Source organism: Lepus europaeus, chromosome 17 (assembly GCF_033115175.1).
Source record: "Lepus europaeus isolate LE1 chromosome 17, mLepTim1.pri, whole genome shotgun sequence".
NCBI classification, from domain to species: domain Eukaryota; kingdom Metazoa; phylum Chordata; class Mammalia; order Lagomorpha; family Leporidae; genus Lepus; species Lepus europaeus.
The window spans coordinates 83,415,140-83,487,228 of record NC_084843.1 but is presented as its reverse complement, the minus strand read 5'-3'; the positions used below and the strand labels follow the sequence as shown (position 1 = coordinate 83,487,228).

General features: G+C 42.0%; 1 protein-coding gene across 5 annotated transcripts; it reads left to right on the top strand.

Moving 5' to 3' along the window:
• Nucleotides 1-22,456: 22,456 nt before the first annotated feature.
• On the top strand, nucleotides 22,457-57,895 carry LOC133776019 (zinc finger protein 345-like). Of its 5 annotated transcripts, XM_062214671.1 has the most exons (5): nucleotides 22,457-22,639; nucleotides 28,489-28,556; nucleotides 31,756-31,811; nucleotides 48,946-49,072; nucleotides 54,084-57,895. In XM_062214671.1, the coding sequence occupies exons 3-5, from the start codon at nucleotides 31,797-31,799 to the stop codon at nucleotides 56,576-56,578; spliced, it is 2,637 nt and encodes an 878-aa protein (XP_062070655.1). In that variant the 5' UTR covers nucleotides 22,457-22,639; nucleotides 28,489-28,556; nucleotides 31,756-31,796; the 3' UTR covers nucleotides 56,579-57,895. The 5 variants fall into 5 exon arrangements, with proteins under 5 accessions (XP_062070655.1, XP_062070654.1, XP_062070657.1 ...); XM_062214670.1 differs by lacking the exon at nucleotides 28,489-28,556; XM_062214673.1 differs by lacking the exons at nucleotides 22,457-22,639; nucleotides 28,489-28,556; nucleotides 31,756-31,811 and adding an exon at nucleotides 50,345-52,451 and having other exon boundaries at nucleotides 48,981-49,072.
• Nucleotides 57,896-72,089: the final 14,194 nt, after the last annotated feature.

The window sequence follows — 72,089 nt, the reverse complement described above, 5'->3', positions numbered from 1 at the left end:
TGGGGGTAGAAGCTCCTATCTCAACACTGCTGCCAAATTTTCCTGCTTTTATGTCACTCACTACCTCACCCTGGGAAATGTTGCAGGAAACGCCTCATGCCTGATTTCATTTAACTGTGCTAAAATAAAATAAAATCTAGTTGTGATCACAGACATTGCATAGATTTCTTTGGAAAGTCACATTCTATTTGTGAACTTTTTTTTAAATCAGATAATAATAAACTTGACTGGGTTATTCAACTTTTCATTATGTTTTGTTCTTGACTGTAATACTTGTGACACAAGGAGATTACATTGGCTAACAGGATAAATTCTGCAAGTATTTTATTTCCCAATGAATTGTATAAACATTATTTTTATTGAAGGTTGTATGTGAAGTCAATGTTATGTTCTTATCCACTTCTTAAGACAGAAGTTCAGATTTGAATTTGTATCATTTCCTTCAAAATGAAGGGCAGTGCTTAGTTAAATAAAAGATGGATGATATATTTTAAGCCATTTCCTCTTCACTATGTCTTATTAAAATAAGGCCTGTCAAGTCCTTTTGAAAAACACTATAAGGGTTTCCAATAAACCATCTATTAGAATTTTAAAAAAAGACATCTCCAATTTCTGCTGCTTGTAACTTCTCTCTCTTAACATCAATGTCTTTGGCTCTGACTCAGAAGCATATTCTACCCCAAGTAACACCTGATTCACATGCACTTCAAGCCTCACCCAATGTGTCACCACTGAGAGTTTTAAAAAAGGCCCCACCCTTTGGATTGCTTACAGTGGACCTGAGGGACATCATTTGTGGCAGGAGCTGTTCCCCTCAGCACAACAGCACTGGTGTAGGATGAGCTAAATAGTTCCTATATGTCCCAACAAATAGATGCTGATATCAGCCACCGCCGATCTTCTATTAATCTGTTACATAGCCAGGTAGAATCTCTTGCAGAGGTTGTCTTCCAAAATAAATGGGTTCGACCTACTGTCTCTCTCTGAAGGGGGGATCTCTGTGTGGCATTAGGTAAATCCTGCTGTTTTTATGCCAACAGGTCAGGTATAAGCAAAGACATCCTACAAAAAGTCAGAGAAAATCTAGAGTGCTGACAAAAAGAATGAGAAAAAAATGCCTCCTGGTACCATAGCTGATTCAACAGGAATCCCTGGCTGATTACCCTCCTAACTGGCCTTGATGGCCCACTTGTTCTCCTCATTAGGCTAATTGTTGGTCCTCTATCCTTAACTGCTTGCTAAACTTTATCAAGCATCATATAGCCTCGGTTAAACTCATGTATGTCAGCACTCATTATAGCCCTTTGGGAGGTGAAAATAAGTCAATGCTTTGACTCATTATTAAAAGGAGTGGGGAATGAAGTGTCAGGTTAAAATGTTGGGTTTGCGTAAGTAGACTCTATAATGCCTGCAGGTGAAATGTTACTCCCCCCTTCTTTGGTCCTGTTTGTCTCCCCCCCAAAAAAATGTGATTGTGGTTTTCAGCTTTAAAAGACCAACATTTACCTCTGCATGGGGTCGAAAGATCTTGAGGCATTAGCCTGCTTTTGGCCACCAGCTGAATAAAGGACTCATTCCAAATTTCAGTGTGTGGCACTTCTCTGCGGCTCACTTTGGGTATAATGAGGCCATCCAGTGGGGAGGGGTCTCTGGCCCTTCAGTCATAGGTAGAATGTCCTTCACAAGCAGGCTTCCAGACTGACCAGCATCTCCCCCAGTAATAACTTCTTGTGCTGTATGTATGACTTTGCAGCTTTAAATGATGCCTTCAAGTTAGTTGCAATCTTCCACCCAGAGCTAGCAGAGGAAGGGGCTGAGCTCCAAGGAGACAGGCTATCTCCAAGAGAACCTGTTCTGCCATCACAAAACACACCAAACACCAGAGTAAGGGAAAGGGTTTATTGGGGAAAACTCAGCAGACCGAAGGGGTGGGGCGATGAAGGAAAAAGGGGAGAGAAGGAGAGTATGAGAGAGAGAGAGAGAGGGAGAGAGAGGAGAGGAACTAGCAATGAAAGAAGAGAGAGAGACAAGAGAAGAGAGAGCAAGCAGGAGAGAGCAGAGAGCAGGAGAGAAGAGCCAAGAGAGCCACGTTTAGGAACAGGCCCTTTAAAAACTTTGCAGGAGGGTGGGCAGGGAAGCAGGAGCAGTGAATCCTATTAGGATGGGGGTGGAGTTTGACACAGGCAGTTGGGCCATGTGGCTACCTGGCTTTCAGCAATGGCGCTGGAACATAGGATGTAAATCAAAGTGTAGATCATGCCACAGATTAGACCTTGCACCATTTTCCTAATAGAACCCAACTATCTCCATGAGCCCCAAGCCAATCAACATACAGTATATGAAACATCCTGTCCCATGAGCACCCCCATAGAATGCCTTAAAAACCCTGGCACTTCCTCAAAGCCAGTGTGCTGCTCAAGCACTCCACTTGGTCTCCTCGGATCAGACACTTTTTCTATTGCTTGCCAATCCAATAGAATATCTGCTTCTTTGCATACTGTTTCCTGGTTTTTTGATTCGATACTAAGCTGAGGAAAAGAACCCAAAAAACCTGGTCCAGCAACCACCTTTCCCTCTGCTATTGGTAACATATAACAATGTCTCTCTGTCCTCCTCTGCTTATACCACAGTTCCTGCCCCACAGCCTGCCTAGGTTAACACCAAAACATTTCTTTGCTAAGACAGAAAAGGGAGCAGTATTTAAGATATAGCAAAAATTTTTTCAAAAATTATCCTATAATCCAAGCACACTGGGCCATCAGGCTTTACAAGGACTATATACCACAAAATTCCCTTATCTCAATAACCCTATCCTTAGCCCAATTACTATTAATACACATCTCCTAGCCAGGGTCTCTTTTTGCATCACAAGTATTTCTTCCCAAGGCGACCTTATCCTGGAAGATACCTCTCTTGAGCTATGTTGAATAATAATAAAGAATATGGGCCCTTCAAACCAGCAGGTCCACCAGTTAATCCCTGTGTCTCCCCCTCAGGCTAATGGCAAATTCACAGAACCTATCTTGTTCTCAAGCTTCCTCACCCTCTTTCTGTTCACCCCACCTTACTCTCTGTTCTGTGTAGGCTGTCCTTCTATAAATCATCAGGAGCTACCCAAATTAACCACAAAAATCCTTACAACCTCTCACAGGTGCCACACTGACAGGCACTCTCAATGTTTGGGAGAATGAACCTAAAGAAGAAAGTTGCTTTCATGTGACTCAATCCAGTCTTGTTCATGATGCTGTTTGCAAGCAGAGCGCCAGAATTCAACAATGGGCATCTGACTCTTCAAACACTTGGTTCCAAAAGCGCTCCAGGTTGTCTTGGTTTGTGTCCCTTCTCACCCCTCCTAACAATTTTTCTTCCTGTTTATCTAGGGCCATGCACCCTTCAGCTATTGAAATGGTTCATTCATTCAATGATCCACAACATCACTCAGACCCATGTTGACAATATCCTGCTAAAAGGCATTCAGTTCCAGCCACCTCTACAGTTGATGCTGGCACTGGAGGGGAGGGAGAAACCACTCCCCTAACTACACTGCCTCTTATTAGGAAGTAGGCATGGAGACTGTCAGCATCCACATTTCCTATTTCACCCTCCACCAGGGCTCTTGTCTGTGTAATACCAAAAGTTTTTTTCTTTCTCTTTACATATGTATTAAAATGATGGATTTGTGAGAACACTGGGCCTGAACCTCCAGGTCTGATGGACTGGATACAGGTATGTAATGTTGATCGTTCTGAAAAGCCCCACACCTGTAGACATTCCAAACTGCTATAACAATGCAATGCCTTTCTGCATGCGCCCACCTACCTTATCAGAGTGTGCACGGTGCTCTGTGCCTCCCCCAACAAACTGCTTAGGATCAGACTCCACCTGTTGCTCAATTGGAATGAAGTCTGGCTTCAAACCCTCTGCCCTCTGCATGGGCAGGCTCAATTCCCACTCTCCTTACCCTGCCCCCAATTCTGTGCCCCTAAAATAAAATATTCTGTACTTAACTAGCCACCTCTTCTCCTTTGAACTCTAAATTTTTTTTTTGACAGGCAGAGTGAATAGTGAGAGAGAGAGACAGAGAGAAAGGTCTTCCTTTTTGCCGATGGTTCACCCCCCAATGGCCACTATGGCCGGCGCATCGCGCTGATCCAAAGCCAGGAGCCAGGTGCTTCTCCCATGCGGGTGCAGGGCCCAAGGACTTGGGCCATCCTCCACTGCCTTCCCGGGCCTTCCCAGCAGAGAGCTGGCCTGGAAGAGGGGCAACCGGGATCGAATCCGGCTCCCCAACTGGGACTAGAACCCGGTGTGCCAGTGCCACAAGGTGGAGGATTAGCCTGTTAAGCCACGGAGCCGGTCCGAACTCTAAAATTCTAAAACCTAACTCTTGCCTTACCTATTTTGCTCATAGGAGCCACAAGTTTCCCTGCAGCACCCATGCAGGTATAGGTCAAGCAGTTAAATGCCACTGTTATCGGCTAGCCTAAGCCAAAATTAGTACTTCAGGCTCTTTCCTTAAGCTTAGGTTAAGCTTAGGTTCCAAGGTTGGGCAGAAATGAGACAGGCAACATGGTAAACTTCAAGATTTATTTGGGGAAATGAGAGAAATACACAGGAATATGAGAGCTTTATTAAGGGTAGGAGGGGCCCAAGTAGAGTAAACTGCGAGTTCCATACCAGGCTGTTCCCAGAGACTGCAAGGAAGAGAAGATACATGGGAGGAAGGGTGGCTAGCGGCTGCACAGGAGGAAAGCACACACGAGAAGTGGCAAAATGGTCCTTCACACAAGAGGTGCTTAGGAGAGCAGCAGAGTGGGCCCAGTATGCACCACTTCAGAATGGGGAGTGGTTATGTTACTGGAGAAGCAAAGGGTTCTTGTCTTCATGCAAGAAAGAATCCAGGCATGAGACAGAGAGCAGGGAAAGCAACATACCAAGGTTTATTAGGATAGGGACATCCACAAGAATGGATGGGCACCTCTCCTGACAGGACCTGAGAGAGTGCGTAGTTTACATTTAGGCTGGGGCTTTTAAGGGGGTGGGTCTTGCCTTCCCTCCACCTCTCCTTCTCCTCCCGGAACAAAGGACTTGTTGGATGTAAATACAAAAAATTTCTTTCTGAGTTTTCCCCCTGAAGTTATCAGACAGGGAAAGCCTGGCTGGCATCGCCCTACCATAGAGGAAGGATGGTTCCAGGACTCCCTGGAAGGTCATTAGGATCCGGGCAGGGCAGGGCGTTTGAAGTGCAGATACTGGGCTGCACCTGAAAGGTTATTGGGATGACTTTGAGATGTGGATGCTGGACCTAGGTGTCCGTTCCATAGACCTTTGTCTCACACACACACATGAGCTCATTTCTGACTTCCTACCTAACAGTTATGTAGTCTGATTGGCAGGTGGGTGGATATAGGTGAGATCAGGTAGGGGCAAGGGGTGGGTGAAGTCTCCAGCTTATCTAATCCTATCTCCTTGATTGGGTCCCCTATCACTACTAGGGTGCTCACTTTTATAAAATGCCCATTACAGAATGTGAACAGAGGCAAAGACCACTGTGTGCCTCTGACAGCCACAAGATATATCCACATTTCAAGCACACAGTGAAACAATACACCTGTCCAATCCTGCAGCCAGTCTTGTTAGGACTGTTACCGAAGAAGAAAAGAGTCCTTGTCTTCACTTGTCTTCACGAAAGAACGAATTCCGGTGTGAGACAGAGAGAAGTGGAAAGCAAAATAGCAAGGTTTATTAGAGTAGGGACATCTGTAAGAATGGATGGGCACCTCTCCAGACAGGACCTGAGAGAGAGTGCCTAGTGCACATTTAGGCTGGGTGTTTTAAGGGGATAGGTCTTGCCTTCCCGCCTTTTCTCTCCCCTTCTCCTTCTTCTCCAGGAACAAAGGACTTTTTGGATGTAAATACAAAAAATTCCTTTCTGAGTTTTTCCTATTGAAGTTATCAGACAGGGGAAGCCTGGCTGGCATCATCCCACCTTAGAGGAAGGATGGTTATTGGGTAGAAGGGGCAGGGCCCCTTGGAAGGTCATCAGGATCCAGGTGGGACTCTGAAGTGCAGATACTAGGCTGCACCTGGAAGGTTATTGGGTAGAAGGGGTAGGACTCCCTGGAAGGTCATCAGGATCCAGGCAGGACTTTGAAGTGCAAGATGCTGGGCTTCTGGAGCTTCTGCCGTGGGTACTGGTCTTCATACACACATAGGCTCAATTTCTGACTTCCTATCTAACAGGACTATTTCATGAAGACTGAGGCATGCCCACTTGTTCCTTCAAACTAGCCACACTGCCCTTTCCTTGGTCTGTCTTGGATTTAGCCAGAGTCCCTCTTTCTATACCCATGCAGGTATTTTAGTTAACATCTAGCAAGAAATAAGAGCTCTCTCTCTTTCTACTTCCAGTTCAATACCCTTCCTTACTAATGTCAGGAAGAGATGGGTAGATGTTTCCACTACAGCTGGCTACCTAAGCAAGGCAGGGACGTTAATTCATTATCCTTTTCCAACATGTTAAGATTTCTCTCCCTTCTATGCAGTTTATGGTAACTTTTGCATCTGTTTCATGATGTATTTCACTATTCTAAATAATGGGCTTATATGCTAGTAATCAAGATCTTCTTTTCTGTGCTATCGTAACTGACTTAGGTAATAAGAATTTTCATGTGTCTTGAAGGTTTTGTGTTTTTCTGTTGCTACTATTGAGTCTTGATTGGGAGAACTGAATCTTAAAAGAGTTAATATAATCTGCTTATTTTAATATTTCATTACTTCAACTCTGATCAGATTTGGCTCACAACATTGGTTAAAATGCTCTGGTTAAATGTATTATTTTATTTTTACCAAATGGTTTTGTGAGGAGTCAGATGGGTTAATAGGTAGTCAGGGTGGTCCCAATTGAATTTGGGGTGTAAAATATTAGCTTCCAATCTTTAGCAAGAACAAACAGGTGGCTCTCTTTCCTTCAGAATCTCCAAATTTACCCTGAGAATAGCAAGGGAGCTCTTCTTGAGCTCACAGTTTATTGTGAAAGCCCTTCTTGGGCCAGTGCCATGGCTCAATAGGCTAATCCTCTGCCTGTGGCACCAGCACACTGGGTTCTAGTCCTGGTTGGGGTGCCGGATTCTATCCCGGTTGCCCCTCTTCCAGGCCAGCTCTCTGCTGTGGCCCGGGAAGGCAGTGGAGGATGGCCCAAGTGCTTGGGCCCTGCACCCCATGGGAGACCAAGAGAAGCACCTGGCTCCTGCCTTCAGATCAGCGCAGTGCACCAGCCGTGGCAGCCATTGGAGGGTGAACCAATGGCAAAGGAAGACCTTTCTCTCTGTCTCTCTCAGTGTCCACTCTGCCTGTCAAAAAAAAAAAAAAAGAAAGAAAGAAAGAAAGAAAAGAAAAAAGAAAACCCTTCTGGATGGTTGCTTTTTTTTTTTTTTTTTTTTAATCCTGAACAGGCCAGACAGGATGGAGAATTGTAAATTAGGTCCTTTGATGGATTTTGTACTGGCCTGGTAGCTGAATGTCAATCTGATTGTTAAATATTTTTCCTTTGAAATTGTACTTAAAAACCCAAATACTTTGGGGCCTTTTGGGTTCTTTCCTCTCTTGGAAGCCCTCCCCACCCCCGTTCATACCACTCTGGCTGGAGGACTCTAATAAATCCTTTTAAATCTCTTTGCTGTCCACTTGGAAATTCTTCCACTTGAGACAGATAACCAAGGTAGCAATAATTTCTCTGCCATCGTTTTCTCATATCAGTTTCACCCTCTGAAAATTTTGAAGTTCTAAATTTTGTCTTTTGACTTTGGGATTTCAATCAGATCCCTGGAATTCTCAAAGGATGAGACTCTCAACTTCATGACATAATGGTTGTTTGAGTTAATTTAGATTATGTAAAGTACATTATAATGTTATAAAATGATGCCAAATTTAGGTTGTACTCATTGTCAAGAAAGAAGAGACAGAGTATGCAGGCACAGCGAGGCCAGGTTTATTCAGAAGAATAAAGCCTGAGAGGGGCTCACTCCCAGATGAACATGGCAGAGTTACCAGTGAACACAGAGCAGAGAGGCAGCCTCTTCCTTACAGACTAGTGGTTTATAAAGTACAAAGTGGCAGGAAGGGGCTTGGGAGTCTGAGTTAAAGCTGGGCTGCTGAGATAGAGGAAGAGTTTGAACTAGTTCTAAACATCCTGTGAGATGACGGTGTGAGCTGGGAGGGGTTTGGGCTGAGGCTGAGGCTGAACCCTGAGTCTAAGCTCCTGAGTTGTGGGGAGAGAGTTTGGGAGGCATGGGGAGAGCTCAGGCTGTTAGACTCTTCAGATAGTGGTGTGTCCAAAAGTCGAGGCAGGGCAGGGCTGGTCAAGGCAGGGTGGGGATATATTAGCAGGACAGAGAAATGGGCCTGCTTCTTGTTCTGTAGGTGAGAAGTCAACATGGATCTAAGGCTTTTTGTCCTTGCTCCATCATTCATGTCACTGTTTTCCAGTTAGAGTTGTTTTATAAAAAATGGGAGTAAATTCTGTATATGTAAGCCTTTATGTTGTTATATCAAAATTAGTCAATGCAGATTGGTTCAGCAAAATTATGTTAACCCAAATGTCTATCAGTTTGCATGGTTTATGTGAATCTTTGTTGATATGCTTTATATGTTGTTTTTCAAAATTATACATATATGTTTTTCAAAATTATTCATGGTTTATGTGAATCTTTGATGATATGCTTTATATGTTGTTTTCAAAATTATATATAAATGTTTTTCAAAATTATATATATATATATATGTTTTTCAAAATTATTCATATACATTAGTGCCTGTGTTTGCTGGTCAGTAGGTATTATATTTATCCTTATCAGTTATTTAAAGACATGGAAATATAATTTTGATTTTAAAAATAGTTCAGGTAGTGGTCTTAAGTCATCTAAGCATAATTGCTAAGTAAAACTTGGGTAAGCGTAAATAAAAATATGGGTGTCTAGACTCTTAGCATCTTAAATTCTGTAATGGAGGCTGGGTTTGTTGGCAAATATGTTTTTATAAGTTGTCTGTGTATGACAATTTAAGATTGCTTGGAATTAGTGAAAGGTTTAAGTAAGTTGCAAAAGGTGTGAGTAAATCATAAGAAGCTTGAGAAGAATACATTTTGGAAGAAAAATTTATGTGAAAAAATTGATTATAATTTTTAAAAATATTGTTTAGAGTTTTCTATTTTTTAAAAGATTTATTTTATTTATTTGAAAGAGTTACAAAGAGAGATAGACACACAGAGAGAGATCTTCAATCTGATGGTTCACTCCCCAGAAGATTGCAATAGCTGGAGCTACATCAATCTGAAGCCAGGAGCCAGGAGCTTTTTCCAGGTCTCCCATGTGGGTGCAGGGGCTCAAGCATTTGGATGGTCTTATACTGCTTTCCCAGACCAGAGGGGAAGCTCCTCTGCCCAGTTGCCAGGTGGGCTACCCAGTCTGATAGTACTAAGTAGTGATACCTTGGGAGGGATTTTCATCTAATTCACACACAACAAACCCTTTGTTCTGGAGAAGAAGGAGGGGGAAGGAGAAACATGGGAAGAACTGGACCCCATCCTTAAAAGCTTCAGTCTGAATACAAACTGCACTCTCAGCTCTCAGCCCTTTCCTGAGTCTCCTGTCTGGCCTGTCAGTTGTATTCTCTCCTTTAAACCATGTAACCATGCTTTCCCCAGTCTGAGTGACTGGGTACTTCCTCAAATTCTATCTGAAGAGGTGCCCATCTATTCTGATAGATGTCCTACCCCATTAAACCTTGCTACTTTGCTTAGCACTCCTCTCTATCTCATATCTGAATAATTTCTTGCTTGAGGACAAGAATATATTCCACTCATCTCCACTAGAAAAGGTAGGATATGATATCTCAGCATCTTAAATCATCTTGGTGTAATTGCTAAGTATAAATTGGGTAAAGGTAAATGAGATCAATGTTTTAAAATGTAAACATAGATACTCATAGCATCTTAAATTCTATGAAGAAACAATTTGGGTTTCTTAAAAAATATGTTTTCATAAATTGTCCATATGTGAAAAATAATTCAATACTGAAAGCAACTAATGTTGAAACTGGCATGTTCTTTTTTCTTTAAGATTTATACATTTATCTAAAATGAAGAGTTACAAAGAGAGAGGGACATAGAGCTTCCATCTGCTGGCTCACTCCCCAAATGGCTATAATATCCAGAGCAGGGTTGATCCAAAGCCAGAAACTTCTTCTGGATCTCCCTCACAGGCGAAGAGGAAAAGCACGTGGGTCATATTCCACCACTCTCCCTGGTGCAGCAGTAGGTAGCTGGATCAGAAGTGGAATAATCAGGTCTGGAACTGGTACCCATGTGGATGCCGGCACTGCAGGCCATGGCTTAAGCTGCTGACCATAGTGCTGACTTTTGATAAGTTCTTTTATTTAGAAAATGTCTGAATTTGGAGATTTTTAAAGGCTTATTTCAATGTAAGCCAAGGAAATCAGCAGATGTGAAAAGACTGCGAGCATGAAAATGTGTTCTTGGTGAGAAAGGTTATGAAAGAAAGAATTTTTTTTATAAAGAAAGGGCATTGTGGGGCTGGCGCTGTGGCGTAGCTGGTAAAGATGCTGCCTGCAGTATCAGCATTCCATATGGGCACCAGTTCAAGACCTGGCTGCTCTACTTCCAATCTAGCTCTCTGCTATGGCCTGGGAAAGCAGTAGAAGATGACCCAATTGCAGACCGTGTGAAGAAGTCACTGGAGCTTTGAGAGGAATAAATCTTATTCTATTTGTGTGGGAAAAATTGACTATAATTCTTAAAACATTGCTTTCAATGTTTTCTAAAAATTTAGCATTAGTACCAAAGGTACAGCAGTGTAGAACTAGAATCTGATTCTCTGTTAAAGCAACAAGGATTTTGAAATACATATATGTTAGTAAATATTTGGAAATTGTCTTAATCTCTAATTTTGAAATCTGCTTAAAAACTACAGCATCTCCTTTTAATAGTTTTTTGTTTACTTGGTGATTCTCTCAGGTTTCTGGTGAGCTCCAGTAAGTTCTCTTCTCTACTCTAGTTCTGACTCTGTCAAAATCGTTCCAAGTTATGAGATGATTCTGTGTGCTAACTCTTACATTCAAGGTTTTTATTTCCCATTTTGGTGACCACAGAGGCATCAATTTTGTATCCTATTGAGGTAATCTTTGTGTTCTCTGTCTCTTATTAAGTTCCAATTGTTTATTATTATTATTATTTTTTAAAGATTTGTTTATTTGAAAGGCGGAGTAACAGAAAGGCAGAGCCAGAGGGAGAAGGAGAGGTCTTCCATCCATTGGTTCACTCCTCAGATGGCTGCAAGGCCAGAGCTGTGCTGATCTGAAACCAGCAGCCAGGAACCTCTTCTGGGTTTCCCACGTGGGTGAAGGGGCCCAAGCATTTGGGCCATCTCTTACTTTCCAGGCCATAGTAGAGAGTTTGATTGGAAGTGGAGCAGCGAGGACTTGAACTGGCACCCATATGGGATGCTGGCACTGCAGGCAGCAGTTTTTCTTGCTATGCCATAACACTGGCCCTAGTTCTGATTGCTTAAAAGCAGTTAAGTGTTAACAGAGTTATGGTTTGTTTGAAAGTATACTTATTTTTAAATATTTGATCACTTTAGTGATCATTGTTAAATGATGAAATCTGGCCTATATTATGTCATGATGCTAAAGGATCCTATTTCAACCAGCTATTTTAATCTTCTTGGCATCTTTAACAGGCATTCAAAAAATCAAAGTTCCAAATTCTTTGGAATTTGATATTTCGGTTGGGCCCCTGGAAGTGTCAAAACTGTCTTTCATTTTGTAGAGACACCAACCAATTAGGCTATTAGGATTATATTGAAGGAACTATCAAGATGGGAAGCACTCCTAAACTTTAAATTGTGATAATATAAATTGCTACTGAAGCAAATGGCCAAAATTTAAAAAGTATAATTATCTTCTGTTATCAGTCATGATGATTATCTAAATTAAAAGGACCCAGAGGCTTAAAAAAGAAAAATGTTTATGAAATCCTTCAGGTGTGGGCTGGCGCCACGGCTCACTAGGCTAATCCTCTACCTGCTGTGCCAGCACCCAGGTTCTAGTCCTGGTAGGGGCGCAGGATTCTGTCCCAGTTGCTCCTCTTCCAGTTCAGGTCTCTACTGTGGTCCGGGAAGGCAGTGGAGGATGGCCCAAGTGCTTGGGCCCTGCACCTGCATGGGAGACCAGGAGGAAGCACCCAAAAGCTTCTGGTTTTGGATCAATGCAGTGCTGGCCGTGGAGGCCATTTTGGGGGTGATCCAATGGAAAAAAGACCTTTCTGTCTCTCTCTCTCACTGTCTAACTCTGCCTGTCCAAAAAAAGAAGAAAGAAAGAAAGAAAGAAAGAAAGAAAGAAAGAAAGAAAGAAAGAAAGAAAGAAAGAAAGAAAGAATCCTTCAGGTGCTTCCTAAAATACTGTGTGGAGTAAGCAAGTGCCTTTTCTTGTCTATCAATAAGTTTTGTAACTTAACCAAGGCTATTTAAATTCTTTTGCCATCTACAGTTTTGTATTCGCCTAAAAACACAATCGGCTTTTTAAAAAAACTTTAACAACAAATGTTCTTAAATGAAAGTTTTCTGACATGTTTAGAATCAATGGACTAGATAAAGGTTTCAAAACTCTGAAAAAGAAAAATGAAAAAAACAAACTGCTCATGGAAATTAAAACATTGTCAGGGATGGTGCTGTGGCACAGTGGGTTAAAGCCATGGTCTGCAGCCGTGGCATCACATATGGGCACTGGTTTAAGTCCTGGCTTCTCTGCTTTCAATCCAGCTCCCTGCTGTGCACATGAGAAAACAGCAGAATATGGCTCAAGTCTAGTTTTTGTGGTCATTTGGGGAGTGAACTAGTAGATGGGAAGAGCTCTGTCTCTCTTTATCTACCTCTGTAACTCTGCCTTTCAAATAAATAAGTAAATACATCTATAAAAAAAGCACATTGCTGATTCTATATTTAAATGTCTTCTTCTAGCTTTCAAAGGACTGTTTTTTGTGATTTCTATTGTATTCAGTACTTTGGGACAGAGCTATAAACAGATAAAGCTAAAGTTTAACAATGGAAAGGGGCCAGTGCTGCGGCATAGTAGGTTAAGCTTCAACCTGTGGTGCAAGCATTCCATGTTGGTGCCAGTTTGAGTCCTGGCTGCTCCACTTCTGATCCAGCTCCCTGCTAATGTGCCTGAAAAAGCAGTGGAAGATGGCCCAGGTGCTTGGGCCTCTGTATCCATGTGGGAGACCTGAAAGAAGCTCCTGGCTCCTGGCTTCAAATTGTCCCAGCTCTGTGCTTTGCAGCCATTTGGGAGTAAACCAGCAGTTGGAAGACCTCTCTGTCTTTCCTTCTCTCTGTAACTCTGTCTCTCAAATAAAGGAATCTGGGGCCGGCACTGTGGCATAGCTGGTATAGCCACCACCTACAGTGCTGGCATTCCACATGGGTGCTGGTTTGAGTCCTGGCTGCTCCACTTCCTATCCAGCTCTCTGCTATGGCATGGGAAAGCAGTAGAAGATAGCCCAAATCCTTGGGCCCCTGCACTCACATGGGAGACCCGGAAGAAGCTCCTGGCTCCTGGCTTTGGATCTGTCCAGCTCTGGCCATTGTGGCCAATTGGGGAGTGAACCAGTGGATGGAAGACCTCTCTCTCTCTCTCTCTCTCTGCCTCTCCTCCCTCTGGGTAACTCTGACTTTCAAATGAAGTAAATAAATCTTAAAAAAAATTTCAAATAAAGAAATCTTTAATAACAAACAAATAAATAAAAAGAGGACTGCAGGTTCCAACTGAGAAAAAGTATGGTTAATTCAGGTCACTAAAAGCAAGAAGTAATTCTAATCAATTGATGGTAATTTTTAAAAGCAGTTAAAGATTTTAAGAAGATATTACTGAAACTGCTTTATTGTTCTGTTCTATAATGAATATTATGTATGTGTTATATGTGCGTACTGTTGTATGTTTACATGGAAAACTTTAAGAGCTCTGTTTTAATTGACATAGATAAAATACTGTCCATATAAAATAAAACTGTTAAAATTAACCCCAAATACCTTTTTGGTTCATGTGACTTAAATAAATCTCTGATAGATAAGTTATTTTAAATTTGTTGGTAGTAAGAACTTAAATATATTTTTAAGTCATTTTTATGTTTGTGCTCATGTTGGTTGGTAATGCAAGTTACACTTGTGTTAGATATTTGCAATTATAAAGGTATAATATTGACCTAAAATGAAATAATATAGATAAAGGTATGATGCCATGACCATTACTCTTTGTAAAGTCCAATTCAATTTCTAGGTTGTTGTTTGGCAAAAATTATGACTTAAGATAATAACCATGCTTATATAATATTTTAGGTTCTTAGGTAATTTAAGTATACTTTTTTTGTTAAGATTTATTTTATTTATTTGAAAGACAGAGTTAGAGAGAGAGGTAGAGACAATTAGAGAGGTTGTCCATTCGCTGCACTCCTCAGATGGCTGCAACAGCTGGAGCTGTGCCGATCCAAAGCTGGGAGCCAGGAGCTTCTGGGTCTCCCACATTGGTGCAGGGGCCCAAGGACTTGGGCCATCTTCCACTGATTTCCCCTACCATAGAAGAGAGCTGGATCAGAAGAGGAGCAGCCAGGATTTGAACCAGTGCTCATATGGGATGCCAGCGCCACAGGCAGAGGCTTAACCTACTGCACCAGAGCACCAGCCCCAAGTATAATTGCTAAAAATAAGTTGGTAAATATGAAAGAAGTATTTGCAAATACATGTACTCTTCTCTTAAAATTTGCAGAAGGCATTAGGCCTTTTGGTAAATGTTTTCATAAATTATTATTAGACAGTTAAAATTGCTTACTAAATTTTAAATTGATATCAAGTTACTGAGAGTAAGCTATTTGGGAGGCCTGACTTGTTCCCTTGTTTCTCCCTATTCTCTTCAACATGGGAAACTGATTCTATTCTGAAGGACTCTCCATCAGGATGTAATTTGACCTTCAGACCGTATGAAAGGAGTAGCTAACACTTTTCTCTGATAATGTCCAGTCACATATAAAAGAGCAAATAGCCTCGCCACTTATAGAGGATCAAGTAGCATAGCCAAAAATGAGAGCTTAAATTATGATATGATTTCACAGCTAGATTCATTTTGCCATGGGCACAATAAACAGGCAACACCCTCCCCCCATTCTTTGAAGAGTTATTTATTTATTTATTTATTTATTTATTTTAAAATATCTATCTATTTATTTATTTATTTGAAAGTCAGAGTTACACAAAGAGAGGCAGAGAGAGAGAGAGAGAGAGGTCTTCCATCTTCAATCTTCCAATTGGCCCTGATGGCTGGAGCTGTGCTGATCTGAAGTCAGGAGCCAGGAGTTTCTTCTGGGTCTTCTACACAGGTGCAGGGGCTCAAGGACTTGGGCCATCTTGTACTGCTTTCCCAGGCCATAGCAGAGAGCTGGATAGGAAGTGGAGCAGCCAGGTCTTGAACCGGTGCCCATATGGGATGCCGGCACTTCAGGCCACAGTGTTAACCCGCTGTGCCACAGCACCAGCCCCAAGTTATTTATTTATTTGAAAGGAAGAGTTACAGAGAGGCAGAGGCAGAGAGAGAGAAAGAGGTATTCCATCCACTGGTTCACTTCCCAAATGGCCACAATGGCTGGAGCTGGGCTGATCTGAAGCTAGGAGCCAGAGGCTTCTTCCAGGTCTTCCACATGGATGCAGAGACCCAAGGACCTGGGCCATCCTCTTCTGCTTTCCCAGGTCATAGCAGAGAGCTGGATTGGAATGGTACCCATATGTGTTAGGAAACTGGCACAGTTTTAGCCAGGTGGCAGCATGGCCCAGCTACCTGAGCCAGGTTCCACCCCCATCCTAATAGGATTCACTGCCCCTGCTTCCCTGCCCGCCCTCAGGCAAAGTTTTAAAAGGGCCTGTTCCTGAACACGTGCCCTCTTGGCCCTTCCCTCTTGGTTCTTCTCTCTTGGCTCTGTTCTCTTAGCTCTCCTCTCCTGCTCTCTGCTCTCTTCTCCTCCTCTCTTCTCTGCTCTATCTTCTCTCCTCACTAGCTCCTCTCCTCTGGCTCTCTCTCTTATACTTTCTCTCTTTTTCCTTCGCCGCCCCTTCACTCCGGTCTGATGGGTGTTCCCCAATAAACCCATTCCCTTACTCCGGTGTTTGGTGTGTTTTGCGATGGCTAACATTAATATATAACAATATGGGTTGCTGGCACTACAGGCGGTGACTTTACCCACTGTGCCACAGTGCTGCCCAAGCATAAAGTTATACTAATGACTTCAAAATGTATAGACAGGTTAAGTAAGCTGAGCATCATTTTTTTTTTTTTTGGCCAGGCAGAATTAGACAGTGAGAGAGAGAGAGACAGAGAGAGAGTTATATTATAGACAGTGAGAAAGAGACAGAGAGAAAGGTCTTCCTTCCATTGGTTCATTCCCCTAATGGCTGCCACGGCCTGTGCTGTGTTGATCTGAAGCCAGGAGCCAGATACTTCCTCCTGATCTCCCATGTGGGTGCAGGGACCCAAACACTTGGGCTATCCTCTGCTGCCCTCCTGGGCCATAGCAGAGAGTTGGACTGGAAGAGGAGCAACCAGGACTAGTACCTGGCACCCCAACCAGGACTAGAAGCTGGGGCGCCGGCGCGTGGTGCTGGCCAGTCATCATGTTGTGATCTTATTTAGAAGGCTGTAACTCTCTTCATGGGCATTGTCTCATCTCACAGGAAAAACACATCAGGGCATGCCTATGACCACAGATTTCCAGCACAGTCCACCAAAGATTAGGGATGGGATTGAGCACCCCCTTGGCTTATGTCCTAAAGGCTACCTCTGTGGCCTGCTTTAAGAGACCAGGAGGAAGAGGAGTGAGCCAGGCAGTAGGAATAATATAAGGACAGGTGGCAGGTCAGTTACTAACAGCTTCACACAGTGATATGCCAGCAAGGAGCCCAATAAGGCCAGTTCATTCCCAAATGGCATTGGTTCTCAATGTGGAAAGCCAGTGCTTTGTCTAGCTGTCATAACAGAAGCCAGCTTCTGAAGGGGCCTGTCAGCTGTTCTAAGAGCTGGACTACTTGAAATGGGACTGCCCTAGGATTCAAGGATTCCCAGGTCAGTGCTGCAGATCCTATTGGTCCTCCCTAAGCTAAAAAAGCTCTTCACTCTGCTCAGCTTCCAAAGTAATCACCGCTGTTGAGGGGATGGCCTAAGGTCATTTAAATTATAGGCAGAACTGTAAATTTCCTTTTAGAGATGCTGCCTATTCTATAGTAACCACCTATTCAGTCCAGCTCTCCTCCCAGGCCAGCTAGGTAATGGGAGTTAATGGGTTCACACTTCCCTTATGATGTCTTTTCCAGTACCCTATGTGAAGAGATAGATAGGTCTGGGCCTCATATATACCTGGTCAGGCCTTAACACCATCTGATTATTATCAAGCCCCTCCTGTCAATTTTTATTTGCCTCTCAATGGGAAAACTTCCTCCTGGGTTGGATAGCACCTTTCATATATCTCCTGATAATGATCTGTCCTTTGTTTTGGATCCTATGTATTGAATTTGCTTCTTAGATCTGTCTTCTTCAGTCTTGAAGTGATGAAATTCCAAATGGTCATGCACATGACAGCATGAATGGAAACAGTTCCTCTGTGCTGGCACTGCAGCTCCCTCAAGAGGCCACATTCCACTGAAACCCTGTTTTGACCACGGGACCCTACTTTGCCTCTACTCAGCTTGAAGAAGCCAGAGTGATTATTGCCCTAACCCCAGGCAGCAGCCAAGATTTCCATAAGCAGAGGGAGGGAATGAGGGAGTGTTGATGGGAATGTAAATTACTGCATCTACTATTGTGTTATGAAGATGTTTTTTATAAAACTAGAAATGGAATTGCCATATGATCCAGCAATCTTACTGGGTTTATACCCATAACATACAAATTAATTTTGTCAAAGAGATACTTATTCTACTATGTTTATTGTAGCACTGGTCATAATTGCCAAATTATGGAATCAAGTAAGGTATCTATCATCAGAGGAATGGATAAAGAAAATGTGGAAAATACACACATACACACACACATATATGGATAGTATTTAGCTATTAAAGAGTGACACTCTTATTTTGCGTGAAATAAGCACCTACAGAATGACAGATACACATACAGATAGCTCCCTTGTATGTGGGAGCTAAAATTAAAAATATTGCAATCTGAACACCAAATGTTGATTACTAGAGGCTGAAAAGTGTAGAAGGGATAAAAGTAGCTTGGAATTTAAAAATGGGGGAAGTTGAGTGAAGTTCACAATTTGTGATGAATGTACTAATATGAGATGTTAATAGGGGAAATAGGGTGAGAGCATTATTGGAACTTATTGTTTTGTGAATTTAACACTAATAATCATAATAATAAAAGAAGTAAAATCTCAATCATTGGAGATATGACCATTGTCAAGGATCCAAAAGTACACTAGTATTAAGATGTGAGTTGGGGCTGGCATTGTGGTGTAGCAGGTAGGCTGCTGCCTGTGATGCTGGCTTCCAATGTTTGTGCCAGTTTGAGTCAAAACAGCTGCTCTATTTCCAATCAAGTTTCCTATTAATGTACTTGGGAAAGCAGTGGAAATATCTAGACTCCTGCACCCATCTGGGAGACTCAGAAAAAGCTCCCGGCCTCTGGCTTTGTCTTGGCCCAGACTTGGCCAGTGAGGCCATGTGGGGAGTGAACCAGTGTATGGAAGATCTCTTGCTCTGACTCTCTCTCTCTATCTCTGTAATTCAGCTTTTCAAATAAATAAATCTTTAAAAAAATGTCAATTTTCCCAAGTTTCATTTATAGGTTTATAAAATTCCAATTAAAAATCAGTAAGCTTTTCTGCAGACAATGGCAAACTCATTTCAACCTTGAGAAGTGTAGACAATACTGAATAATCGACACTGCATCCCATATAGGCACTGGTTCATGACCCAGCTGCTATACTTCCAATCCAGTTCCCTGCTAATGACCTGAGAAAAGCATCAGAAGACAGCCCAAGTGCTTGGACACTTACCACCCACACAGTGAGATTCCTGGTTTCAATATGGCCAAGCCCTGGCTTTTGTGGTCAGTTGGGCTGTGAATCAGTGGATGGAAGATCTCGCTCTCCTTTGCCCTCTCTAACTATGACTTTCAAAGTGAATAAATAAATCTTAAAATAGAAATCTGGATTGGTATAGACTCCATCAAATACTTATACTCAACTACTCTTTGTCAAAGGGACAAAGATAGTCTAACACAGAAAATTTAGTCTTTATAAAACAAATTTTGAATGCCCAAATGGATGATAATATAGAAAAAAGAATAAAGGCTCATGCTGTCCATGTAACACATGAGCTCACTCAAAATAGTGAATAGACATCTATGTAAAATGAAAAAAATAGAAAATACAGGATAAAATTATGGGAATTGGCAGGCGCCATGGCTTAACAGGCTAATCCTCCACCTTGCGGCGCCAGCACACCGGGTTCTAGTCCCGGTCGGGCGCCGGATTCTATCCCGGTTGCCCCTCTTCCAGGCCAGCTCTCTGCTATGGCCCGGGAAGGCAGTGGAGGATGGCCCAAGTCCTTGGGCCCTGCGCCTGCATGGGAGACCAGGAGAAGCGCCTGGCTCCTGGCTTCGGATCAGCACAATGCGCCGGCCGCAGTGGCCATTGGAGGGTGAACCAACGGCAAAAAGGAAGACCTTTCTCTCTCTCTCTCTCACTATCCACTCTGCCTGTCAAAAATAAAAATTAAAAAAAAATTATGGGAATTTACTTTAATGATAATTTTTCCACACAACCCCAAAAGCCTCAGTTATTCAAGACAATGAGGAATTTAAGGAACATCTCTTTAATAAGAGAGATATAGGGGCTGTCAGTGTGGCACTGTGGATTAAAGTCCTGGCCTGAAGCGCCAGCATCCCATGTGGATGCTGGTTCTAGTCCCGGCTGTTTCTCTTCTGATCCAGCTCTCTACTATGGTCTGGGATAGCAGTAGAAGATGGCCCAAGTCCTTGGGCCCCTGTACCCACCTGGGAGACCCAGAAGAAGCTCCTGGCTCCTACCTTCAGATTGGCGCAGCTCTGGCCGTAGCGGTCATCTGGGGAGGGAACCAGTGGATGGAAGACCTTTCCCTCTGTCTCTACCTCTCTCTGTAACTCTATCTTTCAAATAAATAAAATAGATCTTTTTTAAAAAAAATAAGAGAGATACAGATAGCCTAAGCACAGTACTGTTAGGTAGGAAGTCAGAAATTCAGCCTATTTGTGTGTGAGAAAGGCCTTAAGACCAGCATCTACTGCAGAAGCTCTAGAAGCCCAGCATTTTGCTATTCAAAGTCCTGCTCAGACCCTGATAATAGTCCCAGCCCTTCCCCCAAGGAAAGTTCCCAGGAGAGTTCTCTCTCAGGACTGAATGGGTTACCTGACCTGATAACATGGGGCAATAAAACCTTCACAGATGCCCTATGTGAAGCCTCTTTACTCTGCCCTGCACCAGAAGATCTAGGGAGGCATTTATTAATTTTCACCCAACAAACCCTTTTGCTAGGACTCCCCATCCTTTGTCTTGGAGGAGAGGGGGAGGTGTGTCAACAGGCTCTTTTAAAAACCCAGGGAGTACAAACAGACTGCACACTTAGCCCTCTGCTTTTTGCTGAGTTGCCTTCCTGCCTGCCCAGGTGTATTCTCTCCATTCAACCATGGAGCCCCGCTCTTCCCCAGTCCAAGTGACTGGGCACTCTATCTGTCCCTTCCGTTCTGACTGATGTCCTATCCCCAATAAAGCCTTATCATTTCACTCTCTGTCTTACGCCTGAATTCTTTCTTGCATGAAGATAACCCCACAGCTTCCACGGTATTTTCTCGGTGACAGTATTATTAACTTAAACTATATATAAAATGATAATAGATCACTAACAAGCAGGATTACTAAATGATGCAGTACAAAAAAATCATGTGAGTCATCCAGGTGGGTTAAAATACAAGAATAAAATTATGTGATTATTTAGATTTAATGTTTAAAAGCATTTAATAAAATTTAGCATTTATCCATAAAGAAGCAACTGTTAGAAAAGTAAACAATACTAACTTTCATATTGCTACTAAGATTGTCTACAAAGAACCTAGAACAAGAAGCATAATTAACACAAAACATTGAAAGCATTTTCCTTGGGGGCAGACCTAGACAAAGTTGTCTCCTCTCACTATTTCTCTTCACCATTGTACTGAATGCGTAGTTAGGGAAATTAAACATGAAAAAAAAATGTGTGACCAAATTCTAAGGAACAAAACTGTAAATATGTGTGGATGTGGTATTGGGTAAGGTAGCTAGGTAACCTGGAGGTCACAAACCACAAGGCCTTGTCCCCATGTAATTCTATCCTAGCTGTCAGAACACCCCTTTCCCAGGATGCCTTTCTTCATCTGGGACTTGGGGACTGATTTCCATGTAAATATGTCTATTAAGCTCCACATCAAATTTTATGGAGGTGCATAAATCTCCCAGGTGACCATACTACCACATAAAGGAGGTACTGGGAGGTGTTCAAGCACCTTGTCAGAGCCAAGGATGAGAGAAAGTCCCAAGCAGTGTGGGCTAATTCCCTCCCCAATGCCTTCTCTCTTGGGCCTACTTTCACTGTGTGTGTGTGTATGTGTGTGTGTGGCGGGGGGAGGGGGGAGTGGGGGGAGTGGCTTTCTTACCTTTTGAATAAACTTTACCACTGTGTGGCAGCATGTATGTCCCTGTACTAAAAATGCTTTTTAATTAAAAGCCAAGGGTTTGGATTAAAATTGGACCCCATGTTTCCCAGATCAGATGACATACACTATTATATGCAGAGATAATCCAGTATAATCTAGCAGCTAATATAAAAAGTGATAAGAGAAATAAGGAAGATTACTGAGTATAAGATCAAATAGGTTGCTATGTGCCAGCAAGAAACAAAACAATTTTAAAGGACAAAATATAGACTAGGAAAAATATTTATGAGACATTATACAAACGAATTATTTTGTTATGTCTTTTAATAAATATTTTTAAAAACTTCAAATGATCAGATAGAAAAATAAGTGAGGGCTATGGAAATATAAAAGCACAGAGTTCAGTAAATTTTTAGTAAATTACATCATTTAGTAAATTAGATGATCCCAGCAGGATCCTGGACGCCTGAGGAATGAGCCCAGACGGTGACACGGTCAGAGGGTGGACAGCGCCCCCTGCTGTCAGAGCAGCTGTACTCAGAAGGAGAAGGCCGCTTCAGTCCGGAGCCCAAGCCTCTCCTCTGCTCACCAACAAAAAGAGGCTCCACCTCCCTGCTCCGGGGCTCCTGGTTGGCTGCAGAGCTCTGACGGTCTGCGCGCTCCGTGGCCGAGCGAACTGTCCCATCCGGTGTGTCAGGGCAGCGCTGCAGGGCCACGCGGGAACGTCCTCTGGTGTCCCCGTACCTGGCTGCCCGGTCTGCTGCCGAGACAGGCGGAGGAGCCTCGCGGCGGCTGCTCGCGCCCCCTTCACCACAGCGTTCCTCAGCAGAGCTCGCGGCACAGCGCCAGCCGGGAAACCGTGAGTGTGTGCCACTGACTCCGCTTACCCGCGGGGGGACCTGGGGTGACAGCCAGGACCCCACGAGGGGGCGGGACACAAGCCTTAGAGCCGTTTTAGTTCACCGCCTTAGGACCTTGTGGGTTCCTTGTTTACGGGGCTGAGAGCCGAGTCCAGCCCTCGCGGGACTTCCCAGCCTCGTACGTTGTTTCTGAACCAGCTCAGCCATCGCCCGCCAAGTTCGAACAGCGCCCGCCCGCAAAAAGCCTGCGCGAACCCGCTCGGCCGGCCTGCCCCCCCCCCCCCCCATGACCCTCGCTGCCCTGACTGTGTGGGCCCCGCCCGCCAGAGAACTCGCTCTCTGCCGCCTGCTCGCCCTGTGCGCACGCAGGTAGTGAGCTCCTCTCGGCTTGCTTTCCTAAACCGGTCCTCGCTGTGAGCTTGTGCTCGTCTCCCCTTTGTCTTGCATTTGTCCATGTCGTGCATCCCAGGCTTCCAGTGTGTGCCAGCACGCAGTGACTTCAGCGCAGCCAGGGGACACTCCCTGGGAAGCCCCGCACCTGCAGCCCCAGGTCTCCCCTGTTTGTGTGGTGAGGGGAATCCGGACTGCGTGTCTGCCATTCATGTGGGGAGCAGCTGTGGCCTGCGGGGTCCTGTCTCTTTTTTCTCCCTGGGGATGACCAGATTCTTTTGAGTTTTCTAAATATATGAGAAGTGGAGTCAGTACACTGCCTGGTTCTCTCAGGTTCTGAGTGCTTTTTCTATCACTAATAGCAGGATATTAGACACTAGCCGGGCACCATAAATGTTAGGCAAAGAGGTGCAGAATAGAGAGGAGGCAGTGTACAAATTTACAGCCAGGCCGAATTTATTCAGGGAACATACATTTGTAGAGGTGGGTGACCAACTGCAGGCATACACATGTTGGAACACGTGGCAGAAGGCCCTGACCCCCAGGGGCTGGGCCTTTTTGTATTTTAGGAGGGCTAAGGATGGGGTTGGGGTAGGGGACAGCAGGCTGAGCTGGAGGGGGAGGGGAATTCCTGGGACTGGTCTTTCAAGTGTTGGTCTTTCAGGTGGCCATGGGGATGGGGTATGAAGGCAATAGGATGTGAGACCCAACTGAGATTCAAGGGCAAGGAATAAATTCCACTGTTTATCTGTCTTTGGGCAATGAGCAAGAATGGCTGAGGTTTATGTCTTTGTTCATCAAAATAGGCCATAAAAATGATCTTTTGATGCAAGGCTTTGGTCCAAGGTTGAGGAGCAGTGGCTAATGATGTCCTGTTGGCAGAGTCTTGAGGTGACACAGGAACCATATGGGCAAATAAAGGGAGTGTAGGAGAGGCCAATCCAAAGTGGCTTTCATAGTAGACTCCCTGGAGATAATCCATTACTATATTAATCACATGAGCTCATTTATCCAGTTCATCTCATATAAAGTCCCCCCTTATAATTATTTATTTTTTAAAGATTTATTTATTTATTTGAAAGAATTGCAGAGACAGGAGAGACAGAGATCTTCCATCTATTGATTCACTCTCCAAATGGCCACAATAACCTGGGCTGGGCCAGGCCAAAGCTAGGAGCCAGGAGCTTCATCTGGGTTTCCCAAAGGGTGCAGAGGCCCCAGGACTTGGGCCATCTTCCACTGCTTTCCCAGGCGCAGGGAAAGTTGGATCAGAAGAGGCAGGGAGTTGGAACAGAAGAGGTATAGCCAGGACTCATCCAGCATGCTGGCAGATGGTGGCTTAACCTGCTGTGCCACAGTGCTGGCTGAAGAGTTAGAGATCTTATGTTTGTTCACTCCCCAGATGGCTGCAAGGGCCAGGACTGAGACAGGCTGAAGCCAGTAGCAAAATGCTTCATCTGGGTCTCCCATATTGGTGGCAGGGTCCCAAACACTTGGGCCATTGGCGAGGTTCTGGATTTGAAGTAGATCAGCCAGAACAGAAAGCGGCACCCATGTGGGATGACAGTGTTGCAAGTGTGGTTTTACTTGCTGTGCCACAACACTGGCCATCTCATCCCACCTCTAAATATCTCACAATTGGAATTAACATTCCCCCATGAATTTCAGAGGGAAGAAATAATTTCTAATCCATACCACTAAGCCTGGCAATAAATCTATAAATGTCCAGAGATCTCCTCACATCATCAAATGCCACAACAAATACTTACAACATCATCTGTTTTCTCTAGTGATAAATTTCATTTAGCTTCTGTGTTTTAATTGTCATTTTTCCATGGAATAATCAAAATTTTAATGTTAGTTTTATTTTTGTAAATATTTTCCATCAGAGGAAAGCAGAGAATATCTACCTGACAATCCACTATGAAAATTTTTTATGCTGGGGTGGTTGTTTGATGGAGCAGTTGAAATGTTTGAGCTGCTTATATCCCATATCACTGAGTGCCCGAGTCTGAACCCAGCTCTGTTTCTCATTCCGGCTTCCTGCCAGTACACACCCTGGAGGCAGTCCCTGCAACCTTCATGGAAAGCCAGAATGAGTTGCAAGTTTCTGGCTTCAGCCTTGCCCAGCCCTGAGGGTTGCAGAATTTGGGGAGTGAATGGTGGAAGGTCTTTGAAGATCTCTCTCAGGCTCTCAGTGTGATTCTTTCAAATAAATTAATTTTAAGAGAATTTTTTAAAAAACTGAAAGCTGGAAACTTAATCCTGATTTCCAAATGGCTCAATCCATTGCCTCCTGGATGGTGTGTTCCCAGAGTATGCACTAGCAGGAAGCTAGAAATAAATCAGGAGTTCCACCTTGCGGCGCCGGCACACCGGGTTCTAGTCCCGGTCGGGGCACCGATCCTGTCCCGGTTGCCCCTCTTCCAGGCCAGCTCTCTGCTGTGGCCAGGGAGTGCAGTGGAGGATGGCCCAAGTTCTTGGGCCCTGCACCCCATGGGAGACCAGGATAAGCACCTCGCTCCTGCCATCGGAACAGTGCGGTGCGCCGACCGCAGCGCGCTACCGCGGCGGCCATTGGAGGGTGAACCAACGGCGAAAGGAAGACCTTTCTCTCTGTCTCTCTCTCACTGTCCACTCTGCCTGTCAAAAAAAAAAAACAAAAACAAAACAAAAAAAAAAACAAAAAAAAAAAAAAAAAGAAATCAGGAGTAGAACTGGCACTCAAACCTGGGCACTCTGAGATATGAGTGTCCTAAGCAACATCTTAACCACTAGGCCAAATGCCCCACCACCTGCTTTATTTTAGAGGAGCTAAAATGTTAAAAATTGGCAGTGGAGATAATAACCCTTAACTGAAAAACAGTGAATTGCGTGGTGAATTAATAACTCACTCATGGTGTTATATTTGTAACTCCATTATTTAAGAATGTTATATGATATCTGACAAATTTTTAAAGCATGTATTAGATTACTTCAGATTTTTATGTAATTTTTTAAAGATGTATTTATTTATTTAAAAGAGTTACAGAGAGGAGAGGCAGAGAGAGAGAGAGAGAGAGAGAGGTCTTCCATCTGCTGGTTCACTCTCCAATTGGCCACAACGACTAGAGCTGCGCTGATCCGAAGCCAGGAGCCAGGAGCTTCTTCCTTGTCTCCCATGTGGGTGTAGGGGCCCAAGGACTTGGGCCATCTTCTACTGCTTTCCCAGGCTTTAGCAGAGAGCTGGATCAGAAGTGGAGCAGCCAGGTCTCTAACCAGCACCCATATGGGATGCTGGCGCTGCAGGCCAGGGTGTTAACCCGCTGTGACACAGCAGTGGTCCCTTATGTAATATTTTATTGTAATACTGCATACTTACACATTCTTATGAAATGGATCTTCTCTTCTGTAGACTCTTGCATATTTTACAGAGATATGGATATAAGTGATAGAGAAAGTGATAGGAGCATAGAAAGTATACATCAGAATGATTCAGGACAAGGGATTTTGAGGTAAGGTGATATTAATTTTATCTATATATCTTTTTAATAATATGTTTAATAAATAATACCAAGACAGACATACCTAGACAACATATACGTACATAACTAATACTAAATATTTTTAGTAGTGATGATTGACCTCAGCTCTTTTTGTCAAGATTTATTTATTTTTTGAAAGGTAGAGTTACAGAGAGGGAGATACAGATTTTCTGTCCACTGGTTCACTTCCTAAATATGTCCTATGGCCAGGCCTGGAACATTCCTATGCCAGGAGCCAGGAGCTTCTAGAGCTCCCACTTCAGTGGCACAGGCCCATACATATGGGTCATCTTCCATTGCTTTCTAAGGTGCATCTGCAGTGAGCCGGATCCAAAGAGGGGTAGCTGGGACATGAACTGGTGCCCACATTGATACCAGTATCTCAGGCAGTGGCTTAACGGCCTTCACCACAATGCCAGCCCTATGACCTCACTTCTTAATCTTTGTCTGATTCTGAATTAGTCAATCCCACTTTCAGATTATCAACTCCCTTTATTTTCACAACAGGAGCTATTCATTCTTTTGCATTCAGTAAAAGGTAAATATCTGAACACCTGTGACTGAAGCTGCTCCAAATTGTGATGTCCAATCAACACATGAAGGGTATAGCTGAGACACAGAGAAAATGAGTGAATAAGGAGTGAATAAAGAGTAGCAAGGAGTATGATCTTCCGTCTTTTCCTCTTGTCAGGACTCCCCATGGAATCCATAATTCCAATCTTAGTATGAGTGGCTTCTGCTGGTAGAGGTGTTGACCACAAGTATGGGAAAAACCATTTCAGGGAAAAGACATAAGGACAAACTATTCCATGGTATATGCTAGCTCATGGATCCCTGCAAGATGATTTTTTACTTCAAGGAGTATGAAAATGCAAGTGACATTCAGGGTATAATTGCTTTTTGGGGCTGAGATGGTGGTATTTAAGCTTAGAAGTTTGAGAATAAATTTCTTTAATTTGCAAAATAAAGTCAGTGCAGGGTAACTGGCAGGATCAGAGGAGACAGGAATTTGAAACAGAGGAAATCATCTTAAGTATAGAGGAAACTAGGTATAGGTTGTTAGCTAAGAGTTAACACATCACACTCCCATTCAAGTTCATATCAATCTTGACCACAGGAGTCATGCCCATTGCCCTTTGGAGAGGAGCAGCAACAATAGTAGGAGCTCCATGAAATCCCTGTGTTTGCCTCCTTGCCTAAGTGGTGGTAGCAACCTGCTAGTGTGGGGAAAAGTTGAAGTCCAGTTCTCAGACCCATAAGGGGGGATTTGCTACATAGATGAACACATGGATTTCAAGAGTTCCTATGCAAGTAGCTATGAGGCATTGAAACTGTTGTATTTGTACAGTGAATTTGTGGCTCATTCAGCAAAAGACCACTATTTTATTCCAATATATGCAGTAGAACAGTTTTCCCAACTGTAGAATATGATCCATGAAAGGATGACAAGTTGTTTTAGTATATGAAAGCAAGCATCTTATTAAATGAGTTGCCATAGGAATACCAGTTTCTTGTTTAAACATCTTTAAGTAAAATAGTTATTATAATTTTCCCCATGCTATAAAGAAGCATCAGTCATAAATAGATGTCTGTTCAATAAATACAATAGAATTATCAAAACTGAAAATGAAATAATGAATTATCATACACTCTGCTAATATTAGATTTTCTCTATTCCCCACACATTCTTTTAAATGTTTGTCAAGCCAGGAATTAGTCATCAGAATTGCATGTGGTGGCCATTTAGAGTACAATTCTGAAGTATCAAATCTGGTTCCCAGGAAGAAGTGCTGATTAATGGAGTGATACAGAGACTTAGGAGAAATGTAGTCTCTTCCTTCCATGACATCACCAGCTCAGAACCATTGGAAGAGCTTTTTCAGGTTCCTTTTCAGCATGAGTTATTTTGCCCATTCCTATTCTCCACTTCCCAGAAATTGCAGGTCCTGCAACTCTCCTGGTTCTGATTCCCAGACTCTGAATGGATTCTGCATTCCTGAAGGTTGGTGCCTGAGGGGACAATGGTGCCTATAAATCACAAGATGCTCAGGGGAGTGGGACATAGATAAAAAAAAAAAAGATTTATTTATCCAAAAGCCTGAGTACAGAGACAATTATTGATCCTACTGTAGCAATTATTGATCCTACTCCCCAGAGAGACCAAGATTTGAGTGATACTATACTATATTCTCTATAACCTACCAAATATGGATACTGGAAAGTTTTTACAAACCAAGAAAAACTAGCACTGGTGCTCTGGTATAGGAGGTTAAATCTCTGCCTGTGGTGCCAGCATCCCATGTGGTGCCAGTTCAAGTCCTTGATGCTCCATTTCCAATTCAGCTTTGTGATAATGGTCTAGGAAGTCATCAGAGGATGGCCCAAGTGCTTGAGCCCCTGCACCCACATGGGTGACCTGAAAGAAGCTCCTGGGCTCCTGGGTTTGGATTGACCCAGCTCAAGCTATTGTGGCCATTTGGGGAGTGAACCAGTGGATGTAAGACCTCTGTCTCTCCCTTTCTCTGTAACTGCCTCTCCAATAAATAAATGAAAAGTCTTAAAAAAAAAAAAAGAAAGAAAAGCAATATTTGAGTGGATTAAGAAGAGTAGTAAACAAATATTGCTTATTGGAAGGGCCTGAAGGTGCGGCCTACAGTGGAGGTATAACTTGTCATATCTGAATGTCTACATTGCTCCCTACCAGCTTCCCTTACTTTATTCTACCCCCATCATCTCCAAAACTGGGGCTCTGTGAAACTTAGTCTGTCATCACAGTTGGTATATAGAGATATGATGATGCTCCCCCTACCCTGAGAGTTCTTCCTGGCATCACAGCAAGAGTTACCAGGATCTTTCTGCCTGATAAGAAAGATGAAATAAGCCGGCGCCGTGGCTCACTAGGCTAATCCTCCGCCTTGCGGCGCTGGCACACCGGGTTCTAGTCCCGGTCGGGGCACCGATCCTGTTCCGGTTGCCCCTCTTCCAGGCCAGCTCTCTGCTGTGGCCAGGGAGTGCAGTGGAGGATGGCCCAAGTGCTTGGGCCCTGCACCCCATGGGAGACCAGGAGAAGCACCTGGCTCCTGCCATCGGATCGGCACGCTGCGCCGGCCGCAGCGCGCCTACCGCGGCGGCCATTGGAGGGTGAACCAACAGCAAAAGGAAGACCTTTCTCTCTGTCTCTCTCTCTCACTGTCCACTCTCCCTGTCAAAAATAAAAAATAAAAAATAAAAAAGAAAGATGAAATAAGGTAGATTTTAGGAGGTAAGTGAGTTGACCGGTGTTACATGATTTGTGCATGTCAGACACAATGGGTTTTTGAGTATTGTTCTCTGTTTTGCCCAGTTAGTTGAAAACTCATGTGTAGGGTTTTTTTTGTTTTGTTTTGTTTTTTGTTTTGTTTTTTTTTTTTTTTTTGACAGGCAGAGTGGATAGTGAGAGAGAGACAGAGAGAAAGGTCTTCCTTTTGCCGTTGGCTCACCCTCCAATGGCCGCTGTGGCCGGCGCATCATGCTGATCCGAAGCCAGGAGCCAGGTGCTTCTCCTGGTCTCCCATGGGGTGCAGGGCCCAAGCACTTGGGCCATCCTCCACTGCCTTCCCGGGCCATAGCAGAGAGCTGGCCTGGAAGAGGGGCAACCGGGATAGAATCTGGCGCCCGACCAGGACTAGAACCCGGTGTGCCGGCGCCGCAAGGTGGAGGATTAGCCTGTTAAGCTATGGTGCCGGCTAATTTTTATCTATTTTAAAACAACTGTCAATTTAGAACAAATATTATTTTAAGAAGACTTTGACTTGACCTTGGCTATCCTCTTTTCCCTGATATGAATTGTGTGAGCCCAAAACGTTTGTAACAAGTTTTTCTCAATGTCTGTTTTTAATTAATGATCAATATAAATGCTACAGAAATTTGGGATTAGCCTTTTTTCACATATTTAAAATGAGAATCAATCACAGTTTTTAAAAATTGATTTTGAAAAGTACAATGAAACACTATACAATGACAAAATAGATGTAAAAAAATTGAAACATAATTTTATGATTTCCAGATAGTATTTTTGTGTGACAGTGACCCTGTTGACATTCATCTGGTTGGCATATATGATGCTTGTGAATGCTGATGCTGTGTGTGATTATGAAGATCTGGTCATGGTATTGTGCATGCAATTCAGTTTTTTTCTCCCTTAATAAGCAGTGCACATCAGCATTTGATCTGTAGCAAGAAAATAAAAAACTTGCAGGGATAAAAGATTACCACTTTATTTATAATGCTGGTTCAGCATTTTAAGATGGGTTCAGCTAGGGACATACTGTGTAGATATTGCCTATGATCACAAATGGGTGTAGTCATCTCAAGTCTGTCTTGAAACTGATGCCTTGTGGGTGGCTTCCCTCATGTGTCTGGTGATTGGCACTGGTCTTTGGCTAGGCCCTGTGCTCCTGCAGGTAAGTCCTAGACTTCTTCACAAAATAATTGTGTCCAATAAGGCCCAAACCGGTACGCAAATACTTTTTAGCATTTTGGGTCACATTTCCTGTTGTGCTAAAATGAATGAAATGGCAAAGTCAACAGTCATTGTGGGGAAGAAATATATAAAAGGTAGCTGGGTTATTTAGAGCAATTACCTGGAAAGCATTCTAACATAAATATATTTGTCTGCTTTTCCTGTAACATTGTGGCAAAAAATTAGGTTGGAAGAGTCATATTTTCTATGGGATTTTAGATGTATAAAAGCTAGAGGGGTTCTAGTAGAAACACTGATGGAATCCTATATGGAACATCTGTATTAATAGGAAATAGCTAATTCACACAGCGTTTTCTATGGTATAAATTTTAGTTACACCATACTGTTTCTTCTTTTGTTATTCTGAATTTTATTTGTATAATAATCCTTAAAATGGTAACATTTCTTTATAGCAGTATGTTTACAAATTCAATAGTAAATATTTTAATTAACCAAATGATAAATTGTTTAATCTCTATCAATTAATAGAATTGTGAGTGCTCTCTCAGGAAGATCTTTCCAGACCTTTGCATGTGTAAAGCTCTAGTCCTGCACAGGGATGCTGATTATTTTTGTTTCTCTAGCTAATATGCCTGTTATTCTCTATTCATTTCTATTGTGATATTGCTTAGAGCAGTGGAATCTGGGAGCAAATCTGAATAGTTGTCTCAGAAAGCCCTCCTTTTACTTTCTCTTCCAGGTATAATTTGAGAGTTTTACTTGTTCCCAAGAACAAAGACAATGAATACATCTCTAGTAAGTTATTTATTTATTCCTCCGCTTGTTTTACAATGTATTTTAGAAGATTTGTGTATATTGTTAATTAAAATGGAAGAGTAAAAATAATCATAGTTCAACATTACAGAATATATATTAACAAAATTTTCATGGTTATAAAACATTAGACTCTTCTAAGCTGATTGCTAGTTGGTCTCTGATTTTTCTGCTGCCATAACTAAAAAAAACATTTTATGGGCCTGGCACTGTGGCATAGCAGGTAAAAGTTGCCACCTGCAGTGCCGGCATCCTATATGGGCACCGGTTCAAGACCTGGCTGCTCCACTTCCCATACAGCTCTCTGCTAAGGGCCTGGGAAAACAGTAGAAGATGGCTCAAGTCCTCAGGCCCCTGCATCCACATTGGAGACCCGGAAGAAGCTCCTGGCTCCTGGCTTTGGGTTGCCACAGCTCTGGCCATTGCGGCCATTTGGGTAGTGAACCAGTGGATGGAAGACTTCTCCCTGTCTCTGCCCCTGCCTCTCTGTAACTCTTCCTTTCAAATAAATAAATGAATCTTTAAAAAATAGTTTTGTTATTTGATTCAAATTCAAACCTAGAATATGCTAAATTCTTATAGGATATAAAATTTGACACAGGTTTTTTGGGTCATAAAGATGATGTAGCAAACAATGATTTAATAATGAACCTGGAATAAACACTTAGCATTCTGCAGTGGTGAGAGCTATCCAGTATTAGAACACAAATCAATTAATAAAGAGTTTTTTTTTTTTTAATTGCTGTAGTAGTGTGGTCCTCAATAGCTTCAGGGAGGCAGGACTGGATTCATAGATTGTACCATGAGTGTATGAAAGATGGAATCCACTGCAGATTGTTTTTCTTCTGTTTAAGATTCTAGGTCTCCCAACATGGATGACAGGGGCGCAAATACTTGGGCCATCTTCTGCTGCTTTCCCAGGGAGCTGTATCAAAAGTGGAGCATCCAGGACTCAAGCTGGTGCCCATGCAGTATACCTGATCTCAGATGGTGGCATAATGCACATTGCTACAATGGTGGCCTCCAAAATTTCTTGAACAACTCTCCATACATTTCTCTCAGCCAGTCTGTAGATGTGGATTGTACTACAGACTTTCTAAAATTATATCTTAGGCAGATAACTCCATTCTTCTTTGACTTCCAGCTACCTAAAGTAATATTAATTCAATTCTTCATTTACCAGTAACATAAATTACTGTTAAAGCCATAGACTCGGGACCGGTGCTGTGGTACAGCTGGTTAATGTCCTGGCCTGAAGCGCCAGCATCCCATATTGATGTCGGTTTGAGACCCAGCTGCTCCACTTCTGATCCAGCTCTCTGCTAAAGCCTGGGAAAGCAGTGGAGGATGGCCCAAGTCCTTTGGCCTCTGCATCCACATGGGAGACCTGGAAGAAGCTCCTGGCTCCTAGCTTTGGATCAGCGCAGTTCTGGCCGTTGTGGCCAATTGGGGAGTAAACTAGCAGATGGAAGACCTCTCTCTCTGCCTCTCTTCTCTTTGTATAACACTGACTTTCAAATAAATAAATAAATCTTAAAAAAAAAAGCCATACACTATTCTCTTTCTTTGCCTTACTTGAGTCTTTTGCCATTTATAATTTAAACATACAGAGACAAAAAGAAGAGAAGTAGACTGAATCCTAAAAGGTACACAGCTGTTATCCACTGATTCACTCTGTAAGTACTTACAGCAGCCATGGTCAAAGCCAAGAGCCAAGAATGTAGTCCTGGCCTCACACATGGGTGACACAATTCCAGTGACTTGAGTCATCACTGCTGCTTCCCAGAATCTGTGGACCTTACACCTTGTACTGTTTTTATTCCTATACAGTGTGGTGTTTTGCTTCTAATAATCTTGTCTCCTTTGAGAATTTAAAAGAATAAAAAGCTCCAAAGGCCTTTATTTTTATCTACAGACATGATTATTATTTTCAGTGATCCTGATTCTTGCCTCTACATGCAAGTAATAATAATCTTGCATCATTTTCTTCCAGCTTGAGAATTTCCTTTAGCATTCTATAATGTAGGCGTGCTGGTGATTAATTTTTATTTATTTTAAAGAAAACCTTTTTTTCCACTTTATATTTTAATGCTTATTTATTTTTATTTATTTGAAAGGCAAAGGACAGGAAGATCTATCCATTGGTCCACTCTTTTTTATTTTGAAGATTTATTTTATTTGAAAAAGACAAAATTATAGAGAGAGGTAAGAGACAAAGAGAGACAGGTTTTCTGTCTACTTGTTTGCTCCCCAAATGGCTGCAACGGCCGGAGCTGAGCTGATGAGTACAGGGGCCCAAGGGCTTTAGCTGTCCTTTGCTGCTTTCCGGACTCATTAGCAAGGAGCTGAGTTGAAAGTGGTGCAGCTAGGACTTGAATTGATGCCCACATGGGTTGCTGGGGCTGCAGGCCATGACTTTAACCCTTTGCACCACAGCACTGACTCCCACTGGTTCACTCTCTAAATGCCCATAACAACTACAGCAGGGCCAGGTCAAAATCAGAAGTCCAGAACTCAATACTGGTTTTCCATTTGGGGGGCAGGCACTTGAGTACTTTAGCCGTCATCTCCTGTCTTCCAGGGTGTCAGTTACCATGAAACTAAATCGAAAGCAGAGGCAGGCTCTCATATGGGATGTGAACATTCCAATTAGCAACTTAGCTCACTGCTTTGTTCACCTCATATATTTTAAATCTTCCACTTGATAGAGAGTCAGGGATAAAAGGATATGTTCTCTCAGTCTATTGAAGATGTTTTTCTATTGTTTCTGAGATGTCGTTCATGTGTGGTTGTAACTCGTTATGACATAGGCTTTTTTTTTGTTGTTGTTATTTTAAGGTCTTTTCTTTTTTGATTTAATATATTTTGAGGCAATTCAAACTGGCTTCTCTGGTTCAATTCAGCTTCTTTTCCATGCCTACAGACAGAGACTGCTTCAGTTTCTCTGCCTTCTCCTTGTCCTTGATGACCAAGGTATCAATGCATCTGCTGCGGTGAACTTTAAACTTCACATTGTCCTTATTTTTCTTGATCATGACAGACTTAGCAGCCTTCCATCTGCCTTTGAGAAGAGATTTAAGGTCTTTTCTTTATATTTGGATTTCTTCTGTTTGTGATTTGCCTAAAGTAGTTTTCTATCTACTGCTTAGGGAGTCATTTTCCAATAGATTGAAAGACCAATCTATTGTCATTCACAAAATTTAGAAACCATTAGTCACTCCTAAACATGCATTTTGTGTTTTATTTAGTATGTTTTCTTTCTGAAGCTCCAGTTGCATATTTGAGGGTACTTGAAAAAGATTGCTAAAAGTTTAAATAAAGAACAAGCTTTTAGTATAAATTTTTTTGTAATCCATGTATACTAGTACTTTAGAAGAAATCCCTTTAAAATTCTTACTGTAAAGACACTATGTATAAAGTTAAGGAAAGTGTGAAAAGACTATTCATGGATTTAAGATTTTTTTTTTACCAAAGTGAACTTGTCTTTGAATTACATTTTCTGCAATAATTTTGAAATATTCATGTATGTTAGATTGCTTTCTAAGTTGTTCCATGGATTTCTGAAGGTGTGCACATTTGTTTTCTTCCTTTTAAGAATTTAAAACATATCAGTTGACCTATTTTCTATTTTAGTTTGTTTTCATTTTACTATTAAAATGTCAGACAATTGGTGGATAAGAAATATAACCATTTTTAAAAAGATGTATTTTATTTATTTGAAAGGCAGAGTGAAAGAAACAGAGATCTTCCATCGACTGGTTCACTCCCCCAAGTAGTCATGATGGCCAGGGTTAGGCCATGCTGAAGGCTGGAGTCAGGAATTATTTGGGTCTCCCACATTGGTGGCAGGAACTCAAGTACTTGGGTCATCAACCATTGCCTTCCAAGGTACACTAATAAGGGCTCACAGCAGCTCTCTGATATGAGATGTTGGCTTCAGAAACAGTGGTATAACCTGCTGTGTCAAAACACTAGCCCTAAGAAAACATTTCTTTCTTTCTTTCTTTTTAAGTTTATTTCTTTGAGAGGCAAAGTTACAGACAGACAGAGAGGTCTTCCATCTGCTGATTTACTCTCCACCTGTCCGCAACGGCTGGAATGGGGCCAATCCAAAGCCAGGAGCCAGGAGCTTCTTCTGGGTCTCCCATGTGGGTGCAGGGGCCCAAGCACTTGGGTCATCTTCCAGTGCTTTCCCAAGCCATTAACAGGGAGCAGGATGAGAAGTGGAGTAGCCAGGACACCAGGCACCCATATGGGATGCTGTCACCACAAGCAGAGGCTTTACCTACTACACCACAGTGCCAGCACCCAAATTTATTTCTTAAAATCTGGAGGCTAACTAGTCTAAAGTCAAGGTTCCCATCTGGAAAGGGCTGTTGAGCCACGGCGCCAGCTATAAACTTCTTTTTATGAGTGTATTTAATAACTTTCCAGAATGCTTAAAATATGTTTAACTTTTTCATGTGTGTGAAATTTAAGCTGTGGGGGAGGAACGTGTCTTGTAGTCTGTAAAAGTTAAACTAAGGTACTTATTGGAGCAGACAGCAATATGTGAATCAGGTGGCAATGGACTGCATGCAGTTAGGGCTCCTCTGAGGAGGCATGAGGGGAATTCCATTAATAAGGTGAATTGGGTGGGACACAAGGCAAAGGAAATATTGGATTGATTAAAGTAACACAATGGTTTTATTTAGCTTCTTCCAATGGAACATCTGACATTACAGGTTGGTGGCTTGATTGGATGAAACGGTAAATTGAGCTGGGTTTTGGTTTGCTTACACATAAATGCAGGTTAAAGCTCTTTGAGATAAAACTGCAAGAGGATAGAAGATAAATAGTTTAATCAAACAACCATTAAACTAGAGCATGATATGTATCATGAGCAATATATTAAAAGCTCATAAAAGCAGAAGGAGCTCTTATGTTTTGCTGTGGCAAAGTAGCTAGAGCCTATGACACATATATCAGTAAGATAAACCATAGCTAGTTAGATGGTTGTAGGATTTGGCACAGTTTTTATCTTTTCACAGAGAATAATTAATTTATGTGAACTCAAACTGCCTCAACCTCTTTTTTTTAAAATGGGACTAACAGGGGCCGGTGCTATGGTGTAATATGGATGCCAATTTGAGTTCCAGCTGCTCCATTTCTGTTCCAGCTCCCTGTTAATGGTCTGGGAATGCAGTGGAAGATAGCCCAAGTTCTTGGGTCCCTGCACTATGTAGGAAACCTAGAAAAAGATCCTGGCTTTGGATTGGCCAAGCTATAGCTGTTGTGGCCATCTGGGGAATGAACCAGTGGATGTAAGACCTTTCTCTCTGTAACTCTGCCTTTCAAATAAATAAAGCTTTAAAAAAAATGGGATAAATACAAAGATAATAAAATAAATGGAACTAACACACAGCTGCATACCCTGGAAGACATAAAATTAGCCTCAACATATTGGGAATTTAAAAATAGTGAAATTATTTAATAAAATTAAGATCCTCATGAATGTTTCAAATTTACACATATGCCCAAAGAAATTTTTATATTATTTATTCATTTATTTGTGTATTTATTTGAGAGGTAGGGAGACAGACATTTCCCATATGCTGGTTCACCCTTCAAATGCCTTAAACAACCAGGAGATGATGTCAGCTCATCTGGATCTCCCATGTAGGTGACAGGGACTCAAGTAGAGCTACATCCTGCTGTCTCCTAGAATGTGCACTAATAGGAAGCTGACATTAGAGCAGATCTAGGACTCAAAATCTGGCATTGTGGAATGGGATATTAGCATCTGGACTGGCATCTGAACAGCTAAACTCTATAATCATTCTTTTTCCTCAAAGACAGATTTTTACAGAAACAAATTTTTCTGTTTTCTTGCTAGAGGAACAGCTACCGCCACAGACTTGTGGTGATATCTACCTATTAGGATGTTCTGCTATAACTGGTGCTTTCTTTATGAAAAGATTCATTTATTTATTTTGAAAGAGTTAACAGAGAGGGGGAGAGACAGAAGCAGATAGAATTCATGCAATGGTTGACTCCCTAACTGGCTGCAAGACCAGTTCTGGGCCAGATCAAAGCCAGAAGTGAGGAGCTTCATCCAGGTCTCCCACATGGGTATCAGGGCCCCAAACACTGGAGGCATCTTGTGATGCTTTTCCCAGGCCATTGGTAGGGAATGTGGTTGAAAGTGGAGCAGCCGCCCGTGGCGCCAGCACCCCAGGTACTAGTCCCGGTTGGGGTGCAAGATTCTGTCCCAGTTGCTCCTCTTCCAGTCCAGCTCTTTGCTGTGGCCCGGGAGTGCAGTGTAGGATGGCCCAGGTTCTTGGGCCCTGCACCTACATGGGAGACCAGGAGAAAGCACCTGGCTCCTGGCTTCGGATCAGTGCAGCACGCCCGGCCACTTGGGGGGTGAACCAAAGGAAAAAGGAAGACCTTTCTCTCTGTCTCTCTCTCACTGTCTCAACTCTCTAACTCTTTCAAAAAAAAAAAAAAAAGAAAGAAAGAAAGAAAGAAAGAGGAGCAGCCAGTACAGAAACCTGTGCCCATATGGGATACTGGCATCACACCATTGTGATCACACTGTTGGTTTTACCTGCTTCACCACCATGCCAACCCCTAAGTGGTGCTTTTTATTGATATCTCAGGATATAGGGGCAGTGAGCTAGGTTGCTAGATTATAGATAGGCAACCAGTGAGTGCAGCTTTTGCAATGCTTCCACATTTAAGATGTGTATCACATCTCCTACTTTTCAGCCTGGTAGAATGACACTTAGAGGAACATTGCCAGACTTTGTGGCTGGTGGAAAAAATACAGCACTGAGACAAGTAGAGGTCTTCTCATAAGCACCACAAGTAATTTTTACTTTTTTTTGGGGGGGGGGGCAGAATTCTTTGTCCTTGTCTGAGTTTTTTCAGATCGTGAGGTGGTATGTGATCCTCCCACAAGAAACAATACAGAAGATAAGTAGGCAGCAGCCTCCATAAACTAGAATTCATCTTCCTCGATCATATTATAACTTCTTCCATATTCAGCTTTAGAGTCCCTTGTATTTGTGGCTTTGTACTTAAATGCAGAATCTTTGAATCATTCCAGCAACAGGTATTATGTCCAGATATGGCTACTCATGTGCATGGGTCAAACAAGATCAAAACACTCAAAGTAGGCATTCCTTTTTATATCATACCTCTTTGAAAACATGAGGGAGAAGGGAGAATGAGGCATTCTGATCATCTTGTAGACAAATGTTAGGAGTGGCAACTACAATTTAGATGTGACATACCCTTTGCTGAGTCCTTGATTTTATGTCCTGGTAACCCCTGAATCTGTTTCTTTACACAGAGCCACTGTCTGCCTTTTAAAGTACTCTCTCTCTCTCTCTCTCCCCCCTTTTTGTCATCCACATTGCCCTCATTGGAAAAACATCTTCAGTGCATATCCCCCTTGGGCCAAATGCCCTGTTGGCATGCTGCCTGCCTGTAATAAGATGAACTCTACAGCTGGAATCTTCAGCACTTTTTAGGACATTATGGCTGTTTCTGAGAGTAGAATGCTAAAAAGTGAACTTACACATATATAGTTAGAAATCCAGCCATGTGTCAGGTTTTTGAGATGCGATGTTTTGTCCAGTTATGTTGTTTGTTACTTAAAACATCAGTTGTACCTCATACTTCAAATTTGGGTAATTTTAAGCAGTTGTAGACAATTATTTGGAGCAAACAATCTACTTACAGGTTTCAACAATAGTTGTCGTTGTCATAGCTTTTTTTTATTATTATTACTATGGACTTGATTATGATTTCTCTTAATTCTCTAATGATTTTTTTTTTTTGGTAAGAACCACAGACATCAAACTTTTCAACCTTAAATGATAATGCCAAAATGAGAAGAATTGGAGGATTTTTCATTCCTATTTGCCCTTAAATTTCTAGTTTCTTCCTCTTCCCTTTCTCTCTTGTTTATGTGAGTAGTGTTTTTTTTTGTGAGTTCAACATTTTCTTCTGTTCTTACCAAGTATAGTGAAAGTAACTGCCATACATTGCTCTTATTTTGTTTTTTAGCTTCAATTTGTAGAGCTTCATGCCCATGAAGTAAACATAATTTGGCTTACCTTCACATTACATATTTAATGATTGTCATGAAATACATGCAAAATACCATAAAAAATATCATGAAAAATGTACATTACAAAATGCATAAATTTCACACATTTTATAACAAAATAAGCTTACCTTTTAATTCCACTTTTCTTGAACTTTTTGAAGTATCCTCATAAGTGATACTTATTATGTATACAGTCTTGGATGACACAGTTGGCCATCCCTATATTCCCTGTATTGTGGGTGGCACTTTTTTCCCCAGAAACATTTTATTTAAAGTATGCAAACCTCATGCATTTCATAAATACAACTTTAGAAACATAGTGATAGTGATTTTTTTTTTTTAAGAATTATATTGGGGCCAGCGCTGTGGCTCACTTAGTTAATCCTCCGCGTGAAGCACCAGCATCCCATATTGGCACTGGATTCTAGTCTCAGTTGCTCCTTTTCCAGTCCAGCTCTCTGCTATGGCCTGAGAGGGCAGAGGAGAATGGCCCAAGTGCTTGGGCCCCTGCACCCACGTGGGATACCAGGAAGGAGCACCTGGCTCCTGGCTTCGGATCGGCACAGCTCTGGCCATGGAATGGCATGGGGAGTGAACCAACGGAGGGAATACCTTTCTCTCTGTCTCTCTCTCTCACTATCTATAACTCTACCTGTCAAATAAATGAAAAAACAAAAAGATAAAGAATTATTTGATTTATTTGAAACACAGAGTTACAGAGAGAGGTAGAGCCAGAAGAGATAGAGCAGTCCTCCATTCTACTGGTTCACTCCCCAAATAACAGCAATGGCCAGAGCTGAGCCAATCTGAAGCCAGGAGCCAAGAGCCTCCTCTGGGTCTCCCATGCAGGTGCAGGAGTCCAAGGAGTTGGCCCATCTTCTACTGCTTTCTCAGGCCATAGCAGAATGCTGAATTGGAAGAAGAGCAGCCAGGACTCAAACCCACGCCCATATGGGATGCCAGCATTGCAGGCTGGGGCCTTAACCTGCTGTGCCACAGCACTGGCTCCAGTGATAGTGATTCTTCCCACCATATGCACCCTCCCACCCCTACTCCCACCTCTTTTCCTCTTCCCTTTCCTATTCCCATTCTTATTTTTTTTTAAAGATTTCTTTATTTATTTGAAAGTCAGAGTTACACAGAGAGAGGAGAGGCAGAGGCGGGGGGGGGGGGTAGGTAGGTCTTCCATCTGGTGGTTCACTCTCCAATTGGCCTCAATGGCCGGAACTGTGCCAATCCGAAGCCAGGAACCAGGAGCCTCTTCCAGGTCTCCCACGTGGGTATAGGGGCCCAAGGACTTGGGCCATCTTCTGCTTTCCCAGGCCATAGCAGAGAGCTGGATTGGAAGTGGAGCAACCAGGTCTCGAATCAGTGTCCATGTGGGATGTCGGCACTTCGGGCCAGGGCGTTAACTCGTTGCGCCACAGCGCCGACCCCTCCCATTCTTATTTTTTACTAAGATCTATTTTCAATTAACTTTATATAGAGAAGAGTAAATCTATACTATGTAAAGAGTTCAACAAATAGTATGAAAAAGAAACCTGACCTTTAACAGTTTTTCGATTTCTCTTTTGTTTTCTTCTATGATCCACTGTTCAGGAGCATGTTGTTCAGTCTCCATGTGTTTGCATATGTTCTAGAGATTCTTGAGTTGTTGATTTCCAGCTTCATTCCATTGTGGTTAGAGAGGATGCCTGGTATAATTTTTTAAAAATATTTATTTATTTATTTGAAAGTCAGAGTTACAGAGAGAGAGAGAAGAGGCAATGAGAGAGAGAGAGAGAGGGAGAGAGAGAAAGAGAGAGAGAAAGAGGTCTTCCATATGTTCACTCCCCAATTGGCTGCAATGGCTGGAGTTGCACCAATCTGAAGCCAGGAGCCAAGTGCTTCTTCTGGGTCTCCCACATAAGGGTAGGGCTCAAGGACTCGGGCCATCTTCTACTGATTTTCTCAGGCCATAGCAGAGAGCTGGATTGGAAGTGGAGCAGCGGGGATGCAAACTCGCACCCATATGGGATGCCAGCACTGCTGGAGGAGGCTTTGCCTGCTATGCCACAGTGCCAACCCCATGATATGATTTTGATATTTTTGAATTTTCTAAGACTTGTTTTATAGCCTGGCCTGTGGTCTATCCTAGAGAATGTCCCATGCACTGGTGAGAAGAATGTGTATTCTGCAACTGTAGGATGAAAAGTTCTATAGCTATCTGTTAGGTCGATTTGGTCTGTAGTGTTAATTTGTTTCCTTACTTATTTCCTGTCTGATTGATTTGTCCATTACTGAAAGTAGGATATTGAAGTGTCCCATTACAATTATATGGGAGTCTATGTCTCCCTTTAGATCCACTAACATTTTTTTAAACAGCTAGATTTAAATTCAAAGGTATAATCTTTTAATTATGTGCAGACATATTTATTATAATTATATCTTCCTGTTGAATTGATCCATTATTCATTATATAGTGCCCTTCTTTGTCTATTTTAACAGTTTTGTGTTAAAGACTATTTTGTCTAATATTAGGATGGCAACACCAGCTCTTTTTTGGTTTCTGTTAGTATGGAATATCTTTTGCCATCCTTTTGCTTTTAGTCTGCATGTATCTTTCTTAGTGAGATATGATTCTTGTAGGAAGCAAATAGATTTTTTTTTCCCATTCAGCTAGTCTGTATCATTTAGTTGGAGAATTGAGGCCATTTACATACAAGTAACAACTTGGTCCTGCCATTTCCCCATAAGTATTCCTATTATTTACCATAGATTTCCTTTATACTTTTACTAGATTTTCTGCATTTACCTTCTTTCATGGTGATCACCATGTTTCTGTGTTTCTGTGTCTAGCACATCCTTAAGTATGTTTTGTAGGGCTGGATGGGTGGTAACAAATTCTTTCAATTACTGTTTGTTATGGAAGGTATTTTTTTCATCTTCATTCATAATTGAGAGCTTGCAGGGTACAGTATTCTGGATTGACAGTTTTTTTCTCTTAAGACTTGGAATATATCCTGCCATCTCTCCTAGCCTTTAGGGTTTCTGATGAGAAGTCCATTGTGAGTCTATTTGGAGATCCTCTGAAAGTAATCTGGCCTTTCTCTTATGCACATTTTAGAATCTTTTCCTTATGTTTTACTGTGGAGAATTTGACTGCAATGTGTTGTGGTGAAGATATTTTCTAGTCATGTCTATTAGGAGTTCTATGTGCTTCCTGTACTTGAGCATCCCTTTCTTTTTACAAATTAGACAAGTTTGCTATAATTATTTCACTAAAAAAGCCTTCTAATCAATTCTCTCTGCAGCTTCAGGAACTCCTAAGACCTGTATGTTGGGTCATTTGATAGTATCCCATATATCTCCGACAGTGTTTTTCAGTTTTCTAAATTCTTTTTTTTTTTTTTTGAATCTGGATAATATTTCCAGAGATTTGTGTTCTAACTCAAATATTCTTTCTTCTGTCTCATTGATGCTGTTGTTAAGGCTTTCCACCACATTTTTATTTGTTCTATTGAATTCTTTATTTGCAATATTTCATTTTAATTTCTCTTAAAATCTCAATTTCATGAGAAATATTTTCTTTCATGGAATTGTTTAGTTCAGGGATTTTCTTGATTACTTCTTAGTAATCCTATGATCAGTTTTTTTGAATTCTATTTCTGGCATGTCTTCACTCTCTTCATTTTCATATTCTAGTATTGAAGTGTTATTGTTTTCCTTTGGGGGCATCATGTTGTCTTTTTTATTCTTGTTTCTTGAATTGCTGCATTTATTTTTAGGCATTTGTGGAGATACTTGTTGGTTTATTTTTTCCCCTGTGATGGCTTTTATATTTATTTATTTTTTTTAAATTTATTTATTTATTTAAAAGTCAGAGTTACATATAGAGAGGAGAGGCAGAGAGAGAGAGAGAGAAGGAGAGGCAGTGAGAGAGAAGTCTTCCATCTGCTGGTTCACTCTCTAACTGGCTGCAGTGGCCAGAGCCATGCTGATTTGAAGCCAGGAGCCAGGAGCCTCCTCAGTGTCCCCCATATGGGTGCAGGAGGCGAAAGACTTGTGCCATCTTTTACTGCTTTCCCAGGTCATAGCAGAGAGCTGTATTGGAAGTGGAGCAGCCGGGACTCAAAAATGGTGCCCATATGGGATGCCGGCACTGCAGGTGGCAGCTTTACCTGCTACACCACAGTGCTGGCCCAGCTTTTATATTTAGACTATGCCTCTAAGGATTAGTGGAGTGTTTACTCTTTCAGTGAATACCTTGAGGCATGTGGTGGTTCTGGCCAGGGAGTTCTGTTTAGTGCTCCAAGTCCAAGGTGACTCCTATATAGGGTGTGATAAATCTCTCTCTTTTTTATCAGCTGGTAGGTTTGTTTAGCTCCATTAGCATAGTTTCATGCTCTCTTCCTCTCCTCTAAGAAGACCAATGCCTGGGCATTAGTCCCAGTGGGTACAATGTTCATCCATGTGCCACAAGAACCACAAAAGGGATGCATACAGTCCTTAATGTGAACATAGATCCTGCAGCAATGACCCTCACCAGGCATTCAGGGAGCCCTGATCTTGTGGAGCCATTCACTACCCAAAGACCCAGCCACACAGCCACAATGTTTTCATAGTCCCTGCATGCCAGACTCAGGCATCTCTTCTTGCTGGGCACATGGACATGAGTTGGCGCAGCTGTTAATGTGTGTCCAAAATGGTGCCCACCTGTTCTCGGCTAGTCGCAGGGCACAGGTGCCAAGTGGTTGGGAAAGAGAAATGTGCCCCCTTTTTTCTCCTCTAGGTTTGCAGGTATACTGTCCCCCACAGGGCTCCAAGCCACACTCATGCCAAGCTCTTCCCACAGCTTATCGCCAGTGGCTTTGGCTGCTCCAGTTTGGTCTCACCTCACTTTCCAAAGGTGCCGCTGAAGCTCTCAGCTACTAGGGTCCTGAGTTGTATGCATCTACATCCTCCACATAGGTCCACAGTGTCCCTCTCATTTGTGTGGAGTTTCCTCTGCCATTTTCTCTTCCCTGTGATTGCATTCTCTCCACTTTTTTTTTTTTTTAAACTATGTTCCCCTAGATTAGAGCAGTAAGATCCTTCTGTATTCTGCCATCTTGGCTCCTCTCTGATAGTGGTTCTTTTTTTTTATTTTTTTTGTTGTTGTTTGTTTCATTTACCAGTTAAATCAGGAGATTCTTCTTTCTGACTCATACAGGGTAGTATGCTTTTGTTCCTTTCTGATTTCTTAAGATCCCAGATGGTATAGCATTTCTTTCTTTTTATAGTGTTTAATTTATATATTTGAGAAATAGAGAGAAAACTCCTATCTTCTGGTTTATTCTCCAAATAGCCTGTAGTGATTGAGGTTGAGCTGATTTGAAGACTAGAGACAGAAACTTGATCCAGATCTACAATGTGGGTGTGGCAGGAACCCAGTCAATTGACATATCATCCTGGCTTTCCACATTCTGTACCAGGAGTGGAGTAAGGGTACAGTCTGCCAAAGAAAGTAGAATCAGGACCCAAAGTTGGAAGTCAAACCCAGGCATTCATTCTGATGCAGGGCATAGCATCCTAACTGCTATACTAAATGCCCACTCTTACATGACAAAATTTATTGTGTAACCCTAGTGCAAATAACTTTCAGATGATTCTTTGCATCTTGTAGGTATAAATTGTGTGAAACCATAATAATTTATTTCTATTAATTGACTAATAGCTCTCACACAGTGCTAAATAATCTGGTTGATAGAGTATGTACATTTTCTAATGTTTCCCTAGATCTATGATGTTGGGCTTAGATCAGGTTGAGGAAGAAAGCCCTGAAATCTTTTTTACTGAGGGACTGTTTTACAAAAGAAACTTTTTTTTTTTTTGAAAAATATTTCTCCATGGGGCCAATGCTGTGGCATAGCAGATAAAGCCATTGCTTGCATTGCCAGCATCCCATATGGGCACTGGTTTGAGTCTTGATTGCTTCACTTTTTTTTTTTTTAAATCAGGCAGAGTTAGACAGTGAGAGAGAGACACAGAGAGAGAGTTATAGACAGTGAGAGAGAGACAGAGAGAAAGGTCTTCCTTCCATTGGTTCACTTCCCTAAAGGCTGCTATGGCCGGCACTGCACCGATCCAAAGCCAGGAACCAGGAACTTCCTCCTGGTTTCCCATGCAGGTACAGGGACCCAAGCACTTGGGCCATCTTCCTTTGCCCTCCTGGGCCACAGCAGAGAGCTGGACTGGAAGAGGAGCAACTGGGACTAGTACCCGGCGCCCCAACCAGAACTAGAACCTGGGATGCTGGCACTGGAGGTGGCGGATTAGCCAAGTGAGCCACGGTGCCGGCCAAGGCTGTTCCACTTCTGATCCAGCTCTCTACTAAGGCCTTGGAAAGCAGTAGAAGATGGCCCAAGTCCTTGGGACCCTGCACCCACGTGGGAGACCCGGAAGAAGTTCCTGGCTCCTGGCTTCGAATCAGCGCAGTTCCGGGTGTTGCAGACAATTGGGGAATGCACTAGTGGATGGAAGACCCTTCTCTCTGTAACTCTGACTTTCAAACAAATAAATAAATCTTAAAAAAAAGAAAAATATTTCTCCATGTCCATATGAACAATCATGAAAGTTTTTCTCAATACAGCCATGAATATAATTATATATACTGTGGTATGTCCCCAAATTTGTGAGAAATAGAGTAAAAATATGTTTATGTTGGCATAACAATTTCTGAAGTCATATGGACTCATGTTAATTGATTTTGTACTATTGAGCTTTTGTATTTCTCTGGAAGAAAGATTTTTTTATTTGAAAGGTTATTTATTTATTGGAAGTTATTTATTTGAAAGGCAGAGTTACAGAGAGAGGCAGAGAGAGAATCTTGCATCTGTTGGTTCACTCCTCAAATGGCCACAATGATCAGGTCTGGGCCAGGCTGAAGCCAGGAGCCAGGAGCTTCTTCTAGGCCTCTCATGTAGATGCAGGGGCCCAAGGCCTTGGGCCATCTTCCACTGCTTTCCCAGATTCATTAGCAGGGAGCTGGATCTGAAGTGGGGCAGCAGGGACTTGACTCAGTGCTTCAATATTGAATGCTGGTATTACAGGTGGTAGTTTAGCCCATGGTGCCACAATGCCAAAATGCTGGTTCCCCTTTTCTGCTTTATGTCACTTAGCTTCTCTTTGAAATCCTTCATTCACTGTGATGGCTTCAGGAATCACCAAAATTTTGCTGCTTGCCAAATGTTTATCTGCAGCTTAGATCTCAGCTCCTGTTCATATGTAAGGCTGCCATTTGAACAGCCTCATGTACCTGACCAGAGAAACTTCAAACATTGTTTACCATTCTTTGTCCTCTTTCTCAATTTCATTTTTACTCATTGTCAATCCCATCCAGCATACTTACAGCACTGAATTATACTCAGTGTTAACCTTCTGTACTACAAATTAGCAGTGAATTCTGGTCTTACTGTCTTTTCCTTTTTGATTTATGATGAATTCCTTATTTTGTCTTTTCATTCTGCTGTATCTTGATGATGGGTAGTTGTGTCTCTGTTCTCTTCTCTTCATTTTATTCTCCATTTGCCTGCTTTGGGATGACACTTAAAATACAAGTCTGTTCAAGTAACTACCATATTTTCTTGGTCCTCCATTTTTAGTTTCAGAAAGTAAGCAACCATTTTTTTTTTTTGGTGTGGAAAACAACAATTATTTTAAATTTTGGAAGATTATAAAATGCTTTATAAGTAATTTTGTAAAAATAGCACATAAAATTTTCATTGTTGGAATTATGTCAAGTATGTAAGAATCCTTCAATTATAAGTTTCATGAGCACCTTATCAACTGTTTTAAAGAAAGATTTATTTATGGGGCAGGCACTGTAGTGTAGCAAGTAAAGCTGCTGCCTGTGGTGCCAGCATCCCATATGGGCACCAGTTCAAGTCCTGGCTGCTCCACTTTTGATCCAGCTCTCTGCTGTGGCCTGGGAAATCAGTAGAAGATGGCCCAAATCTTTAGGCCCTTGGATGCACATGGGAAGACCCAGAGAAAGCTCCTGGCTCCTGGCTTCAGATTGATTCAACTCCAGCCATTGGGCCAATTGGAAAGTGAACCAGCATATGGAAGATGTCTCTGTCTCCCCTTCTCTCTGTGTGTAACTCTTTCAAATAAATAAAATTTTTTTAAAAAATTATTTATTTATTTACTTGAAAGTCAGATTTATAGAGAGGGACAGACAGAAGGAGAGATATATCTTCCATCCACTGGTTCATGCCTCAAATGGCTACAACAACCAGCCCTGGCCCAAGCTGAAGCCAGGGTCCAGGAACTTCATCTGTGACTCCCATGTGGGTGGCAGGAGCCAAGGCACTTGGGCCATCTTCTGCTTTTGAAGGCCATCAGGGAGCTGGTTTACAAGTGGAGTAGCTGGGGCACAAACCAAATCCCATATGTGATGTTGACACTACAGGCAGCAGATTCACCCACTATACCCCAGCCCTCATACCTTACCACCTTTATTTCTTCTCACAACTGAGGACCTGTCACCTAGTGGTGGTACAGTTTATAGCCCTGTTATCTGTACTGGTTCCTTTGTGCGTTTACCAACTGACTTGTGTTGATCATATTCATGAGAATACATCCATTCAGAGCCGACCATTTTTGGTGTTTCAGTGCACTGCAACCTGATAAAACAGAAAAACATATTTTAAAATAAATACCTTTGTTATACTGATTGACATTGAACATTCATCTCCCATAGTTCATCTAAGATGTTATTTCAGTCATGTGTTTATAAAGATTGCATTTGGCCTACAGATTAGAATATGAGCTTTCCCCCCCACAATTATTAGGAGAAAGATGAGTTCCAGATAAAAAGATAAAGTTAAAATAGGGGCAAGATATTTTCATTGTGATTTTGCTTTGTATTGCCAATATATTTTATATGTAAGCTGCATCTTATATAATAAACCTATAAGACACACACAAAAGAATGTACTTCCAGTTTCTGTGAAGTGACCCAGAACTGATATGTGTAGGATAAATGTGCTGTTACAGGTGTTGGTATCATTTGAAGACCTGGCTGTGGACTTCACCCAGGAGGAGTGGCAGGACCTGAGCATTGCTCAGAGGACCCTGTACAGGGATGTAATGTTGGAGATCTATAGCAGCCTTCTGTTCTTGGGTGAGTAAAACTTCTCTGTTAAGACAAAGCAGTTTCTTCCCATTTGATAAAAATGAACCCTTTATAAAGTTTAATACCAAGTAGGGATAGGGTTTGAGGCCATGAAGTATGTAAGGATCTATCCTCTAGGAAAGGATTCAAAATGGCACTTTTGTTTACAGCTCCTGTGACCAAGATGTTGTCCTTCACAAATCCTGAATTGGTGATTTCACATTCCTATACTATTTCACATGAACAGGGTACTGCATAACCAAACCTGACTTGATTTTCTGGTTGGAACAAGGAGAAGAGCTATGGAAGTTCTAACTTTTCTTTACTTTCTCTATTTCCTTTGAGCATTTTTAAATTTATATATTAACTCCTCAAATGGTTATTAATTGGGCAGCTGATAGGTACAGGTTATTACTAGTTGGTCAGGTTAAATTCTGTTTGGGTTGGCCAGACACAGAACTTGCTGGTATAAGCATTTGAGGACTGAACTTATGAATGGGAGTACTATTTCCTTCTCTCTCTCTCTCTCTCTCTCTCTCTCTCTCTCTCTCTTTCTCTGTTCTCTCTGTGCCTTTCAAATAACTGATAAAATGATGGATGTTAACAAACATTAGAGGAGTGAACCAGTGGATGAAAGTTCTTTGTTTCTCTGTCTCTCATTCACTGTCTCCTTGACTCTCAAGCAAATAGATAAGAAAATGATAAAGATGTGTAGGAACATGCCTCTGTACTGTGACATTAGAAATCATGAAGTGAGGTTCTGGTCCTGGCTGCTCCTCTTCTGATTCAGCTCTCTGCTGTGGCCTGGGATAGCAGTGGAGGATGGCCTAGGTTCTTGGGCCCCTGCACCCACATGGGAGACCCGGAGGAAGCTCCTGTGTAGTGGAATGAGAAGGCCATGCCAAGGTGGCCACTGGCAAGCGAGCGTCAGTTAGTCAGGAATGGCTTTGAAACCCACCTGGCTTTGGAAACTGCCTGGCAACAGGCTGTGATTGGATGGATTTGAAACTGCCTGGCAACAGGCTGTGATTGGATGGATTTGAAACTGCCTGGCAACAGGCTGTGATTGGATGGCTTTGGAAACTGCCTGGCAACAGGCTGTGATTGGTTGGGGCATAGACCGCCCCTTGACCAGATTGGCTGGTCTTGGCTATATAAGCTGTTGTACCAACTGTAATAAACGAGTCTGCGGGCTGCTTGCTTCAAGCCTGCTTTCACCCGACTCCCAGGGTCTGTGTGTTGACTCCGCGCCTCTTGCCCCTACCACGCTGCTCCTCTCAGAAACGAACCCACTGCAACATTGTTGAGAAATCAACAGAAACATCTGGCGCCCAACATGGGGCTCGAACCCACGACCCTGGGATTAAGAGTCTCATGCTCTAGTGACCAGAACCAGCTGAACATCTGGTATGCCAGCGTGACTGAGAAAGAGACAGTGTGTCGGACTCGGTGAGGTCCCCCCTGGATTTCAGCAAGAAAGCCCCTCGGTGTTCTGTGTGCTGTTCGGTTCTGTGAGGGTGAGCACAGAACCCCCTCCTATGCCCCTTTCCTTGTCCTTGTCCTCGGTCTAAGTGACCCCAGGTTAGCACATACCGCCCAGAAGCGTACATCGCTTCTCGGCTCCTCCTTTTACTTTTGGTTCGCCTGGCGAATTCACATAAGGGACTGATCATCCCAGAATTCGGAACCAAGTCATCTTCCCTCACTCGAGAGAGGTGACACTCCGGAGACACCGTGTGGGCATACGGCCTTGACCTAACGAATCAAGGAAGTCCCCCACTAAGCACAGGACATACGTACGATCTGATACACCACTATCTGTTTGTCTAACGTAGGGAAACCTCTTGCAAAATGCCATCAACAGCTGAGGTGCTAGGAATTTGCTTTGTTACGGCAGCAGTGCTGTATGTGTCTTTCCTTTGGCTAGAGTTGGCGTACCGTGCCGCTCTTAAGCACTCAGACATGGGAAAGATACCCCCCTCTCAGAATCTTGTGCAGATTATCAAAGATAGTGAATCTGTGAGTGATAGGAGCCTGACACTCCAGGTCCCTGTCTCACAGACAATGGTTGATGACTTAGGGAAAGAGAGCTCCGACAGTGAAAAAAACAATGTAGCAAACGACGTAGCAACGCCTAATCAGCCACCCCCCACATACCTGTGGGATGAACTAAGAGGACCTCTACACAATAACTCATGTGAGGTCATCCCATCCACACCCAGTGAGGATCCCCACATTTATGGCAGTACTCGGACACCCCAAGCTCTCAGGGCAGCCTCTAGATCCCATGCCATCAGCATGTTTGCTGTTAATGTCGAAGTGTACGCAAAATTCAGGCCCTGGATTCCAACACCTGTAAAAAGGCTTCTATTAACCAAGGGTCGAGGATATGCTTGTGTCTTTCCAGAAAATGCGGAACAGCCCATTTGGGTACCAGCCAGAAACATCAAGCCTGCAATTGACAGCCAACCAGAACCAGCTGAACAAGACCGAGAATCCACCTTGTTAACAGACGCACCTGCCCTATCATCCTACCCTGAGAAACTGCCCAAAGCCATATCTGTTACTGTTGTGTACCCCACTAGCTCTGGTCAGCCACTCAAATGGCCCACAGCCTGTGTGTGGTCATGCCATTCCTGATAACCATTATTCCTCATTCCTACCCCATCTGAGCAAGCAATCCTGTGGTCTCTCGATTTGAATGCTGGTTGGTCAATGACGGGTAAGATCCCCTGGGGGACAACCTAAGACAGGCACAGCTGTGTACGGAGACCACATGGAATCGGGGTCAACAATGGTATGGCCAAGAATCATGCCTCCCGTTGCTCAAAAATAAACGAAAAGGGGGAAATGTAGTGGAATGAGAAGACCATGCCAAGGTGGCCACTGGCAAGCGAGTGTCAGTCAGGAATGGCTTTGAAACCCACCTGGCTTTGGAAACTGCCTGGCAACATGCTGTGATTGGATGGATTTGAAACTGCCTGGCAACAGGCTGTGATTGGATGGATTTGAAACTGCCTGGCAACAGGCTGTGATTGGATGGCTTTGGAAACTGCCTGGCAACAGGCTGTGATTGGTTGGGGCATAGACCGCCCCTTGACCAGATTGGCTGGTCTTGGCTATATAAGCTGTTGTACCAACTGTAATAAATGAGTCTGCGGGCTGCTCGCTTCAAGCCTGCTTTCACCCGACTCCCAGGGTCTGTGTGTTGACTCCGCGCCTCTTGCCCCCACCACGCTGCTCCTCTCAGAAACGAACCCACTGCAACATTGTTGAGAAATCAAGAGAAACACTCCTGGCTTTTGAATGGTGCAGCTTCTGCTGTTGTGGTCACTTGGGGAGTGAACCATCGGGTGGAAGACCTCTCTCTCCATCTCTACCTCTCTCTGTAAATCTGGCTTTCAAATAAATAATATAAATCTTAAAAAAAAAAAAAAGAAATCATGAAGTGAAACAGGACCCAGCACAGGAACTTGGAAATAGGTGGTCCTAGACTCATCTAGAGAATTGGGAGGTACAGGATCACCAGGTCACATAAACCCAGGAATTCATGTTAAGTTGCTCACATTTGTTTGGGTATAGATTAATGTACAAAATCTTCCTTTTCCAATGTCATGATAGAACAGCAAAGAGATAAGAAGTGGACTGTATTGATCTAGAATGAGCAGGAAGATACTTTTCAACAAGGGGTACATAGTCTGCATTGCAGGACAGAATTCATTGAACTGGTAGGGAGAACATATCTAGCATGTTTGGGATATATCTGTACCTGCTATGGCTTTGAAAAACTGAAGCTATCAGCTTTCCTTGAGACTATGGGATAGTTGTCATCACAAAATGCAAACCAGAAAATATTTGTCCTTTGAAAAAAATCTATAAATGTCTAAACCCATCCCCTGTGAAAATTGAATATGAAACACCCATAGGTGCAGATCCTATTCAAGTGGTGGTCTTATTTAGAGGACAAATACGTGTCCCCTGCACCTGTAAGTAGTTGATCCAATAAAACTCCCATCTCCAAGATCCCCAGAGAAATGTAGAACAGCTTTTATAAGAATGATACGTAGAGGCCGGTGCCATGACTCAACAGGCTAATCCTCCACCTTGTGGTGCCGGCACACCAGGTTCTAGTCCCTGTTGGGGTGCCGGATTCTACCCCGGTTGCCCCTCTTCCAGGCCAGCTCTCTGCTATGGCCCGGGAAGGCAGTAGAGGATGGCCCAAGTGCTTGGGCCCTGCACCCGCATGGGAGACCAGCTGGCTGCAGTGGCCATTGGAGGGTGAACCAACGGTAAAAGGAAGACCTTTCTCTCTGTCTCTCTCTCTCTCTCACTATCCACTCTGCCTGTCCAAAAAAAAAAAAAAAAAAGATACATAGAAAAAGAAGAGCCAGGAAAAAAAAAAGCTTTTTATTCCAGCTATCCAGTGGGTAAATCTTTTTAGTCAGTGTTTTCACACTTTAATAAGCTTTATTTAGTTATGTTTATCTTGTTGAATGACATGTGATAGTGAGAGTGGAATACAGAGTAGAGATCTTCCATCCAGTGGTTACTCCACAAGTGCCTGTGATAGTTTGGACTAGGCCAGGATAAACTCCAAAGCCTCAAACTCCATCTGGGTCTATTAAGTGTGTGACAGGGGCCTAAGCACTTTAGTCATAATCTGCTGCCTTCCAGCTTACAGTAGCAGGAAGCAATTGGAGCAGAGTAGGAGGAATCAAACTGGCACTGTTGTGCAGACTTTCTAAGAAGTGACTTAAACTACCTTACCACATAACCTACCCCCTCACACTTAAAATATTTCAAGTAGTAAAATAATCACAATTGAGCATTGGTAAATCGATTTGTATAATTTATTAATGTACCAAGGAGAAATATCATATAATGTTCATAAATCAATACCTTTTACTGATAGGTTAAAATCATATGCCACTATAATTGTAAGAAATGTTATTATCTTTACATGAGCATTCCAAAAGAAGTGCATAGATGTGGCTAATAAATATTTTTTTTCTCATTTCAGTTGCAAGGCAAAAAGATGACCTGATTGAGGGTAACCAGCAAAGCCAAGATATGAATCCTAGGCAAGATGTAAGGACATACAAAACAATATCAACTCCCAAGAGAGTTAAATTAAGAAGAACATTTAATTTAAGTGCAAGTGAAATTACAAAACTGATTATGAAAAAGGAAAATGTTTCTGGAATGAAATCTGAGGTATGTAATGTATTTCAGAATGTGCTTCTCCTTACTGGGCCAGATAAAATGAATGCTGGAGAGAAATCTGGTGGCCCAGATATGCCTGGGCCATCCCTTCCATGCTTGGAACTTAATCAGCATCACAATGTTCAAACTATGCAGCAGCCTTTTGGACACCATGGACAAGGAAAAACCCTCATAAAGAAGTCACCCTTTCCATGTGAGACCATGCCTATGGAAACATCCTTTTATAAGTATAGTGTAGGAAAGACAACTCAGATAGGAATGAAAACTTTCCATGAAAATAACCTCCCCAAACATGAGCAATCCAACACAGAAAGGAAACTCTATGAATCTGTTAACATTAAGGAAACTCTAATGTGCAAATCAGATCATAGAACAAATCAGAAAACAAATACAGGACAAAACCCTTATGCATATAAACCCTGTCAGCCACCTTTTAGCTGTGAATTATGCTTTACTCTGCATCACAAAAATAATATCAGAAAAAAATTTTATGGGCATAATGAGTGTGAAAAAAACATTTACCAGAAATCAGAGTTCATTAGAAATCAGAAAATTCACATAGGGGAGAAACCTCATGAATGTAATGAGTGTGGAAAATCATTTCGCTGGCAATCAGAACTTAGCACACATCAGAGAATTCACACAGGAGAGAAACCTTATGAATGTAATACATGTGGAAAGGCCTTTTTCCGGAAGTCAGACCTCAATATACATCAGAGATTTCACACAGGGAAAAAACCTTATGAATGTAATACATGTAGAAAGGCCTTTCATTTGAAGTCTTATCTCAATGCACATCAGAAGATTCACACAGGGGAGAAGCCTTATGAATGTAATACATGTGGAAAGACCTTTGGCTGGAAGTCAAGCCTCAATGCACATCAGAGAATTCACACAGGAGAGAAACCTTATGAATGTCATACATGTGGAGAGGCCTTTTGTCGAAAGTCAGAGCTCAAAACACATCAGAGAATTCACACAGGGGAGAAACTCTATGAGTGTAATACATGTAGAAGTGTCTTTCCTTTGAAGTCACACCTCATTGTACATCAGAAAATTCACACAGGGGAGAAACCTTATAAATGTAATACATGTGGAAAGACCTTTAGCCGGAAGTCAGACCTCAACACACATCAGAGATTTCACACAGGGGAAAAACCTTATGAATGTATTACCTGTAGAAAGGCCTTTTATGTGAAGTCACATCTCAACATACATCAGAAAATTCACACAGGGGAGAAACCTTATAAATGTAATACATGTGGAAAGGCCTTTAGCCGGAAGTCAGACCTCAACACACATCAGAGATTTCACACAGGAGAGAAACCTTATGAATGTAATACATGTGGAAAGGCCTTTTACCGGAAGTCAGACCTCAATACACATCAGAGATTTCATACAAGGGAGAAACGTTATGAATGTAATATATGTAGAAATGTCTTTCCTTTGAAGTCACACCTCACTATACATCAGAAAATGCACGCAGGGGAGAAGCCTTATGAATGTAATACATGTGGAAAGGCCTTTGGCTGGAAGTCAAGCCTCAATGCACATCAGAGAATTCACACAGAAGAAAAACCTTATGGATGTAATACATGTGGAAAGGTCTTTTGCCAGAAGTCAGAGCTCAACATACATCAGAGATTTCACACAAAGGAGAAACATTATGAATGTAATACATGTAGAAATATCTTTCCTTTGAAGTCACACCTCATGATACATCAGAAAATTCACACAGGGCAGAAGTCTTATGAATCTAATACATGTGGAAAGGCCTTTGGCTGGAAGTCAAGCCTCAGTGCACATCAGCCAATTCACACAGGGGAGAGACTTTATGAATATGATGAGTGTAGAAAAGCCTTTCATTTGAAGTCACACCTCATTGTACATCAGAAAACTCACAAAAGGTTGGAACCTTATAAATGTAATACATGTGGAAAGGTCTTTGGCTGGAAGTCAAGCCTCATTACACATCAAAGAATTCACACAGGGGAGAAACCTTTTGAATGTAAGACATGTGGAAAGGCCTTTCGCCAGGTGTCAAACCTCATTACACACCGGAGGATTCACACAGGGGAGAAACCTTATGAATGTAAGACATGTGGAAAGGCCTTTTATGGGAAGTCAAATCTCATTACACATCAAAGAATTCACACCGGGGAGAAAATTTATGAATGTAATGAGTGTGGAAAATCATTTCGCTACCAGTCAGAACTCAACACTCATCAAAGAATTCACAGAGAGAAGAAATATTATGAATGTAATGAAATGTGGGAAAACATTTCCCTGTAGTTCAAATCTCAAAAAGCAACAGAGAATTCACACAGGAGAAAAGCCTTTTGAATGTACTGAATTCAGAAAAGCCTTTTACCACAATGCTGATGTCAGCAATCAGAGAATTTACATAGGTAAGAAGCCGTATGAATGTAAAACATGGAAAGGCCTGTTACTGGAAGTCAGATTTGATTATACATCAAAGAATTCACACAAGTGAGAGACCTTATGAATGTAATGAGTTTGGAAAATCATTTTGTTGCCAGTCAACACATCAGAGAATTCACACAGGAGAAACCTTATGAATGTACTGAATGTGAAAAATGCTTTTACTGGAATTCATACCTCAGGAGGTATAAGAGAATTCACACTGGAGAAACCTTGTCAATGTAATGAATGTGGAAAACACTTTACCTGGAGTTCAGATCTCTTGAAACATCAGAGAATTCAGAGTCAGGAAGAATTTCATCAATGTAATGAGTCAGAGGAAGCATTTGGCCAAAATTCAGTCCTCAGTATACCTAAGAGAGTGCACACAGAAAAGAAAACTTATGCTTATAAATGAAAGTTGAAAGCCTTTTGGTGGAAGTCAAAGCTCATACATCAAAGAATTCACCTGGGTAGAAACCTTATTATTGTTAAGAATGTTGAAAATATTATTTTGCCAAAAGTTTTAACTCACTACACATCAGAGAGTTCACTTGGGAGAAACCTTAATGAATAATGAATGTGGAAAAGTGTTTTCCAAAAAGTCCACCTTCAATAGGCATCCTAGAATTCAGAAAGGGGAAAATCTTGTGAATACAATGAATTTTTAAAAACCTTTTGCCAAGTTAGTGCTCAGCAGATATCAGAGGACTCAGACAAAGAAAAAGCATATTAATATAGTGAATATAAATAACCTTTTGCCAGAAGTTAATCTTCAGCTCAAGATGAATAACTCAGAGATGAGAATGGGTGTACATAGGCAAACACTACTGTGATTCATCTCTCACTATCTACCAAAGAACCCATACAGAAGAATATAGTGGAAGTTGAAAAATCTTTTGTTGCAAAGGGAAACTTCCACAAATATCAGGAAAATCTTACAGAGAATCACTGTGAAAGTTCAGTGTAGATGGAAAAATATTGCTGAAAGGCACACCCTACTAGGTATCAGGGAATTCCCATATGGCAGTAATCCTGTATGACAGAGACAGGGTATGTTTTGTTCAAAAATGTATTCTCCTTGACATTCCAATCTGCTTTTTGGCCTCCCCTTATCAGTGGGATAATATAAATGAGCACTATTTTCACATGTGAATGTTAATAAATCATTCAGTCTATAAATTTTCATTTGAAATACCATGTTCATCAATTACAGTTATTGTCTGGTCATTTTCTAGCCCATAATTTTTTTAGTTTTTAGATTTATTAATCAAAAGGCAGAGTTGCAGAAAGAAATCTTCCATCAACTGTTTTACTCCTCAAATGGCTACAATCACTGGTTCTGAGCCAAGCAAAAGTCAGGAACCTGGAATTCCATGTGGGTCTCTCACATGAATGGCAGGGGCCTGAGTACTTTGGTCAAATTCCAATACTCTCCCAGGCCCATTAGCAGGGAGCTGGATCAGAAATTGAGCAGGCAGAACCCATACTGGCACATAGGATGCCAGCATCACAGTGGCTCAATCTGCTGTGCCACCATGCTAGCCCCTAACCTACGAATCTTTACACCCACATTGTTCTAATCCATGTTGTTGTCATAGGCATGTTACCTGACTTATGTGCCACCCATAGTTCTGTACCCCCTGCCTTGATGAAGAGTGTTTACCAGTTTAGGGAATGAGTCTGTTATAACCTCTGCATTCATGAGAATCACAGACTTGTCTGTGTGTAGGTTGTAGAGGGGATGTTAGCTAAGTGTTCTGGTGATCTATGTCCAGGTAGTCTTCCTGAGATTGATTTTTTGTTCCAGTGTTTTTCTTTGTTTCTTACACTCTTCTGTGTTCAGTTGCTCTTGTTTTAGTTGAATTTTGACTTGACTAAGTTCATGTGGCATGGTTCTGACCCCAGTTCATTGAACCATTTGGAGATGGTAGTGAGTGGTAGAAATAGACTGCCAGCAGCACTTGCATTGCCAAAATCTACTCCTTTCCAGCTGCTGAGGTTGTACTAGCTAGAAATAAAACATGATTACATGCTCAGCATATATATTCCTCAACAGGCACCTGAGTCTCACATCCTGTACCTGATGCCATGACACTTCCCACATTTAAACTTGCATGCTTCAACCACTTGTAGAACTGATGCTGTAAGATTTTTGGCATTTCACAAAAAGGATCATGGAAGTGATACTCAAGCTGAACCCTAAACTCTACCATATTTGAGTATTCAGTTAGCCATGACCCCAGACACCTATATCCTGCAAAAGTATAATCTCTTATAAATGCAACATGCATTTTCTTCTGAGGTTTTCCACACTCAAATGTGAATGTGTATTATCCCTTTTTTTAAATTTTTTTTTGACAGGCAGAGTGGATAATGAGAGAGAGACAGAGAGAAAGATCTTCCTTTTTGCCATTGGTTCACCCTCCAATGGCCACTGCGGCCAGCTCATCGCGCTGATCTGAAGCCAGGAGCCAGGTGCTTCTCCTGGTCTCCCATGTGGGTGCAGGGCCCAAGGACTTGGGCCATCCTCCACTGCTTTCCCGGGCCATTGCAGTGAGCTGGCCTGGAAGAGAGGCAACCGGGATAGAATCTGGCGCCCCAACTGGGACTAGAACCTGGTGTGCCGGCACCGCAAGGTGAAGGATTAGCCTATTAAGCCACAGCGCTGGCCTAAATTTTTATTTTTGACAGGCAGAGTTAGACAGAGAGAGAGACAGAAAGGTCTTCCTTCTGTTCACCCCCCCAAATGGCCGCTGCAGCTGGCGTGCTGGGCCGATCCGAAGCCAGGAGTCAAGTGCTTCTTCCTGGTTTCCCATGCGGGTGCAGGATCCAAGCACTTGGGCCATCCTCCACTGCCTTCCCGGGCCATAGCAGAGAGCTGGACTGGAAGAGGAGCGACCAGGACAGAATCCAGTGCCCCAACCAGGACCAGAACCTGGGGTGTTGGCGCCGCAGGTGGAGGATTCGCCTAGTGAGCTGTGACGCTGGCCCTATCCCTTTAAATAAATCTTGCTTTTCTGCTCCCCTTTATCTTCTCTTCCTTGTATTTAAGAAAAATATTGTCAGATTACTTTTTTTTCAATTTGAAATGTAAAAATGCAGAGAAAAGGAAAGACAGAGTGAGAGATCTTCCATCTGTTGGTTCTCTTCCCAAATAGCCACATTGGCCTGGTCTGGGCCAGGTGGAAACCAGGAGATAGGAGATTTATCCAGGTCTCTGACATGGGTGGCAGGATTTCAAGCTCTTAAACCAGCTTCTTCTGCTTTCCTGATCAAGAAGCTGGATCAGAAATGGAGCATCTGAGACACATATGGACGCCTCTATAGGATACTGGCATTATAGCTGGTAACTTAACCTGTTGTGCTACATCATCCCATTCTTTTTTTTTTTTTTTTTTGACAGACAGAGTGGACAGTGAGTGAGAGAGAAAGAGAGAAAGGTCTTCCTTTTACCGTTGGTTCACCCTCCAATGGCCGCTGTGGCTGGCGCGCTGCGGCCAGTGCACCACGCTGATCCGAAGCCAGGAGCCAGGTGCTTCTCCTGGTCTCCCATGCGGGTGCAGGACCCAGGCACTTGGGCCATCCTCCATTGCACTCCCGGGCCACAGCAGAGAGCTGGACTGGAAGAGGAGAAACCAGGACAGAATCTGGTGCCCTGACCGGGACTAGAACCCGGTGTGCCGGCGCTGCAAGGTGGAGGATTAGCCTATTGAGCCACAGTGCCGGCCTATCATCCCCTTCTATTTCTTCCATGCAGACAAGAATTTGTACTAAAGTCTGCCTAGGAGGGTCTCCTTGCAATAAACTAGTTCATGAACACAATTCTATATATTATTGTAGCTTTACATTAACTTTAATATAACCTTTTTGCTTTTCACTTCCCCAAGGTGAGCCTGTTTCATTTTTTTTAAACTTTTATTTAATGAATATAAATTTCCAGTGTACAGCTTATGGATTACAATGGCTTCCCCCTTCTATAACTTCCCTCCCACCTGCAACCCTCCCCTCTCCCACTCCCTCTCCCCTTCTATTCACATCAAGATTTATTTTCAATTCTCTTTATATACAGAAGATCAATTTAGTATAAAGATTTCAACAGTTTGCACCCACATAGAAACACAAAGTGAAACATACTGTTTGAGTACTAGTTATAGCATTAAATCAAAATGTACAGCATATTAAGGACAGAGATCCCACATGAGGAGCAAGTGCACAGTGACTCCTGTTGTTGACCCAACAAATTGACACTCTAGTTTATGGCGCCAGTAACCACCCTAGGCTCTCGTCATGAGTTGCCAAGGCTATGGAAGCCTTCCAAGTTTGCCGACTCTGATCATATTTACACAAGGTCATAAAAGACAGGGTGAGGATAGTAACCAATGATCCTAAGAGTGGCATTTACAAGGTTTGAACAATTATACAGCATTAAGTGGGGAAGAGGACCATCAGTACACACAGGTTGGGAGTAGAGCCATTGGTGGTAGAGTAGAGGTTATGATTACAAAGGAATGAGGCCCAAGTGCGCTAGACAGGGTCTAGAACAAAGGACAGAGTCACTATTAGAGGAGCTAAGAAAGGTGCTGTCTAAGCTACAATTAAGTTTTCTGATTGAGAGGCAAATAGAACCTGATAGAAGGGGCTTATAATAATCTGGTGGGCTTTAGGCCTTGTAAGTTAAGAGGCCCAGACCTATCTATCTCTTCACATGGGGTACATCCTAAGGGAGGTGTGAACCTCCTAGGGGAAGGCACTCTGTTGACTTTCATTACTTGGCTGGCCTGAGAGGAGAGCTGGTCTGGTAAAGGCAGGTGGCATCCCTAACAAGAAATTTACAGTTCTGCCTTCAATGTTGCTGATCCTACTTGGCCATCCCCTCATTGCAGTAGTCACTTTGGCAGTTGGGCTGAATGAAGGGCTTTTCAGCTTAGAGCCAATAAGATCTGTGGCTCTGACCTGGGCATCCTTTGACTCTAGGGCAGGTCCATTTCCAGTGATCCAACTCTTGGCAGAGCTGCCAGGGCTCTTCACAAGCTGACTTCTGTTGAAGCCCAGGCTTACCACATTGAAAGCCACTGCAGTGGACTGGCCTGTTGGGTCTCCTTGAGGGCAGATCACTGTACAGATCAGCCATTAATAGGCCTGCCACCCATTGCTTCTGATGCCGAGCTTTCTTTTCCTCCTGGTTTGTGTTAAAGCAGACCAGAGGATGCAAGTCAAGGGAGTGCCCAAGTCCCATCTCTAATCTTCGGTGACCTGAACTACAAGTCTGTAGTCACAGGCATGTTCTGTAGTAGTTTTTCTAAGGTAGACAATGCCCATGAGGAAAATTATATTCTCACTTTAGAACTTTCTTTCCCTTTGGTCTTAAAGGGAGGTTTTTTCTACTTACTGTTTACTTCACTGATGGCGAAGTAAATCTAGCTATGAGATTATTATTTAAGCTCTTATTTTGGCTATGCTATTACAGAAATATGTTAGCCATCTCTTTTATAAGGTCTAAAGATTAAATTGTGTATCCTAAAGATTCCTTCATAATAGAATTAGTTTCCTACCTTGAGGAGAATAGAGAAATGAAAGAACAAGTTGGGCTTAGAATAGAGAAATGAGGGAGCAAGTCCTAGATCGCTTGCTGACAATAGCAATATTAAATGAATACTTAGCAAATAGTTTCAACCATTAGATAACAACTTAAGAAAACATTTACCAGAAGGTCCAATGCCTTCTATAAATTTTAAGAATCATGTATTTGGAAACACCTCTTAAATATCTAACATGGTGTAGTTTGTTTAACCAGTAAACTTAAGCACAACCATATAAAGTGTTTTTAGTTCCTTCTACCAACAAGTATAAAACATATGATGCAGAGATTCAGGTCACACGAATTAAAACATATCTTTGATTAATTTTAGCATCTTAAATTTATGGACAATCGTATCTATAAGCCAATTAAAATAAAACTCTTAATAAAATTTTCCCATGTGTACATTCAATATGTACACACATATAACATAACATAATAGACCAATATAGCAATTTTAATAATAGCTTTTAAAATCTTTAACTCTTTTTGTAAATTGCCATTTGATTTGAATTGCTTTTTGTTTTTAGTAACCTCAGTTAACCATACTTTCTCTCAGTTGGTACTGTTAATACATTATTGGCTTCATCTGTTTACAGAGCCATCCCAAAGTACTGAATACAATAGAAGTGGCTGGAAAAAGTCCATAGGAACCTAGAGGAGGACAGCTAAACACAGAACCAACAATGCTTTAGTTTTATGAGCAGCAAATCCTATATAACTGTGGATGAGAAAAGACTTTAAGTTGCCATGTTTGAAATTATAAACTCGGCCGGCGCCGTGGCTTAACAGGCTAATCCTCCGCCTTGCGGCGCCGGCACACCGGGTTCTAGTCCCGGTCGGGGCGCTGGATTCTGTCCCAGTTGCCCCTCTTCCAGGCCACTCTCTGCTGTGACCCGGGAGTGCAGTGGAGGATGGCCCAAGTTCTTGGGCCCTGCACCCCATGGGAGACCAGGATAAGCACCTGGCTCCTGGCTTCGGATCAGCACGTTGCGCTGGCCGTAGCGCGCCTACCACAGCGACCATTGGAGGGTGAACCAACGGCAAAAAGGAAGACCTTTCTCTCTGTCTCCCTCTACTGTCCACTCTGCCTGTCAAAAAAATAAAATAAAATAAAAATTATAAACTCATCAACCAACAAGAGGCACTTGCTTACTTCACAGTATTTTTGAAGGATTTTGTAGGATTTTACAAGTATTTAAGCCTTTAGGCCTCTGGGGCTTTCTCATTAAGATAACTATCATGTCTAGTAACACAAGATCATTAGACTTTTTAATTCTCAAACATTTGTATTAATAGCATTTTCCATTATAGAAACTTAAAATTTAGTACCACGTCACATCTTGACAGTACTTCTAATATAATCCAAATAGCCTGATTAGTTGGTGTCTCTATAAGATGAGAGACATAAGTCCTTTGATTTTTTTCAGTTGGGCCCAAACTGGAAAAAACAAAGTCCAGGATTTACTGAAAAGTTTAGAGACCAGATTGTTTGAAACTTTGATTTTTTGAATGCCTGTCAAGAATGCCAAGAAGGCTCAAAATCCAAAATATCTGGTTGAAATAAGATTCCTTAAAATCATGACATAACATAGACCAAATTTGATCATTGTTACAAGGTGATTATTCAAATCTTTGAAAATAAGCACATATTTAAACCCATAGCTCTTAATAAAAATTCAGCTGTTTTTGAACACTTAGAATTTAACAGACATGAAGAGAACATAATAGATTACTTTAACACATTGCTTTAACAGAGCATCAGAGTTTAATTCTATGTCAAAGAGAAATTGAGCTTCCTGTGATCTTTTGCTGTGAGGTTTCCTTCCTTTACCTTCTTTCATATTGATGAACATGTTTCTGTGTTTCTGTGTGTAACACATCTTTAAGCATCTTTTGCAGGGCAGGACGAGTGGCAACAAATTCTTTCAATTTCTGTTTGCTATGAAAAGTCTTAATTTCACCTTCATTCACAAATGAGAGCTTTGCAGGGTATAATATTCTGGGCTGGCTGTTTTTCTCTCTTAGTACCTGGGCTATGTCTCGCCATTCCCTTCTATCCTGTAGGGTTTCTGATGAGAAGTCTGCTGTGAGTCTAATTGGAGATCCTCTGAGAGTAATCTGACGTTTCTCTCTTGCACATTTTAGGATCATTTCTTTCTGTTTCACTGTGGTGAGTTTGATTACAACATGTCGTGGTGAGGATCTCTTTTGGTCATGTTTATTAGGGGTTCTATAAGCTTCCTATACTAAAATGTCTCTGTCCTTCTCCAAACCTGGGAAATTTTCTGCTAGTATCTCACTGAAAATGCTTTCTAATCCTTTCTCCCTCTTCATGCCTTCAGTAACTCCTAGAACCCGAATGTTAGGTTTTTTAATAGTATCCTGTAGATTCCCGACAATATTTTTTAGATTTCTAATTTCTTCTTCTTTTCTTTGGTTTGCCTGTTTCCTTTCCTGTTCTCTGTCTTCTAAGTCTGATATTCTCTCTTCTGCTTCGCCCATTCTGTTTTTAAGGCTGTCTAATGTGTTTGTCATTTGATCTGTTGAATTCTTCATTTCATTTTGATTTCTTGTCACTATCACAGTTTCTTGTTCTACTAGTTGTTTCATTTCATTTTGATTCCTCCTTAATATTTCATTTTCATGAGAGAGATTTTCTATCTTGTCCATTAAGGATTTCTGTAGTTCAAGAATTTGTTTTTGAGAACTTCTTAATGTTCTTATCAATTTTTTGAGATCTGCTTCTTGCATTTCTTCGATCTCATCATCTTCATAATCTTGAGTTGGTGTGTCTTTTTCATTTGAGGGCGTCATAGTGTCTTCCTTGTTCTTGTTACCTCTGTTTTTGCGTTTGTTGTTTGGCATGTTGGAGATATTTGGTTTCTTCACTGTGGTGTTTTTTCTTGTTACACTATTGCTCTATATTAAGTGGACTGTCTGCTTTCAGTGGAGCCTTAGAGGCTTGAGATGAGTGTGGCCTGAGAGCTCTGTTTGGTTCCACAGGTTTGAGGGTGTGTCAAAGATGACACTCCCAGGTTAGGCGTGGTAAATCTCTCTCTTTCTTTCTTTCTTTCTTTCTTTCTTTCTTTCTTTCTTTCTTTCTTTCTTTCTTCCGATTCAAAAGGGAAGTAATTCCACACAGCTGAATGTAATTGGAGGTAGTTAGCAGGTGAATGATATGCCCACAGGAGCCAGAGATTGGAAGCTCTTTCCCAAGGACCACACAGGGAATCTCTGCTGCCCTCGGTGTGGGTTCCAATTCTCCTGCAGTCTCCCACTGGGTTGCCAAGTTAGATCCTAATCTCCTGTTTTTTCACCCCCCAGAGTCAGGTTTTTCTGCTAGGCTCAGGGCCAGTGCAGACCTGAGGTCGCCCTGCTTTTGACCTATGTCCAAAATGGCGCCTGCTCTTTGTCTTCCTCGCTTTTGAGGCGTGAGTAGAGAGAGAGAAACTCGTGTCCGTATCGGTAACTTTTTTTTTTCCTCTCTCTCTTCTAGTTAGCTTGGTGACCTTTTTCCCATGGAGTTTCAAGCCTCCTTCCCTCTAGTCTCCTCTTTCCGCTTGCCCGCCAGTGTCTCAGGCTATTGAGATTCAGCTCACCTCGCGTTCCAGCTCTGGTGTGTTGATTCTGCTGCTGGTGTCCCGAACTTGGGCTCCCACACTCTCCACGCAGGTCCACTGTGAATCACTAGTTCTGGAAGAGTTTCCTCTGCTGTTTCTTCCCCTCCTCTTCCTTGACCCTGCAGTATCTCCACTTTTATTAAACTGTGTCTTCCCGGACTATCAGTGTGCTCCCTACCTATTCCGCCATCTTGCCCTCTAAGAGCCTGTTTCATTTTGAAATTGGTATTTACCTACCCATCCACAGTGTCCTTTCTAGGTTATGTTTGGATTTTACAATAAGCTTAGATCTAAGTTTATATCTGCTTTGATGGGGTACTTGGGTACCCCATGGCTATTCCTAGAATACTGGGCTACAAATTTGATAACAGATGCTCAAGCTGTATTTTCTTGTTTTCTACTTTTGTCTGAAAACAGTTCCACAAGTAAATCTTTCTACTACTGCTATCAATTGGAACATCTCATTGGTCCTGGAAATGGCCCCTGGAGATCATTCAAGCACTGATCATGAGATAGAAAAATCAAATCCTAAGATAAGCATATTTAAAATCAAATAGGTGCTCATTTGTATTTTTCAGTTCTGTAGACTCGAGGCTTGAGATCTGGCCCAAGGATGGTAGGGTTATGATGAGGGGCCTCTTCCCAATTGTAGACTGGCATCTTCTCATTGAATCACCAGTTCTGTTCAGGAGGAATCCACTCTCATGAGATAATTACCTCCCTAAGGCCCCATCTTAAAATGATCACATTGGGGTTAGGATTTCAACATGAAAATTCTGTGGGGACACATCCAGTCCATTGCAATCTCCCTAGAAAGATGAAATTGTAAATAACACCAAGCTTTGAACACATGATAGTAAAAATAAAGAAAAATGTATCCTGTGATGTTAATCAAAGATCTGAAAAGTGAATTTCCCCACCTCCAGTGTTAGTATGGTAGGTGATTTGCATGCTATTATTCAAATATATTTCAAAAAATTCTCATTTATTATCTCAAATTTTTTTTGCCAGAATCATCATATGTGTGTATATTTTGCTCTTATATAAAGAAAAAGGTAAATACATATTTACATGAATGCTTAACTGGAAATGCCCATGGAGTTAGCTATTTTATGTTCATTTATTTTTGTATGTAGATTTTTAATACTTTTCATTTCTGTATCATTTGAATTTCCTTCATCTGATTGAATTCACCAAATATTTCTTAGAAAGGAAAAGAACAGTGAAATGATGGTGCAATGTTCCCTGCTCCTGTGTAGGGAACAGGGTACTGGGATGCTAGCACATGACAAGGGATCCCTTTTTCCACAAATCCTACAATCTTTGTACCCAGTAACACCTTTAATGTTTTCTCCTTAGCACCAAACCATACTTCTTATTTCTGCCCCTCCCTGGATTTTGTTGAAACCTCTGGGACAGACATGTTGTCCCTTTTGTGCATGTAAACTCTGCACTAAGTCCAGGAATGTCCTCACTAGATTCATGTCCCACCTGCATTTGTCCATCCAAATCCTGCCAGGCGTGGCTGGCTGAAAGGTTCAGCAAATTTCAGAGTGTAGCCCATGCCCACTTGTAAACAGACGGTGAGCATGTTTGTATGTCTTGGGTCTGGCAGGATATTTGAGACAAAAGACTGTGCTGCTTACTGCTAACACATAGCTTCTCCATCAGCAAAATGATTTCCTTCTCTTGACTGGAGACCCAGGGTCTACTCAATGGATCTAGACATCATTAGACCTCATAAAGTGTCCATTTGTGTGTCAAATAGAAAAAATGTGTCCACTTGTGTGTTGCTGAGGGGTTTCAGCAGCAGGCTACTGTAGTTCTCCACATTACCTCCCTGCACATGGTCCTCTTGAGCATTGTCTGGGTCCTGCTATTCTTCCTGGGTGAAGCCCATAGTCAACATTTGTAACAGCGCATTTCTCCTCAACATATTATCTCTGGGTCACAAACAGGAAAATGGAGTTCATTTTTCTGTGTGTCTTTCATGCCTCTTATGTGAGATGAAGCTTATTTTGTATGCTATGGGACAAAGAAACAAAACTGACAATAAAAGTATCTTGGCTCTGCATTAATTTTGTAATTTTTTTGTAATACTACAATAGAATCTCTGTTATATACCTGTGCCTGGCCTCTTATCAAGAACAGCAAGAATGGAATTCTCATTCTGTAAGATCACAGAGTAGTCCACAAATACAAACACATACTTAGAAAATGTTAGATAAAGTAAGACCAATGTTCGACACATATCAGGGTAAGAAAGTTTTTAGAAAAATAATTTTTTTCTGTATCAGCAGTTTACACTTCACAGAAAAACTAAAAATATGTCAATATGTTCTCATGAATATAAAAATGCAAAAATAAAGTGACAAAACCATGAAGAAAATAAGACCAGATGAATGGAACTACAAATAGCACCATCTCTACGTGAGTGGTCTGGGCTGTGGGCTGATAACTGAGTGATTCTTTACTTTACTCTTGACCTAATTACAGCAAAAAAACACACCTTTTTAAAGACTTCATTTATTTATTTGAGAGGCAAAGCTACAGACAGAGTGAGGGAGAGACTGATAGAATGGTCTTCCATCTGCTGGTTCACTACCCAAATGTCCTCAATGGCCAGAGTTGAGCTAATTTGAAGCCAAGAGCCAGTATCTTCTTCTGGGGCCCAAGTGCTTGCACCATTTTCCACTGCTTTCTCAGAACATAAACATAGAGCTGGATCAGAAGAGGAGCAGCTGGGATACAAATCGGCGCCCATATGGGATGCTAGCACTGCAGGTGGAGGCTTAGCCTACTCTACCACAGCTATGGCCACAACAATAAAAATGTTGTGTGCTGTTTTTGAAAGTTATTTATCAACCAAAGAATGTTCATAAGCATTTTCATATTTCCTCCAAAAGCAAACATAATTGCTATTGTTTACAAGAAAGTGATTGCCTATTTCCTCAAACACAGGATTTATGTAAATAATAGGGGTCAATTATAAGTGGCAAATTATTAAGCAGGTTTGCATTCCAAAATTCATCCCTCAGAAGAATGGGGGAAGTGTGGGGAGAAGAAAATGGTGGGAGAAGAAAACAGAGGGGAGAGCATTGACCATTAGGACATAGAGTCCTAAGACTATTGAACAGAAATCCATGATACAAAAGGAAAAAGAAAAGGAAGGAGAATCAGAATTCAGTACTAATTTGTTATGGAGAGGGTAAAAATCAGATTTCAATTTTATGGTTTGTGCATCAACACTGGTACTATAAAATAAAATTAGAAAAATGGATCATGAAGATGATGGAAAGAAGTGAGACTGAACTTGGACACATTGTGTTTGCAGTTTCTGTTTTTATTAAATAGGTGGCAACATCCAACTAACAACTGGAAATATGAGCTAGAACTCAGAAGAGAGATCTAAGCAGCAGAATTTCAATGAGGCCTGACGCCATTAGGATGAAATATCTTAAAGGAAAGCAAACAGATAAAATGCAGACAAGGAATGAGTACAGAATCTGAGGAAACCTCAATATCTACTGATAGAGAATAAGATAAAATCGTACAATAGGACTAGAGGCAATGAATTTTAAAGTTATTTAAAGAAAGATCTCAACATTAAGAAATGTATTAATATGAGAATATATGATTTATAAATTTCTGTAAAAAGTGAACTTATATTTATTTTCCATAACTTCTATGAAGTACTCTGCTATATTTCATGATATTCATGGCTCTATAATTATCCACATACATATTGAAAAAGTATATTTTAAAATATTTCTTTTGTAGAACAAACCCTCATAAAAGAGATTTCAGAATATTCTACTTTTTAAAAATTCTTGTTTATTTTCAACTATTCCTAAGGCATTCCATGAGAAAGAGAGAGAGAGTGAGCAATGGCAGGAGAATCATCCAGTGATTCACTCCCCACATGCTCATAGCAGCAAGGCCTAGGCAAGGCCAAAACCAAGAGCCTGGTCTTCATCCAGGTCCCCCACATAGGTGGTAGAGGCTCAGGCAGATGAGCAATAATCTATTGTTTCCCAGGATGTATTAGTGGGAAGTTGGATCAGAAGCAGAAGAGCAGGTATTGAAGCTAGGCACTTTGATAATGCATGGGGGCATTTTAAGAAGTAGCACACTACACAACAATGGCTGCCCCTAGTACCTTCACTTTAACATTATAAACTATGAAATGAATATCTTGGCTCAAAGGCAGCATCACAGTTGAAAGACACTCCATCAGCACAATTATTTAACACTGTTGAAGAACATCAAGGGCTGGTCCTGTGGCATAGTGGGTGAAACTGTGACCTGTGGCACTGGCATCCCATATGGCACAGGTTCAAGTCCCAGCTGTTCTGCTTCTGTTTCATCTCCCTGCTGGTGTACCTGGGAAAGCAATGGAAGATGACCCAAGTGTTTGGGCCCCAGCCACCCACATGAGAGACTCAGAGGAAGCTCCTGGCTCCTGGTTTTGACCTGGCCCAGCCCCAGCTATTGTAGCCATATAGGGAGTGTGCCAGCAGATGGAAGATCTCTCTTTCTGCCTCTCTCCCTCTCTCACTGTAAAGCTGACTTTCAAATAAAAAATAAATTTTAAAAAGCCTGAAAGTAACCATGAAACCATTGTTTAACAGACAAGTGGATTAAATAGGCCCCAAATATATGCTTTCAAACTGGCCAAAGGAATGATAAAGAATGAAATACACCTAAAAAGCATGATTTAGGGAGCTGGCATAGTGATGCAGTGAGTTAAGCAGCCACCTTTAATGCCAGAATCCCACAGGGGAGCTGATTCAGATCCCAGCTGCTCCACTTCTGATTGAGCTCCCTACTAATGTGCCTGGGAAAGAAGCAGATGGTCCAAATACTTGGTCCCCTGTCATCCACATGAGAAATCAATATGAAGCTTATGAATCATATGAAATCAATATGTATCTCAACTCTGGCCTGGCCTAGCCACTGCATCCATTCGGAGAGTGAACCATTTGATAGATTTCTTTCTCTGACTCTCTCACTCTGCCTCTCTCTCTCTCTCTTTGCAATTCTGCATTTCTAATAAATAAATCTTGTAAAAAATAGTTTAAAAATATACTACTATTAAAAAAGATAAAATATTATCTTCCAAAAAGTTGATAGCTTTCTTGAATCATGAATATATATGTGTATATATATATATATATAATTTTTCAGAATTATAGTGGAGCTGGCATTGTGGCATACAGCTACCACCTGTAGCACCAGCATCCCATGTGGGTACCAGTTTGAGTTTGGCTACTCCACCTCAGATCCAGCTCCCAGCTAATGTGCCTGGGAAAACAGGGTAAGATGGCCCAAGTGCTTGGGTCCCTGTAGCCACGTGGAAAGACCTGGATGAAGCTCTTGGCTCCTGGCCAGCCTGCCCTAATCCAGCAGTTACATTCCCTGGGGCAGTCAACCAGAAGATGTATCCAGGTTGCTCCTCTTCTAATCCAGCTCTATGTGGCCTGGAAGGCAGTGGAAGATGGTACAAGCACTTGGGCCCCAGAAGAGGATCCTGGGTCCTGGTTTCAGATAGGCCCAACTCTGGCCATTGAGAACATTTGGGTAGTGAGTCAACATCATTTGTCCTCAGAAAAATGCAAATGATGGGAGCTGGCATTGTGGCATAGAAAATAAAGACACTGCCTACAATGTCAGCATCCCATATGGGCACCAGTTCATGTCCTAGGTGCTCCACTTCCAATGCAGCTCCATTTTAATGGCCTGGGAAAGGCAGTAGAGTATGGCTCAAGTGCTTGGGCCCCTGCCACCCATGGGGGAGGCATGGAAGAAATTCCTGGCTTCAGCCTGGCTCAGTGCTGCTGATGCAGCCATCTTGGAAGTAAAACAGCAGATGAAAGATCTCTCTCTTTCTGTCTCTCTCCGTTTCTCCCTCTCTCTGTAACTGATTTTCAAATAAATACTTAAATTTTTTAAAAAAGAAAATAAAAATGACAATCACAATAAAATACTACTTTATATCATTGAAATATTCACTATGAAAAATGTAAGTGTTGGTCAAGGCTAGATAAACTGAAATTTAATCCATTGCTGGAGTGAATGTAAAATGATGGAACCGGTGTGAAAGGGCTTAAATTCATGAAAATGATAAACATATGGGCACTGATTTGCATTGCTGCCTTTTTCATCTGGTCCATTTTCT

What these genes read in the sequence shown, in the direction of transcription:
- LOC133776019 (XM_062214670.1), top strand. An exon ending in TAGCAGCCTTCTGTTCTTGG is followed by an intron (nt 49,073 to 54,083) that starts GTGAGTAAAACT and finishes TTCTCATTTCAG; the next exon opens with TTGCAAGGCAAAAAGATGAC.